Genomic DNA, 72,089 nt, shown 5'->3' with positions numbered 1-72,089 from the left:
CGTTCCTCTGTCCTTAATCTTCTCAGCATGCAGGAAAGCAGTAGCAGCATGGCAGAGAGGAAACAGATCCAACAGAAGGCCATCAGTCAAGACACGGTCTGTCTCTCACTTCAAGGTTCAGCAGGAACAGCGAGCCTTGGAGTAGCCTGTGGGAGCCGTGGCCTGAGCGACTGCCGAGCTTTGCTGATGAAAGGCTTGCCACGGGTATCCTAACGACTCATCTGACGGTGTGCAGTCTTTCCAAAGTCACCCTCCAGGCAGGCCTCTGCAGCCTGTGCACTTGAATGGTTCCAGGTGGGGCGGGAGGGCAAGGTGAGCGCCTGTCCTGGAGATGTGGAAGATGCCGTCTCTGACCTCAGGGTGATGGGAACAGAGCCGACACACATTTCTTCCTGGAAAACTCTCCATGTTGTGTGGTTAAATGTTGTCTTTCAGGAGGTTGAAGAAGAAGTCATCAGAGGTTCGCACTTCGAAGTGACCATTTTCAAACGGAATTTGAAGAGCTCCTGACGGGAAGCTGTCATTAAAACTTAAAAAGTAGAATCCGCTTCCTAGTGTTGAGTGTTGATGCTGGCATTTCACTGGCTTTCTTGGGAAGAAAAATTGCAGTGACCAACAGGAAGCCCCCTGGTGTACCAATGACTAGGCTTTCCAGATAGAAGCAATTAAATGGCAGAATATTTGAGGAAGAGTCAGGCAAACAACATCAACTGTTTTCTTTTAAGATATTTGTTATTATCATTATTATTATTAGTAGTAGCAGTAGTAGTTAGTAGTAGTGGTGTGTGTGTGTGAGATGTGTGTGTGCACATGTGCTGTGGTGTGCAAGCAGAGGTCAGAAAACAACTTTCTTTGTTGCAGTCAGCAAACCTGAATGGAGTTGGAGACCTAAAGAGAGCTTTGACGTCAGACACGGAGATGCAGAGTTTGGAGTTTGCCCAGCTGGCTTCAGATCTATTTCCTCACTAAGATCCCTTCGCTATGTTTTAAATGGTAATGCATATTCTGTGCCATTGTATGTTGGAAGTATGTAATCTGCTTTTTTGATTTTGATTTTTACAGGGAATTCCAGCTAGGAGATAGCCTTGAGTCTCAGAAGAGACTTTGAACTTTGGACTTTGAAACAGTGTTGAGACTGTTTTTAGACTATCGGGACTTTGGAAGTTTGACTGAATGAATGCACTTTTGCATTGATATGGCTACATGCCTGTGGAGGCCAAGGAGTGGAATGTTGTAGTTTGAATAAGAATGGCACTCATAGGCTCATAGATTTGAATGCTTGGTCAGCAGGGAGTGGCACTATTAGGAGATGTGGCCTTGTTGGAGGAAGTGTGCCACTAGAGGTGGATTTTGAGGTTTCAAAAGCCCACACTAGGCCCAGGTTTGCTCGCTCTCTCTCTCTCTCTCTCTCTCTCTCTCTCTCTCTCTCTCTCTCTCTCTCTCTCTCCCTATGGATCAGTAGTTCTCAGCACTTGCCTGCATGCTGACATGCTTCCCACATGATGATAATGAACTAAGCCCCTGAATAGGTAAGCCAGCCCCTATTGAAATGTTTTTCTTTATAAGAGCTGCTGGGGTCGTGGTGTCTCTTCACAGCAATAGAATAGTGACTTGGATACTCCTTTTACCATGTAGGGTCAGGCCATCAGGCACATAGGTCAAACACTTTATGTCCTGGGTTCTCTTACAAGTCCTCAAACATATTCAGTAAGCCTCAGTATTTTCAGAAGGAAAATGGGATGGTAATTGTAAGCTTTCTCAAAGGATTAAATGGGTAACACTCATGAAATGGCTATGCATTTCCTGAGCAAGCTATCAATAAAAGTTAGCTGCTTTTAATTGTCAATATTCTGCTGGGTGCCACTATGGTTTGAACATTGTCTGCCCTATGACAGGTCACATTAAAATTGCATCTCCAGTGTGACATACTCAGAGGAGGGATCAGGTGGGTCCTCCAGGAGGTGATTATGGCTCTGTGTTCATGAATAAATTAACCCATTCATGCGATTAATGAATTAATGGTTCTGGTATCAAAGCCAGTTTGGCTATGTTTCTTGAGTACTCCCTGCCTTTTGGCACATGGTACCCCATACTGCCTGAGGCCTCTACCGGCAAGATGGCCACCACTTAGGGCTTGAGAGGTGGTTCTGCCCAGAAAATGCTTACCACACAAGCATGAGGTCCTGAGTTTGATCCCCAGAACACATATTAAAGGCTGGGTGTGATGGTATGTGCTAGGGACAGAGAGACTACTGGATCCCAGGGGCTCAACCAGCAAGTCTCAGGTCAGTGAAAGATTCTCAGAAACCAAGGCAGACAGATCCTAAGGAGCAACACCCAAGGTTGACTTCTAGTCTCTGCTTGTAATTGACATGAGCACTTGCACACACACACACACACACACACACACACACACACACACACAGACAAAGATGTGCATGCACGCGCATGCACACACAGACACACACAGAGACAGACAGAAACACACACACATGCACACGCACACACAGACAAAGATGTGCATGCACACGCACGCACACACAGACACACACAGAGACAGACAGAAACACACACACATGCACACACACACACAGACAAAGATGTGCATGCACACGCACGCACACACAGACACACACACACACAGACAGACAGAAACACACACACATGCACACACACAGACAAAGATGTGCATGCACGCGCATGCACACTCAGACACACACAGAGAGACAGACAGAAACACACACACACACACACACACACACACACACACCACCATCACCATCAGAACTACAAGCAATGAATGACCCCTTTCCATTTATAACTTACCCACTCTGAAGTGTTGTGCTTTTAGCCACAGAAAATGAACTCAAACAACTGTCATGCCCAATTCCGTATTCACCAGCCTAGACACCTGAGCAGCCGTGACTGAGGAGGCACGAGCCTGAACTGCACCATCTGCCTGTGTTTTGAATATTTCAAAAACCAATGAACCCTGAACACTAAGCGTGCCACCAATCCTTGCACGTGAATCATGCGGCATCGTTCATTGTGTTTCACGCTGAGATGGCGCACGCCTATGCTTTCAGGGGCTGAGAGCCCCGGAGGCCTCAATCACCATGTGCTGGGGAGCCCATCACCCTCTCTTGTGCTTTTCTGCCCGTGTTAGTCCTCACTTCGCTTCTCAGGAATCCGAAATTGCGAATTCTATGTGTTTTTAATCTAGCCTGGACCCGGACCCTGCTCTGTGACAAAGCACAGATTCTGAAAGCTAGCCTTTCTTCAGACGATTGTGAGCAGAAGGATGAGCATTCCCTCTGGCACTCAGGGCATCAGGATAATGGAGTCCAGGCCGGGGGTGGTGGGTGGGGGTGGTTGCAGGGTCTGAGGGATGGGGTCAGGAGACCTAGGTGTCAGGGAATGCTCTCACCTGTCTTTCAGCTCTTTAGACCTCACTTTTCACCTCTAGGAACGGGGCAGCCAGGACTGGCAGGCAGCTGGGAGGATAAATGAGATTATGTCTAGAAGGGTGTTGAGTTCCTCAGAAGGGGAGTTTTCTAAATTCAGGGCATGGCTGTGTCACTCAGGAAGAGGGGAGCCATCTCTCAGGCCCTCTCCACATGTGCTGTAATTGCAGAGACACTTTCATAGAGCACTCACTGCTCAGACGGTGCAGGTCACAGGTGTGGGCTTGTGTCTGAAAGCCTGTGTGAGCTTTAATAACCGCCTGGGGCAGGGAGCACAGCAGCGTCGTCGTCCAGAAGTCCCTCTGTGCCAGGACTCTCTGCTGCACCCCTCCCCCACCCCTCCCCCCAGGTAGGAATCCTGAGGGGCTGTTACTCCATGTATGTTACCTGTGGAACTGTGTGGAAATGAACACCGGGAACCGTTTACAACACATAGGCTCAGAATCCCTCAGAACTGTATTACACTTTTGCTCATTTAAAGATGTTTCTTGTGACTTGAAGTTGCCCTGGATGAAGGGGGTGGCCCCTAATGTACAGGGGAAGTGTGTGGGGTGGCCGCCAAGGGGGGGAGTCCTTTTAGTCATGCTTTTCACTCATTCTTCTGGATAAGGCTCTACAGGGTAAGGGCACTCAGGGGTAGCCTAGTGGGCTAGCCTTAGTAGCCTAGAGTCAGTCACAAAGGGGCATGACGCAAGTGGGTATCTTAGACTATTCTGCTCCAAATCCAAGAAAGAGACCAATACACGGGGACCAGGTGAGTCGGCAGGGCTTACTTGGAAGCCTGGCCTAAGGGTAAATAAAAGACAGCATGTGTGAGCTTTCCCAGAGAAAAGAATCAATGATGATTGAAATTCAAAAGGCACCACTCATGGTTTGAATCTGCGCTCCCCACCCGGCAGTGCTATTCTAGGAAGCTGTCAAAGCTTGGAAGTGGGCTCCTGCAGGAGGAAGTGGGTCCCTGGGGTGTGCCTTTGAAAGTACTGGGACCTGGGGTCCTCTTACCCCCCCCTCCCACTTCCTGTCTGCCCTGGCGTGATCTGCTCTGTCACACTCTCCCTGCCCTGCTCCACTGACACCACTAAAAACAGGAGCCAAAAGGAATCTCTCATCCTTTAAATTGCTCTGTAACACGCTGGTCACAGCTATGCAAAACTCATCAGTCCATAAGCCATCCAGGAAGAAATACATATTGGTGTCCATAGCCTCTTCGGCCTTTTTCTTCTGAAAACTGGAGTCACTTTTGCCCGTTTAAAGATGTTTACCCTCACCTAGAAGCCCAGTCTGCTCTGGGACTCCCACACACAAGCCCTCATGTCTTTAAGCTTAAGCAGAATTGAGTTTGGATCCAGACTTTTCTTCTTGAACACAGATCTCCGATCTCTAAGCCTCAGTGTCTTCATTGATCAAAGGAACGAGTAACATCAGCCCTATGATAGTGGCAGGCACACATCAGATTTCCGGAAATGGGGAGAAACACCAGTGACTGGAGGTAAGCAGCAGGACTTTTTGATATCTTCTCTTACCTATAAGATCTTGATGTTTCTTGGGAGTTCAAGAACTTGTCCTGGCAGCCTGGTTGTACTCCTGAATGGCCACAGTTGGGTCTCTTTTCCTTGATCCTGACTGATGTCTGTGAGACGCATCACCAGGCTGCCTGGAGTGTCTTCATAGTCCCTGTTTGTGCATTGATGAGCTTCCTGTTATGGACCCACTCGATAAACACAGACTCTGGCCAAAATTCCAGTGAGAGGAGACAGACAGTGAAAAAATTAACCGTGTCAAATGCATGGTGTGAGGTGGTAAGAAGTTCCCCTTGGGGCATGTGGAGGGAACACGGGGGGGGGGGGGGGGGGGGGAGATGTCATTGTGGGGCTGAAATTTTTGAGAAAATGGCCCGGAAGTCCTCACAGAGAAGCCTCATCTGGGTTAATGTTGTAACCTAGAGGTGATGCTCTGACACTACTATTGCTGTCTGCTGTCTGGTCCCACACATCTGGCCACACCATTTGCTTTGCCTGAGAGCCTGACATTGGACCTTAGAAGGACCTGAGTCAGCACAGGCTGGTGCAGAGAGATGGGAACACCACGATGCTGACAGGTCTTCAGCAAGAAGAGAGAAGCTGGGGAAGACTCTCAGGTTCAAAGGGTGCCCGGGAGGACCTGTACACTCAAAGTGGAGCGATGACAGGGACCTCTCAGCAGCCAGTCTTTATGTTCTCATTACACAGCGTGTGGTCTAATCAACATGATCAGCATCACAGCTTGTTAGAAATACCAAAATTTAGCTCCCAGCCCAGACCTACTGAAACACTCTGCATTTCAACAAGACATTGCATTTTAATGTGATTTGTTTGCACATTAAAGTACAGCTGTGCCAAATAGAGTATAGTACACATGTCTGATTCATTTGTACATAGTTTATATGTTGCGCTTGAGGAAAGTTGAGCTGTTGTTAGTATAAGGATGGTATGTAGGGCAGAAGAAACTGCTAGAGAAGAATACCATAGTGCTGCAATCGTCAGAGAAGAATGTTCTTTTTACAGTTACTCTGTGTTTCTCAATACTGGGATTCTTTCCTGTGGAGAGGGAGATAGAACTGGGTAAGAAGAGAACACACTCCGCTCCATTGAGATCATGACTTTGATTTAAATTCCATTGCTGTTAACCTAGTCACATGACCAGATATAGCTGCAAGGGAAGCTAGGAGACGGCATCTTTAGCAAGGCAATTGGAGTCCCAACATTTTTTAAAAAAAAGATTTAAGATTTATTTTATTTTAGTGTATGTGTGTGTGTGTGTGGGGGGGTGTCATGTGTATGTGCATATGGATGCAGGTGCCCACAGAAGTGTCAGATGCCCTGGAGTTGGAATGTTAGCCTGGAGATACCCTGGAGCTGGTGGTTGTTAGCCTGATGTGAGTGTGAAGAATTGAACTTGAGTCCTCTGCAAGAGCAATATGCACACCTAACTACCAAGCCATCTCTCTAGTCCCTGGATCCCCAACTTCTATTAGTGTTGTACCACAGAAGAAAAGAATGGATTGTGTGGTTACAAAAGGCCCTTTCTGCAGTCCAAGGGAAAGAGTCACGGGGACAAGTCAGGGACAAAGGTATAGGCTGGGATGAAGACTGGAGTTCAATCTCAGGTAACTTGGATTGAGGTCTTGTGTATCAAGATGCCTTGAACTTTAACCAGGAGGTATCTCCAAGGCCAGTTCCAAGTGAAAATTCTCACCTGAACGGTCCTGCGCAGGACTCATTGAGACAGCTTTGCTAGGTATCTCTTTGGCAAGGTTCAGGTCCAAGACCATGACTAATGTTCAAAGTCTTTTTGAAAAAAGAACTGTGTATGTGTGTGCATACATGTTTGCGTGCATCTATGTGTGTGTATGTATGTGTCTGTGTGTTCATGATGTTTGTGTGTGTGCACATGTGTGCATGCGTGTGTGTGTGTGTGTGTGTGTGTGTGTGTGTGTGTGTGTGTGTATGCCAGTCTTCACCTACTTCGAGACAAGATCTCTTGGTTCCTGCTGTGTCCTCCAGACTAGCTGCCTCCTAATATTCTGGCAGTGCTCTTCTCTCCAGCTCTCATGTTGTAGGAACAGTGGGATTACAGATGTGTGCTACCATGTCTGGATTGACATGGCTTCCAGGGACCCAACTCAGACCCTCGTGCTTGTCCAGTAACGTTCCAGGTAACGACTGAGCTACCTCCTCAGCCATGTTGAATCCGTCCGCCATTGCCCTGCTCTCATTTTCTCAGGTTCCAGAAAGGCAAAATCAATTGTCTTCTTCCCCTTGAACTATCCAGCTATCCCGAGACTGAAAGAGATGTGGCAGGTGAAAAATTATAACCCTTAGTATGTTTCAGGTTTCTCTTTCCCCTTCAGAATTTCACTTTGACTTTATTTTATTTTATTTTTTTATTTTATTTTTTTATTTTTGAGACAGGGTTTGTCTGTGTAGTTTTGGAGCCTGTCCTGGATCTCACTCTGTAGCCTAGGCTGGCCTCAGACTCACAGAGATCCACCTGCCTCTGCCTCCCGAGTGCTGGGATTAAAGGCGTGCGCCACCACCGCCCAGCCTCACTTTGACTTTTAATCGAGGTGTTCAAGGATACAAATTGTCACTGTCTGTTTCTCCTCCTTCCTCCTTCTAACCCCAGTTTCTTCTCATCTACTTTTGGAGAGCTGCAGCCTCAGAAGATGAGGAAGGAGTACAGATTGGGTAGAAAAGGGTTAGCTTTACTGCCTTGACAGCGCCATCTGAGGAAAAGACAGCGTTCACGTTCTCTGCTGAGCAGAAGGCTCACGTTTCTAAAAATGGGACACTGGGAAAGGTGGCTGGTGTGGGGACTGTTTGTACATGTTTCTGACATTGCGGCCCTGGGTTTAGCACAGGGTCATAGAGTTTGACATGAATAGTGCAGCCTGTGGTTGGACATGAGGCAGGCCCTGTCCCACAGGAGGCCTGTCTCTGCTTCAGGGTGGTCTCCTGGCTGTGTTTTTCAAGCCAGTTCCATTGGCCTTGGAGCTAGTGGGGGTTTCCTTAGATTCTTGTGATATAAATTCCAGTTCTAACTTGTGTGTGTGTGTGTGTGTGTGTGTGTGTGTGTGTGTGTGTGTGTGTTACATGCATGTGTGCATATGGAAGCCAGTGGTTGATGTCAGAATAACCTTCTCAATCTCCACTTCATTTTTAAAAATTGATTTATTTTTATTTCATGTACATTCATGTTTTGCCTGTATGTATATCTGTGTGAAGGTGTCGGGACCCTTGGAACTGGAGTTACAGGCATTTGTGAGGTACCATGTGGGTGCTAGGAATTGAACCCAGGTCCGCTGGAAGAGCAGCCAGTGCTTTTAACTGCTGAGCCATCTCTCCAGCCCCCATCTCCACCTCATTTTTTTTTGAGACAAGGTCTCTCACTGAGCCTGAAGCTTGCTGTCTCAACTAAAATGGCTGTCCAGTGAGCTCCCGAATCTGCCTGTCTCTATCCCCCACACCCAGCAGTGGGGTTACATGTGTATAATGCCATTCCCAGCTTTGATGTTGATGCTGGGGATCTGAACATGGGTCTTCATGCTCGCAAAGCAAGGACTTAATTACTCACTGAGCCTATTTCTAGAATCTGGGGCAGGGGGCAGAGTCTCAAGTGAGTAATGGTTTTGATCAAGTTTGTCTGTGAGGGATTGTCTTGATTAGTAATTGATGTAGGAGGGCCTGATGGGTGCTGTACAATTCCCCAGAGCAAGTGGCCCTATGCTGTTTGAGGAATCGAGCTAAGCATGAGCCTGAGACATCTAGCAAATGCTATTCCTCTATAGTTTCCGCTTTGAGTTCCTGCTTGGGTTCTTGTCCTGACTTTCCTCTTTGATGGACTATGACCCGGAAGTATAAGCCAAATAAACCCTTTCCTCCCCTAAGCTGCCTTTGGCCAGAGCAGTTTGTCATAGTAACAGAATGAAACTATAATGATGAGTTTCACACTTTTAAGTGGGAAGAAGACCAGCATGCATCGGTCCAGATGTTTGCAGCTGTCTAGTGGGCAGCGATGTTAAAGGTGAGAAGTCCGCTGTGGGGCAGGGAGTGGAGCTTGACGGGAGAGCACATGCCTGAGGAGCATGAGTCCCTGGCTTCAGCAGCAGCACCACACAAAAGGAGAATAAATATACAATGCAAACGAAGAGTTTTATGAATGTTATTTATTATAAGCTTTTCTGGGTGTGGGACTAGACTTGGTTTTAAAGTGATGGTTTTTGTGTTGATAAAATATACATAATATTTCATCTTACAATAATGTATAATACAGTTCTAGGAGCAGAAGAAAGAAAGGATTTTGACATTTATCCTCATAAAGATATGACAGCTGGACATGATGGCATATGCCTGTCATTCTAGAATTTGGGGAGCTGATCTAGAAGGATTGTGAGTTCTAGGCCAGCCTGGGCTACAAAGTGAGACCCTGTCTCAACAAAACAACAAAGAAAGAATTGCAAATGTTTGAGGTCACAGATATATTTAATCTGATTCAAACATTGTATACTATATACAAGTCTCAAAAAGTACATGATAGTTGATGGGTACAATTTGTGTGTTTGTATGCATCAGCTAAGAAAGGAAGGGAGAAAGGAACAACATCATTTTACTGTTAAAAAAAATAAAACATGTATATTTGCGTTTCTGTGCATGTGAGTGCAGTGCCTAAGGAGGCCAGAAGAGAGCGTTAGATCTCTGGAGTTGGAGTTACAGGCATGCGAGCTGCCCGACGTGAGTGGTAGGGATCAAACTCAGTTCGTCTGCAACAACAAGAAGGCCTCTTGACTGCCGAACCATCTCTCCCGCCCTCGCTTAATCGTCTTAAGCATAGTGGTCTGACAATGTTCACAATGGTCTGCAACTATCATCGCCATCTATGGCCAAAACATTGGCATTATAATTCTCTGTTTGTTATCCCACCCTAGCTCCTAGTAACTTGCATTCTCTTTGTGTCAGTATGAATTTTCCTATTCATAGGTATCATGTACAAGTGGCATCACCCAGTATTTGTCCTTGTGCATCCGGTTTATTTCATTTGAGCACAGTGACCTACCTATGCTATAGCATGTATCCCACAGAGTATATCAAAACTTCACTTTTCATGGTAGAATAGTATTCCACTGTGAATGTGAGCATGTCATACATTGTTATCCATTCCCTGCTGGTGGGCAGTTGAATTATCCCCCCCTTTTGCCTGCAATTAATAGAGCTGTTATATGGTACACAGGCGTCTGTTCATATTCCTGCTTCCAGGCTTTTAGCCTGAATATTTAGGAGTGGGATTGCTGCTGTGCCACATGGTGATTTTCTGTTTAACATGGTGAGGAATTGCCAGGCTGCTTCCCACCAGAGTGCTAGTTTCACAAGCGTGCTAATTTCACGGGCTCACCAGCACTTGCTATCTCCTGGATTTCTTTTTCTTTTTCTAAAAGTTATTATTGCCGTCCCAATGGGTGTGAAGTGGTAGCCATTGTAGTTGGACTACAGTTTTGATTAAACTGTTATCAAAGTCTTTGTAACACTCCTTCTAGAAGGCTGGGGACATTCTCTTGGCTCCAGCGTCTGGGCAAATCATATATCCAGGAGATGGAGTTTCCATCACAGGGTTTTGAAATGTCAGTGATGGGCGAATAGTGCATGGATAAGGGATGCTAGAGGCCTGGTGTCTTCCAGGTTAGCCATCCCTAGAGACTATGGACCACATACAGTGGCAGCCCATGAATCCTGCTGCCATATGAGGAGATGAAGCATCCCCCAAAAGTCTGCTGAAAGCCACCAGCTTCATACTCCATGCCACTGCTCAATGTCACAAATACATGCAGCTACATTAGGAAAAAAGTACAAACAGCCTTCTCTGGGGTCTCCAAGAATGTATCAGAGAACTGTCCATATTATCAGGCTAAAATAAAAAGCATAGATCTCTACCAGTGAAATCGCTGGCATGCAGTTTAGTTTCTTTGAAAAAGACCAAACTATTATAACAGATTCTGGATATCAGCCTAGGAATCATGTGTCAAGCACACCCTCCCTGGTTGGCAGAGAATGGAGTCAGTGGCCACCTTCATGGTTCTTTTGGAAACACTAAGACAGAATGGGGAAACATTTGGTCTGGGACTCACATAAGGCTTGTAGAAAAAAAAAAAAGCACTGAAGAAATAGGACAGGGAATGTAGCTCAGTTGGTAGATTTCTTGCTTAGCATGCACAAGGTTCTAAGTTCAATCCCCAGTGCTGAATAAAAATCATGTGTATTGGTGCATGCCTGTAATCCCAGCCTTCAGGAGGTGGAGGCAGAAGGATCAGAAATTCAAGTTCATTCTCATCTTATGGAAAACAAAATGGGCTAAGAAAAAACAGGACAACTGGAGAATCAAAGACAAAAACAACTTAGAGAAAATAATAATAAAGTAACTTGGCTTTAGTTTTCCACTGTCATTTTTTTTCATTTTCTTTCCAATGTGAAAGTAACTGAAGCAGTTAAAAAAAAAAAAAGAATAGCGTAATACCAACTCTCATGTTGCTATCAGCTAACCTTGACACTCAGAAGCAATCAGGTTTTAGCAAAACCCTCACCTACCACCCCTATCCTATGGCAACAACTCTCTGTCCACTTCCTCTCCTGCACACCCCCTATCCTATGGCAACAACTCTCTGTCCACTTCCTCTCCTGCACACCCCCTATCCTATGGCAACAACTCTCTGTCCACTTCCTCTCCTGCACACCCCCTATTCAGAAAGTATGCTGGATGTCTTGGTAACTTTTCTATTGCTGTGATAAGACACAACAACCAAGGTAACTTATAAAAGAAAGAGTTTATTGAGGTCTTATAGTTCCAGAGGGTTAGAGTCCATGGCCATCATGGCGGGGAGCATGGCAGCGGGCAGATAGGCATGGTGTGGGAGAAGTAGCTGAGAGCTCACATCCTGATTCACAAGCACAAGGCGGAGAGCTAGCTGTCAATGGTGTGGGCTTTTGAACTCTCTATCCAGTGACATACCTCCTCCAACAAGGCCACATCTCCTAACCCTTCCTAAATATTTCTACCAACTGGGGACCAAGTATTCAAACATGTGAGGATAGTAGCCATCCTCATTCAAATCATCATGCTAGAAATATACTCATTTCTATAAAAAAAACCTCTACTCCTCCCTAGTCCCAGCTGGGACCCTCTGTTGCCTAGATAATTTTTGTTTACAATTAATCTTTATCTTCCACTCTTATTTCCTACCATTTACACTAGCAAGTAAAACATGGGCTCAGAGACACCTCATAAAACAGCGGCAGGTTAGGAGTCGCTAAAAAGTAGACAGCCCTGTTAGCACCACTTGGGATGAAACTGTATCAGCCACTTAAGTGTTGTTTCTCCAGCTGTGCCCTGCTCAGCTGCAGCCCGTCTCGTCCTCTGAACTAGCCCACTATGGCTGTTCTAACAAAATCCAGCCAACTGTGTAGTTTAAATGGCGCAAACAGATTGCTCACAGTTCTGTAGACTGAAGTCTGAGAGACGGTATCATTGGTTTCAATCTCCAGAAGCCCTTATCTTTGACTTGCAGATGGCACCTCCTAAGGTCATTCTTCATGTGAGGACACCGGGCACAGGGCATCACCCTAAGGAACTTGTTCTGCCTTCAGTGACCTCCTTAAAGATGCCAGGTCCAAACGTACTCAGTCTCTGAGTCCTGAGGGTTAGAAATTCATCACAAGAATTTGGAGGGACACAGTTCGGGCCATAGCACCCTCCAAATAAGAGCCATTGTCTTGCCTTTTGGAGTAACTACATCATGTTTCCACTAATCAAATCACCAGGGTTTGTCTTCCACATTTTAAAAAGCTTGAAATGTCGGTAAGTCTCTTCTAGGCCATTGACTTCTCTCTGTCAGGATCCTTTTCCCTTTTCTTTTCTTTTCTTTTCTTTTCTTTTCTTTTCTTTTCTTTTCTTTTCTTTTCTTTTCTTTTCTTTTCTTCTTCTCTCCTCTCCTCTCCTCTCCTCTCCTCTCCTCTCCTCTCCTCTCCTCTCCTCTTCTCATCTCTTCTCTTCTCTCTCTCTCTCCTTTTCTTTTTCTTTTCTCAACAGATCTGCTGGGCTGACTGACAGCTGTCACAGAGTCCCCGGGGACTGGCTTTGACTGTGTACCTGGTGCTGTCCCCTATCATTCCTTATCCACCACCCCCACCCTGTATCTCCTCTGAAAACTTGGTAACTGGATCCAGATCAGACTTAGGTTTGATCCCTTTAGCAGGACTATGTCATCAACGGGGACAAAGCGTCTCACTCTTGTTCTGTTTTGGTGATGGTAATTGTTGATGCCAAATATCCAAATCTATAAATTTCTTTCCAGCTGCTAGATCATATAGGCTAGCTCCATCTTCTTGCTCTATTTAATTCATTAGCTGAGGTAGTTTTATAAACAAGACCCTTATAAAACTACTTTCTGGGTACCAAAATGAATTCATAAAGGAACAAACAATCCGATAAGTGTTTAATTTTCCCAGTTTTCAAGGCAATGGACTATTGATCCCCTGCCAGTTAAAAAACTAAGCATTTTTATGAGTATATGCACTCAAACATATCTGAGGGCTTCCAATCCAGTGTAAGCCTTATCCTTATGAAAGCTCATTTTTCCCTTTCTGGGCTGGTGGGAGCTTTTTACATCAACCTTGAATATTGTTTACACGACCTCAGTTGTCTTGCATAACTTCTTCATTATCAGGAGGAGGTGAGATCATCAGAGCTCATCTTGTACATTTCTGTGATAAATCTTAATGGGATCCAAGATGAGAGACTGTGTGGTAGGGATGCTCACTGATCATATGCGATTGTTGTTTCCATGGTGTTTTAGTTGAAAAAACACTCCATCTGCTCCTATTAATATGCTCATATTAGCTTGGTGCTCGGGGCCTCACTTAAGCTGTCTGCACCTCTCTCTTCTTTTCCATATGCATGGTTGTCCCTTGGTTCTCAAGGACAAAAAAGATGCCAGAAATAAGAAGACGACTGGATCCCCAGTTACTCCTGGCTGACCCCACATCGTCCACGTGACTACTTCAAAACAGTGGGGACACCAACCTCATTAAATATGGTTGCCAAAAGCAATTGTTGATTACTTTTGCCTCTGTGATTTTCCTTTCTCCTCGTTTCCATGATTATCAGATTGACCCATCAGATCAGCGCTAGTGGAGTATATTATGGATAATAAGTTTGTCCACTAAGAGTGGAGAGTTTAATGAGCTTTGACACCATGCAGTGTCTCATACCACAAATGTATTTAAATATCACAGCCTATTTAATACCACCGATGTGTGTGTATGTAGTGTGCATGTTACATATTTAAATAGTGCAGCACTTCAACCAATATAAATATGTATAGCTCCAAACTAGTCTCATGTCTCTATAGTCCATAGTCTCCTTTCTCTGACTCTTGGTCCCTAATGGCCACAACCTTTTCTTAATGTCACAATTATTTTAATCTCGTTGATGTTCTGTTGTCTGCTTCTGCTCTTTCCTGTTTTGGCTCTTTGGGGGCCCGCCACCCATCTCCCAAATAAATCACACATGGAGGCTTATTCTTAATTATGAATGCCCGGCCTTAGCTTGGCTTGTTTCTTGCCAGCTTTTCTTAACTTAAAATATCCCCATCTGTCTTTTGCCTCTGGGCGTTTTCCATTCTCTATTTCTGTATATCTTTCTTTCTTACTCGGTTGCTGGTTGTACAGCTGGGTGGCTGGCCCCTGGTGTCCTCCTCCTTCTCTCACTCCTAGCTCTCTCCTCTCCCAGATTTCTTCTTCTATATATTCTCTCTGCCTGCCATTCCCACCTATCCTCTCTCCCGCCTTCCTCTTGGCCATTCAGCTCTTTATCAGACTATCAGGTGTTTTGGACACCATTGTAGTTGACGCCTTTTGTGTCTGGCTTCATTCATATAGTTCATGAATTTTGACGTTTTTACCCATATTGTATGTATCGGTATTTTATTCACTTTTATTGAGCATTTATTTATTTATTTATTTATTTATTTATTTATTTATTTATTGGTTTTTCGAGACAAGGTTTCTCTGTGTAGCTTTGTGCCTTTCCTGGAACTCACTTGGTAGCCCAGGCTGGCCTCGAACTCACAGAGATCCGCCTGGCTCTGCCTCCCGAGTGCTGGGATTAAAGGCGTGCGCCACCACCGCCTGGCGAGTATTTAATTTTGTTGTAGGACTATATCACTATTTTTCTAGATTTTAAAAATGTTTTTATTAGATATACTTATTGTGCATAATAATATTTCATTATGGTACTTCCAGTCTATAATATATTTTGATCACAATCACCTCCCACAATCACCACACTCACTGATCCCCCCCTTCCTAGCTTTTTAAATGCCCTTCTGTTTTAATTCCCTGATTTTTTCCTGACCCCTTTTTCCTTCGGTGAAGCAATGAACTTAAGCAGAATTGCTTGCAGGAGCTTGGGTAAGAGTTCTTTAGGTGAGCAAAGGCAGCTGACCAGTGGCTACACCACTGAAGAAAACATCTCTCCCTCCCCAGCAACCATTGGTTCTCACAGTTTACTTTTTATTCACTCAATGATTGACATCTAGATTATTTTTAGTTTGGCTATTAAGAATAAAACTGCCACGGTCATTTGCATACATGTCTCTTCAGCATTTCAAAAATTTCTCTTGGGCAAAATTTCTTGGAGAGAAACTGCTGAGTCATTTGGTGAGTCATGCCCTCTAAGAAAACAACAATATACTCCAGAAATGAGCTATACCACTCTATATTCAGAGTAACCATGGAAGTTCTTATCATGGAAGTTACAGAGAAACAGTGGAGTTTTGCCACATTAAGGCAACACTAACATTCAATGTACACACAGAGCAGCGGTCCCAGCAAGGCAAAGAACACTGCTTTTGTCTGGGCTCACCAGGACTCCTTTCTGTGGGGCCACTTTGGACTCAGAGTTCCACTATCACTATATGGACACAGCACTGACATCAGTACTGGTCTGTATTAGTCAGCTAATGCTGCTGTAAGAAGTGAAAAAATGTTGATCTACAGAGCAGTGATCTATTTTCACAGTCTGAGAGCTGCAAGTCTGAGATGAAGGTGTCAGCAAGGTTTGTGTTCCTGAGGCGCCTCTCCTTCATGGCCTGGGTGAACTACTCTCTCTGTGTATCTTCATATGGTCTTCCCTCTGTGTGTGCCTGAGTCCTAATCCCTTCCACAACACCGACATTCTGGATTACAGTCTGAAATGTTAGCGATTAACATTTCAACACAGGAATTTGGGAGAATACAATTCACCTCTTAACAGTGTTCACTGTGTACTGTGGTCATGTTTTTGTCCCTTGTAGAGGGAATGGTATTTTTTAGCAAGAAGTAGCTTTTTACTTATTATTGTGGTTTAGATTTTAAATGTCTCCCAAAGTTCATATGTTTAAAGTTCGGTCACAATGATGCTATTAGAAGCTGGGGAGACATTAGGGAACAGGGCCTAGTTGGTGGAAGTAGTTCACAGGGGTTTGCCCTTGAAGAAGATATTGGGACCTTGGCCCATTTCTCTGTGTCTCTGTCTCTGTCTCTGTCTCTGTGTGTGTGTGTGCGCGCGCGCGTGTGTGCGTGTGTGCGCACAGAGACAGAGACAGAGACAGAGAGAGAAATTTTTTTCAAGACAGGGTCTCACTCTGGCTGCCCTGGAACTCACTATGTAGACCAGGCTAGACTCAAACTCACAGAGATCCCACTACCGAAGTTGAAATCAAACACCACTATGCTGGCTCTTTCTGTTTTTGTTTCCCAGGAACTGTGAGTTCAGTAGTTTCCTCTACCACACTTTCCTGCCAGGATGTTTACCTCACCACAGCCCAGAGAAATAGGATCAAATAGTCCTGAACTAAAATCGTGAGCCAAAATAAAAAATTCAGGATCAATGAGATGACTCACTGGGTAAAGGACTTGTTGTGTAAGCCTGACAACTAATACAGACCCAGGAGGTCTGTAAGGGTGGAAGGAGAGAACTGACTTCACAATGTTGTCCTCTGCCTCCTCCATGTGTGCTATGGTACATCCGTGCTCTCACACACACATCCAACACAAATGCAGTAACAATAAAAAATTTAAATGGATCAGTAAAGCTCTCGGCTCTCATCAGAGAAGTTTCTTGGGCAGTGGTGGGTAGTCCATGCAGGAACTCGCAACTGATCAAAGTGCAGAGAAGAAGTGTCCCCAATATGGGACATCCAGACCACCCTCCACCCCAAGGCTCGGGGGCCACTGGAGAAGAGTGAGCAGAAAGATGGTCAAAGCCAGAGGTCAGGCAGGACTGGAGAGCAGCAGTGTCTTCTGGACATGACAAGAAGCTGCATTCTTGAGCTCACGGCAGCCATGTTTGCCTGCATGCCCTCTGCAGAAGATCAAGCCAGTCAGCACTCCAGCACAGTGTGGGAAGGGCTTCACAAGTCCCCACCCCTAACCAAGGAGCTAGAGACAGCCCATGGCTTCTGGGAGAGGGAGAGTCCGTTTTCTTTAAGGGTATGGCCCATGGCTCGTAGTTCATGCTCTGGTAGATGGTCTACACTCAGGAAATATGGACGCAATTGGACTCAATGGGTTATTTAACAAAATGTAACATGAAGTTGAGGTGGGTGGGGAGGTGGAGGTGGATCTCAGAGGAATTAGAGGAGGGAGCAGGGGTGAATACGATCAAGCACATTGAAATTCTTAAAGAACTAGTAAGCATAGTTTTAAAAGATTAAAAACTAAACATTTCTCCCTTGACCTGTCTTAGAGATTTTTGTCACAGTGACCGAAAATCTAACACACTCCTGAGGCACGTATGCCCAGGTCACCTGCGCTTCCTCCAGAAGTCTTTAACTAAAACAGACTTAAAACCGTCAGCTCAATTTCCCCACCCATTACCCCATCTTTGCGACAGAGAGAAGGACGTCACCGCCATCTCTGTCATGGCTGCTCTGCTGTTACTACCAGTTGGCTTTGTGGTTTTATTGTGATCTCCCAGGACGCTCTCTAGCCCCTTCCTCCATACCCAGCCCTGCCTGCTCAGGGGGGCCTCCCGTTATGCCTTCCTTTCCATTTTCTCACAGCTGCACTTTTAACTCAAAATCTCACTCAGGTCCTGATTCAACTGGACTTGAATAATCTCAATGCTATTTTGAAAAAAAAAATCATTTTTTTTCCTCCTCCCTTCTTTCTCTCTGTGGCAAGGAAGCCACACAGGCTGAACAGGGCTGTTTTTCAGTAAACATTATGTTGGTGCTTCTGTTTACTTTTGAATTTTACTTCGCAGCAGCGATAGAGAAGTTTCTCTGCCACCCCCTGAGCCGAGCAGTACTAACTTGGATTTGCATATAAGAAAACCTGGAGCGATTGTGAAAGGGAACAGGCAAATGAGAGCTGGATTGTTTATAGCAACTGCAGACACGTTCACAGTTGCTTTCCCACAAAAGGCCCAAATGCCACTTTGGCTGCTGCTGTTCACAGGTAGTAATCTAGGCGCAGCTCCTTATCTTACAATCAGGCTGGAGGTTATATGCGCGGGGCACCCTCCATAAGAAAGGCTACACAAATGTATTGCTTTTTGCCAATATTACAAAACACGGCTCATGAATAAATTCCTTGCCTACCTCCCACACCCCCTAAGCACGACTCAGCCCCTCCAGGACCTCCTGAGCAGCCTATGCAAGCCAGAGAGATCCCCGAAGCTTATGCTTCATTATCATCATAGTAAATATGCTTCTAATTGTAATAAATGCCTGAGGAATTCCTTGTTTGTTGTTTGCCTCCACTACCAGGGCTGGAGCCAGCTTACTGTATTCGTCACATGTACCCCATGGTCCTGCGCGATGCTATAGTCAACAGTCAATAAATATTTGTTAAGTGAAATTAATTGCAGGCAGCCAGGAGAGATGAATGACAACGGCAATGGGGGGTCCCCTAACTACCTGAACGGAATTATCTGGTTGAGCAGTCTGAGGTGGTTAACAAATCACCTTGAATGCATGTGTAAGGGCCACTTAGGTCATCTTGCCCCAGGAATTGGCTCCACCCCAAGTTCCTTCCCACAGTGCCTTCTACAGCAGTGGAGGCCATCCCTTTACCTCGAGTGTTGCAGATGTCTTCCCAGGGTTTCTGGAAGTCCCTAGTCCAAGGCCTGCAGCTGTAAGACCATGGCCCAAGCCTGGAGCTGGGGGAGCTGGGTGACCTTTACAAAGAACTTCAAGGCTTATTTTTTTCTTCCAGACTTGCCAGCAGAAGACATGATAATCATTGACCTTTTCCTAAGGACACTCTTCAAGCTGTCACCAAAAGAAGGCCTACAGTACAATGGAGGAAAGTCGCCTTTCCCTCTGAGACTAAAGTGCCTGCTGACATCCCCACCATAGATGCTCGAGACAGGAGCCATCTGCCCGGCAGTGATTACCCAGCAGCGCTCTGCAGATAAACTCCCAGCGAGAACACAGCATCCCTTTTGAAGAGGAGGGTCACCAGCAGACCCATCTAGAGAGCAGAGTGATGTCTCTGCACTGCACAGCATTTGGTTCTTCGTGGGGGCTCCACACCCACTGCTGAAAATGCTAAGATGGAGTTTCTATTTTTTTTTTCGTCTCTCTGCCTTGGGCAGCTTTGCTTTGATGCTTCCAAGATTTGGGTGTGTGTGCTAGGGTTAGGACCTTAATCATGACATGATATTAGGCATGCTTTTAAGAAGCCAGCGTTGGGAGAGAAGGAAATGCAATACCGGGATTTAGAGATTAAAGCAATTTAGGAGAGAGAACACAAACACAAATAATAGTAGTAGAAATGAAACTTGACGTGGATTGTGATGAAATACCACAGTGCAAAATTATAACACAAACAGGAGACTGGTCCATGGCTGGGCTGAGAGGGTCTGGGTGCTTGGGCCGTCTGAATTCCTGAGTTTGAACCAAACCTCTGGTTCTTGCCGGTGAGGATTTTATGAGACAATTTCCTTAACTTGCCTAAGTTGTGTCTGTCTCTTTCCTGTTGTTATAACAGGATGTTGAGAATGGATGATATAATTTTTTTTAAGAGGTTTATTTTGGCTCATGGTGCTGAAAGCTGGATGCCCAGGTTCAGGGGACCTGGGTTGGCTGAGGAATACATGTTGATTCAACTCATGGTAGAAAGTAGAGGGGGACCTGACTGTGTGCAGTGGAGAGAAAATGGGGCTGAACCCCAGGAAGGCTAACTCATTTCTACAAGTAAAAGACCTAAGCTATTTATGAGGGCTCTGTTTACATTTCCCAAGTACCTCCCACTAGGTCCCACCTCCCATGATTAAGGTGGAGCCCCTACGAAGAACCAAATGCTGTATGGTGCAGACAGAGACATCACTCTTTGTATCTTTGGACCTGCTGGCTGCTGCACCTGGTCCCCCTCTCTCCCCTTTCTCTTCCCTTCCCTTTCTCCCCCATGTTCCAGCTCAGTCTGGTCATGTCCACTCTGGGCTCTCCCAGATGTCCCTGCCTCTGACTATGTCCCCCTTTTATCTACAATAAACTTTCTCCTCCACCATACCTAGGAACAGTCATGTTTCTTTTATTTTATTTTTTCATTTAATTACCTGTTCCATATTTGATCTGTCAGTCTAAATCTCAGGAGATGTGATACTGGGATGCAAAATAAAGGCTGCATTTTTTTTTGGTGGTGTTTTTTTTTTTTTTTTTTTCTTCGTGTAGCCTTGGCTGTCCTCAAAGTCCCTCTGTAGACCAGGCTGGCTTCAAACCCACAGAGATCCGCCTGCCTCTGCCTCCTGAGTGCTGGCATCAAAGGTGTGCGCCACCACTGCCCAGCTAAAGGCTGCATTTTTTAAATTTATTTTTTTATTGATTCTTTGGGAATTTCACATAATGCACCTCAATTCTGATAATTTCCCAGTCCTTCCATATCTGCTCCTCATCCCCATAGCATCCTCCTCTGCAAAAGAAAATTTAAAAAAATTAATTAAAAACAAAACAAAAGAAACAAACAAACCCATTTCACACCTCCATCTTTCCCGCCTCTCCAACGCTTCTTCACTCATCTTAGTGGCACTGGGAGCTGCTGTGTGTCATGCAGTAGACCTTTTTGTCCACTCAGCTTTACTTGCAAACGTTTGTTGCAATGAGTCATTGGTCTGGTTCAAGACCTCTGGCACACCATCATCATTGGACCCTCACCGAAACTCCTCTCAAATATCCTGCTGTTACCCTAGTTATGGAGATCCAGTGGTTATGGCTTCACAGGGCCAGTCCCTTCACCCTCTCTGGCAGGTCATAGATGGAGTAGATGTTGGGGTGGGCCAACTCAAAGCCCTGGATGTGTGTCTAGGTGATAGCTGATTTGGTCGGTCCAGGCAGCTGGGACACATTCCCCGCTCACCCGCCACTCCCTCCCCCCCAAGCTCTTCTCCACCCAAGCCATTGGTTCCAGCTCTCCATACCTGTGGTAAAGGGTGGGGTCAGCTTTCCCAAGACCAACAAAGGACAATTGCTGCTTAGCATGGCCCTTAAATACCAACATGGTCACCTTGGGCATGTGTGGCCTTTGGTGGCAGCATGGGCCACAGACATCAACACAGACTCTGGCTATGGTAGGACCATGGACCCAGATATGGTCCTCAGCGGCAGCCCAGGCCTAGATGTCAACATGGCCCCATGTGGCAGCACAGGCCACTCAAAGATCGGTATGACTCCAGCTGCAGTGTGGCCCTTGGACGCCAACATGGCCCCAGGCATCTGAATGGGCTTTGGTGGTAAAGGAGCCACAGACATCAACACAGACCCTGGCTGTGGTAGTGCCACAGACCCAGACATGGCCCTCAGCGGCAGCTTTGGCCCGGACATTGCTACGCATTTTGAGAAGGTAAGGTGCCCTTCTTTCAGAAGGCAAGAGTAAGCCCATGTGCTCAGTTCCTCCTCTGTGCCGGCTGCTGCCCAGATTCCATGGACGCTCAGAAAGTGCCGTGCAGCCAAAGTTCCTACAGTGAATGTCAGCACAGGGAGCTGAGTCCTGAAGTTTTTTGCCCACAACAAAGGGGGCTTGACATGTCAGATGTGTCTAGGTTTCTGAGGACTCAGCCTCCTCCCGCTTTATAAACCCTACACGGACAGACTCACCACAGACCCCTGATCCCTAGCCAGATAGCAAGGGCCTGTGTAAGGCTCATGCACCTTCTTGTACCTTTTCACAAGGGACTTCCTGTTGTCCAAAGGGCTCCTGTCCTCCCCTGAATGGTGATCAGACTGAGGGCTGTGGCCTTCCAATACTATCTCAAACTTGAGCTCACTCATTGTTCCAAAAAGTGAGTGTTTCTCACACCCACATGGCAGACCTGGGGCTTCTGATGGAACCTAAGCAGTCCTTGCTAAGGATTCTTCAGGGGAATTACTCTGTGATAGCTCCACCCTCTCAGCCTCCCTTCTCTGTCTTTTGGAGCATTCTGTACATTTCCACAGTATCATCAAGACATTATGTCTTCCTCTGGGTCTTGCCAATTTTGCTGCCTTTAGCTTCAGCCACTTACTAATGAAGGTTTCTCGGCCCAAGCTTCTGATGGCTTTTCCAGAAGAGAACTGGATTGAAAATAAGATTTCATTGATATCTCTGCATAAATGTTACAGTTGTTAGCTTGGCCCTCTTGTGGAACTCCTAACAGCAGGAACAAGGGCTGTCTCCAACTCCTTTACAGGCTTTGGGGACCCTACCCCTCATACTGGGTCACCTTGCCCAGCCTTAACACATGGGGAGGTGCTTAGTCTTACTGCAACTTGATATGCCATGTTTTGTTGATACTCAGGGAAGACCTGCCCTTTCCTAAACAGAAACGGAGGAGAGGATTGGGAACAGAGGGGCGATGGGGGAAGGGGTTAGGAGGAGGTGGGGGAACTGCAGCCCGGATGTAAAATAAATTTATTTATTTAAAAAATAAAACACAACAAAAACAAACAAACCAAAAGATGTGATTGATCCGGTTCCACCCCGATCTGCACCAGTGAGGCTGGGACCTAATCATCCTTAAGTCCTCCACGCGCCATGCCAGAGCACATGCTAACTGCTACAAAGAGTTGACAGTCATACCTCACACAAGAAAGCTGGTCCTTTTACCAACATGATTTTGGCCCATATGTTTTAGGTATTGGGGACTGAACCGAGGCCATGTGCATGCGACAGTTAAGTGTTCTACCACTGAGCTACATCCCAGTCCTTGGTTCTACTTCTTAGACAAAATAACCACGACATGGCTTTACTTCAGGCATATTTGTTTTCTTCCTTTGCCTATTTATCTCCCTGTAAATGACTAGCTCCTCCCTGAACTCAGTATGGCTCAAGCTACCAGTACCTTGAATAACTTTTCTCTGTCACCTGACCTGAGACTGTTCCCACTTCCTTATTATAGTGACTCATTTCAAGTTCATTCTCAGTGTGGTCCCAGCATCTGAAATCTCCTGTGCATCCCTTTGTTTACCTGTTTCAGATTGCCACCTGTAATAACTAATCTTAACTGTCGACCTGATGGCATTTAGAGTCACCATGGGGGGATCTCTGCGTTTGCTCTTGAGGGAGTCTCTAGGTTAGCATAACTGAGATGGGAAGATCATCCTACATGTGTATGGTTTCCTTCCACAGGCTCAGGGCAGGGACTGAAGAAACAAGAGGAAGCCACCTGGGCACAAGCATTCGTCACTCTTTGCTTCCTGACTGCAAATGTTATGTGGTCAGCTGCCTCGAACTCCTGCCGTGGGTATGTGTCTCTTTTCTCATGCCATGGCTTCCCTGCATGTTGTACTATATATACCCCTGGCCTCTTTCTTCCTGAAGTTGCTCTTGTTGGGTATTATGTGCCTGTAAGGAGGTAACTAACATACTAGACTATATGTTTTATGAACACAAAGATACAGACTCCTTACTTCATTATTGCCTCCCAGAGTCAGAGCAGCTGGCACGGAATAGACAGCACATAGTCAATGGGCAAATGAATGAATGGATGAACTACTTAGCACTTTATAGCCATTTGAATGAGCTCTCTCAGTCAGAATGCCCTCTGCTCTCCTCTTCATACTCCATGTTCTTCCTATTCCAAAAGCAATAGGGTTTCACTGAGCAAAACATAGGCAGACTGTAGAAGCTAATACAGTGGTTCTCAAGTAGTAGGTCACCACCACTTTGAGGGTTGAATGACCCTTTCACTTGGGTCACCTAAGACTATCTGTATATAAGATTCATAACAGTAGCAAAATTACAGTTATGAAGTAGCAATGAAAATAATTTTGTGGTTGGGGGTCACCACAACATGAGGAACTGTATTAAAGGGTTGCAGCATTAGGAAGGTTGAGAATCACTGGTCTAATGGGTCTTGAATGATCAGTTAAAATAAGGAAGCCATGACTAGCTTAGAAATATTTCCAGATGTGAGTCTTGTGGGTTAGTATTTGCAGAAGACAGACAGCAAGGTATTGGGGCAGCAAAAGACACAGTGTTTGATGCAGTGTGGGGGATTGTTGGTGTGTGTATGTTTATATATCATCAGGGTAAGTGTCTTAAGGAGGGAAGCTGCTTTTCAGATTATGATCATGACCGTGGTCTGGCATAGTGTTAATGTGTTCCCTTCTACATCCTCCATCACTTAGCTCTTCATCTGGTTCAGACAGGTTTTCCCTTTTGGGTACCAATTTCATTATTCAGGACTTGCTAAGTCAAGTTATAACATGTGACTTTGCACTCACATCAGCTGGTTTCCTTTCTGAACCTGTGTATGGTCTAGAAGCAATGAAGGATTTTTCACATGCAAATTCTGCATAGCCCATTCTCTTGAAGTGAGGTAGGTGAATGTAGGAAGGGCAGGCAGGCACACAAGTCTTTGTCAGAGCATAAGTTTGTTGCAAGCAATGTCTTACTAATAGGAACCATCTATTCCAAAAGTGGCAGGGAAAGAAGGATGTGGCAGGACTGGACTCTCAGATGTCACCCTCCACAGCCACCACCATGGGTTTTTGTCACAAGCTGGGAAATCTACTGCCATGCGCACCACCCCTGAGCCAGGATTCTGCAGAAGGCAGAAGCCGGGGCTGCAGGACTATTTAATTCAGCCACAAGACAGTCTTCCTTTTTATTTTTAATGAAAATTATTTCCAGCCATTATGCATACTTTTTAAATATCAGAAGGGCAAAAAGTTGCACACTAGCAGACTTCTGAAAGTCCATCCTTTCTCATTATGAGATGCTTATCTGACAACAGTTGTTAACCTTGGTTGCATGTCGTATTTCCTAAAAGGGGCCCAAGGAAAGGAACAGATACACTTTGATTAGACATATGGTGAGTAGGGGTGACATAGGTTCTAATTGAAGATCAGGAATGACTTCACAGTGGAATCAAAATAAAGATGTTTTCTGCCGAGAAGTGTATTTCTCTTAAAGCCTCAAAGGAAAACAATTATTGCTCCTTTCTTTTTAATTTTAGTGATGTGGATAACTACAAGGCCCTCAAAGAGAAATGGCTAAGAACTGTGTCTAAAATGACCACAGGAAAGGTAAAAGCAGTAAGATTTTAGGGTAGAAGAAAATACAGGTCCAGTCTATACAGTCATTGTTGGTCTCTCTTCAGCCTCAACCAACCCTTTCCCCTGCTCAACTGAAAATGAGATTCAATTCACCAGAGATTCAATTGATGAAAAAATAATATGGGCATATCGATTTACTCAAGATTAAGCTCATTGGAAAGAAAGCACTATAATTTGGAAATTGTAACATGGGAAAAAAATACTGAGTCAGAGTTAGGGTGCAATTTGGGAAGAAAATGTAGTAATCTCATGAACAGATGGCCAGCATGGAATACTGAGGAAGAAACAGGGTGATTCTTAAGTGATCTATGACTCATGTCCCCAACATGGAGTAGGTAAAGCATGCAGAGACTCCTGATCACACAAGCAGCATCCTTTGTATAAGCTAGGAAGGACAAGGAAGAGGGCTTGAAAGGGTTTAGCTGGTGAAATTTGGAGTTCTTTGGACATATGTTTGGCCCTAGCTTGCAAGAGACAGCGAGGCCAGGAAGGACCTAGTTTGTGATGGATGCAGATATACTAGCTTATGGAGCGAGGTTCTTCCCAAGAGAACACCACGGTTCTGCGGACCTGGCTGGAAGGTGTTTAGATACTTCAGAAGCATACAGAGGGACAATGGAGTGTGAAGACGATATTTTTGCTTAGTGGGTAGAACTGGATTAGGAGGAACAAAACAAAGGATAAAAGACCAAGCCAGCCCCTGACTATTCACAGACACGTGCAGAAGTAAAATCATTGGGAAAATGAAAAACCTTGACTATCCAGCCCCATTTGCCCCTGACTGCAATCCTAATGAACCAGAATTGTAACCTCCTTTCCTTGTAAGGAACAGTGAGACTCAGATAGAAAGTCGTGAATGATTTTATGTGCAGATAGACATGGTGGCACGTGCATTTGATCCCAGCACGTGAGAAGTTGTAGAAGGAGGTCTCAAGGTCCAGGCAAGCCTGGGCTACATAGCAAAAGAGTGACTCAAAAAACAAAACAAATTATACACCAACCCAATTGGGCCAGAGGGTACCCGTATACTGGTTAAGCATTTATCTTTGGTATTTTGAGATAGCATTAATCCAGTCTCTTTGGTAAAACAGATTGTCTTCTAGAGTACATCCGGACCAGTACAATCTACTTCAAGGCCTGAGGAAACAACGTAGCTGGCCTTCTTCTGTGCTAGAAATATCTCCTTGGTGAAATGCCTTTGAACATTAGCTTTTTCCTGCCTTTGACCTTGAAAGGAACATTGGGTCTTTCTGGGCCTTGAAGCTGATTGCATTTTAAATAAAATTTATCCTATTGAGGATCCTGGTTCTTAAGCCTTCAGATTTGAAGTGGAGCTAAACCCACTGATTCTTCTGGAGAAGGGGGGGTGCGGAGAGGGAGAAACACATGACCTCTATATACACGTACCCACAGAGAGGAGATGGGAGCACGGGGAACCCTCTCTTCTGCGATCAACAGGCATGTTAAGAAGCCATTTTAAGAAGAGCCCCAAATCAGCAGCTAGGTGACTCAAATGCCAAAGTTCCTCCCTGGACACCCTCTGAGAAGTAAAGCAAGCTAGCCCACAGAATAGCTCTAGATTTTGGCAGGGGGCATTTTGAGTTAAAACCACACAGTCTTCAGTGAGGCGGAAATCTGGTTTGAGCTGCAGTCTGCAGTAGACCACACAGACACATGCTTAGTTTATTAAAGAATTCCCACGATCCAGCCTTGTAAAGGCACCCAGAGAGAGGCACTGCCAGCACTTTTGATCAGACCTGAAAAGGATCATCCAGCGGCATGATCAACACCCCAACTCCCTGAAGGTCTGTCCAGAGGTTCAGCACCAGGGTCCAAAAGAAAGACCACATACAGACTCCCAAGCCTCTACCCACCTCTTTTCTTTCTCTTTCAGTCTTTCCATATTTAATATATAATGCCAACTTAGTGAACCAGTTTTGTCTTTCTCTGTTCTCTCCCTTGCCTTTTCTTCTTCTTCTTCTTCTTCTTCTTCTTCTTCTTCTTCTTCTTCTTCTTCTTCTTCTTCTTCTCCTTTTTTTTTTATGTTTTTGAGATTGTATTTTAAATACAACATGTTGCTCTCTTTTTTCCTCCAAGCCCTCCCATATATCCCTCCCTGCTCTCCTTCAAATTCATGGTCTCTTTTTTTCATCCATTGTTATCACATGCATATATGTATTTGTGTATACATATATATTCCTAAATATAACCTTTTGAGTCCATCTAATGTTACTTGTATGCATGTTTTCAGGGTGACTGGTACGGACAACCAATTGGTATGCTCTTTCCTGGGGAACACTGCCTCTCCAGCTCTCAGCTTTCCTCACTTTTCTATAGTTCCTTCTCTAGCATTGAGACTTAGTGGGCTTTTCGTAGTGCAGTCTGGCCTGTTCACTGGGATCTTCCTTCTTCAGCCCGTGTTTAGGCAGTCATGCTGTGAGACTTCCTGGGTGTGGCTTCTGACATCATTGGGAGACATCATCTCAGAGCAGACTCCCTGATCTTCTGGCTCTTACAATCTTTCTGCTCTCTCTTCTACAGTGCTGCACCTTAGGTGCGGGAGTGTTTTGTGGATGTGTCCATTGGGACTGGGGTCCACAACTCTGTTTGTTGATTAGTTGTAGTTTTCTGTGGTCATCACTGTCTTCTGCAAAGAGAAGTTTCTAGGATGAGGGGCGAAGATTACATTTATCTGTGGGTTTAAGGACAAATGTTTATAGATTATTGTTAGGGATCAAACCCTTTTGTTATTGATGAACTTTCCCAGAGGACATGGGCATTTGGGGCTCTGGAATTGGGGCTCTCCCTTAACTAGCTTCCTATGTGTAGAGATTGTTTTATGTTGTCTGTAGTTCTTTGTCTCTTTCTCTTTTTGTTCTACTTCCTAGCTAGAGTGTCGTATCCCCCCATTTGTACCTATCATTCTCCCTTCTTTACTTTTTCTGTTTTCCTCTCACCCTAATAATAATCAGTAGTTTTACTCTGCTTATTTCTCTATCATTAATACTCTTAGCAACTAAATTATATAGCATACATAATACTATTGGGGTTCCTTTACTCCCCTAAAGTATTGGAGTTGAAAGGATGATTATTTTCAGTTGACTATTAGTATTTTCTTAGTGGACACAGTCATCAGCTGTAGTTGCTGCTACAGATAGTACTGTACTTGTGAGTAGTACTAGAAAACAAACTCAGTGCTCTGATCACGTGGGCAGAGATATAATTACTGACCTAGACACTCAGTAGAGAGAAACGGTACAATTGCCTTAATATGGCCTATAATCTACTATCCCACTGCTAATACTTCCATTGAAAGAAAGTGATGACTAAAAACTCAACCAATGACCTAACTCCAGATGCACAAGTCCCAGTGCAGGAACAGAAGAAATATGAAAAATGAAGGCAACATGTCTGAAGTATACTAATTCCACAGTAATGGCCCCTAATGAGAATGAATGACTTAAATCCAAGGCCAAAGAAGTTCAACAGAATTATTATGAGAATGTTATACACAATCAGAGAGAATATAAGCAAACACGTGAATGAATTCAGAGAGGACAGAAACAGCTGAATGAAATAAGGAAGTTAATGTGAGATAGAAAAACAGAATTCAAAAAAGAAATCGGAATACTGAAAGAGTCAATTTGAAATACTAGAGGTACAAACTTTAATAAGTCAAATAAAAATCACAGTCGAACACCACACCAATAGAATGGATCAAGTAGAAAACAGAATACCAGGCTTGAAGACAAGGCAGAGGTATTAGAGCATTTGGACAACAACAAAGATCAAATAATAGAAAAGTATGATCACAACATGAGAGATCTGTTAGACACACTAAAAAGCCAAATCTATGAATCATGAGCATAGAAGATTTCAAGCTGAAGGTATAGAAGACATATCCAATAAAACCATAGCGAACCTGGGGAAAGAGATGGATGGTCATTCAGTTTCAAGAGGCATTTAGAACATCAAGTGGTCAAGATCAGAACAGAACCTCCATATATCATGCTAGAACCATAACACCAACTATCCAGCACAGGGAAAGTACCTTAAAAGCTAAAAGAAAGAAGGAGCCAGTCACAGATACAAACAAACCCAGTAGATTAACAGCAGATTTCTCCACAGAATCTCTAAAAGCCAGGGGGTCATAGAGCAATGTAGTTCAACATCTGAAAAACAGTAACTACCAACCCAGATTAATGTGTCCTGAAAACTACCTTTCTTAGTTGAAAGAGAAAGAAAAGGCTTTCATAATAAGTATAAATGAAAGAAATTTATGACAACTAAACCAATAGTACAAAGACACTTAATGAATCGTACATATAGAACAGAAATAAGCCACAAGGAAAAAGTAGACTATTCTAGAACACTAAATAAGCTAATGAGGGCCATGAAAGCATCTAACATTCAAAACCAACAAAATGGCAGAAGTAAACACATAACTTTTGATAATAAGTATGAGCATTAATTGTCTTAACTCTACTGAAAGACATAGACTAGAAGATTACATTTAAAAAATGGACTTATTTATTTGTGGACTCTAAGAAATACACCTCAATGGCAAAGATAAACTCAGACGTAGAGGAAAGGAAGGCTAAAGACATTCCAAGCTAATGGACCTAGAGGACCAACAAATGAAGTAGTTTTAATACCTGACAAGACTAACTCCAAACCAAGCTTAGTCAAAAGTAAAGAAAGTCACTACATACTGATTAAGGGGTCAAGAGTGCATTACAGTTCTAAGTATATAAGCACCCAACATTGCTACACTCAATTCATAAAATAGACACTATTGGATGTAAAGGTACAAACTGGTCTCAGTGCACCAATAGTGGTTGACCTCAGCACCACATTCTCACCAATAGCAGGTCGTTCAGACAAAAAAACAAAAGAGAAGGATCAACAACAAAAACCTGAGATGAATGACATTATAGATCAAATGGACTTAACAGACATCTGCAGAATGTTCCATCAAAATACTGCAGAACACACATTCTTTCCAGTGTAGAGAAAGTTCATGGGACTTTCTCTAAAATAGACTACCTTTTAGGATGCAAAGCAAATCTTTTTTAAAAAATTTTATTTATTTATGTATTTTTTAAAGGTATGAGTGCTCTGTCTGCATGCATGCCAGAGAGAGCTTCAGATCACATTATAGATGGTTGTGAGCCTCCATGTGGTTGCAGGGAATTGAACTCAGGACCTTTGGAAGAGCAGCCAGTGCTTTTAACTACTGAGCCATCTCTCTAGACTGCAAAGAAAATCTTAAATTGGAATTCATGCATTCTATTTTATCATGATGGAATAAACTAAAAATCAATGGCAAGAGAAATTACAGAGCACACACAAACTCATGGAAACTAAACAACACACTATGAAAGGATGAGTGGGTTACTAATGGAATCAAAAAGAATACAATGGAAGTAGTTCTAAGAAGGAAGTATATGGCTGTAAATGTCTAAGTTAAAATATCAGGAAGCCAAACATGGTGGCTCATTCCTGTGATTTCAGTACCCGGCAGATGGAAGAAGGAGGGTCACAAGTTCACGATCATCCTTGGCTTATTAGTGCGCTTGAGTGCTTGAGGTTAGCTTGGGCTAGGTAAGACTCTGCTTTTAAAATAATCAAAGAAATCCTAAATAATTCTAGCATAACGATGCTCCTCAACATCTTAAGAGAATAAGACAAGGCAAGCTCAAAACCAATACACAGAGGTAATAGGCAATAAATTAATGAAATGGGAAAAACAACAGCAAACAGTACAAATAACTAGTGATGTGCTATCCAGTCCAAAGCTGTTAGTCTAAACACATGTACATAGAGCAACACTAAGTGGACTAAGTGTTCATAAAACACATTTACACCATGTGTGTGTAAACAGCAATAGAAATAACAAAGGGAGATGAGATCATGAATTTGAGAGGGGGCATAGGAGAAACTGGATGGCAGTAGAAATCATGTAATGCAATGTCATAAATGAAATTTTCAAGAAAATAAAAAATCTTAATAAAAAAGACTTAGTAAAATGGAGACTTGGTTCTTGGAAAAGATAAAAACTATTGACGAATCCTTAACCAAATTAATAAAAAGACAAAAATTAATGAAATTAGAGATGAAAAGGGAGATATTATACCAGGTACCAGTGAAATTCAGAGAATTATTAAGATATACTTGGAAAGCCTATAGTATAAAAAATTGGAAAACCTACAAGAAATGGAAAAATTTTAGATACATATGATCCACCAAAATTACCCTCAAAAGACATGCACAACTTAAATAGATCTGTAATAGATTGAAGTAGTAGTAAAAAGCCTTCCAACCAAGAGTTGGAGTTCTACCAGATCTTTAAAGCACTGACAACAATGTTCCTAAATAGGAAAGGGACAAACACTGCCGGACTCATTCTATGAAGGCAGACTTACACTGATATCAAATCTTGATAAGGACACAATAGAAGTAGGAAACTGCAGGCAATCTCCTTAATGAAATGGATACGAACAGTTCATTGAAATATCTGTAAACTGAACTCAACTACACACCAAAATGATCATTCCCAATAACCAAATAAGACTTTCCTCAGGGATCCAAACACGGTTTGACGTATGCAAACCAATAAATGTAGCACATCCCATTAATCATGTCAAGAACAGAAATCACATGATCATCCCAATATGCAGAAAAGGGCTTTCGTTCAACTCCCTTTCATTATAAAAGCCCTGAAAGAACTAACAATAGAAAAGTACACATGAACACAATAAAAGCTAAACCTATAGCCAACATACTAAGTGGAAAGAGCATTTTGACTAAAACCAGGAATGTGACTAGACGTCCACATTCTCTACTCTTATTCCATGCACTCCTTGAAGTCTTAGCTAGAGCAAATAAGAGACACAAAATGACAGATGAGAAAGAAGTCGAATCATCTTCATTTGTAGATGATATGATGATCACATTAATATATATTTATGAGACTCAAAGGACTCCACTAGAAAATGTACGGAAGTTATAAATACTTAAATATCAGAATACAAACCACCATGCAAAATTTGGTAGCTTTTTTTTTTGTATGCCAATAATAAACACACCGACAAAGCAATCAGGAAAATGATTCCATTCACAATGGCTTATTAAAATAAATAGATAGATAGGTAGATAGATAGATAGATAATAGGAAGATAGGTAGGTAAATAGGTAGGTAGGTAGATGGATGGATGGATGGATAAATGGATGGATGGATGGATGGATGGATGGATTGACAGACAGACAGATAAAAAGCTCTAGGAATAAACCTGTCTAAGAAAGTGAAAAATCTCTGTAGTGAAAATTGTAAAATACTGAAGGAGAAACAAGAAAAGAGAAAGATGCCTCTGTTAGCATTAGGCATCTGTACTGGCCTGCCCTTCAAGTACTGACAGGATACACCTCAGCTGCAGCCACTAAGAGCACCCCTGTGTGCATTCGCCACATTTCCTTATAAAAGGTGGGCCTTGTACACCTCCTGTCTCTCTCTTTCTCTTCCTTCACTCTCGTCCCCAGGGACTGGTCTCTGCCCCCTACTCTCCCCTCCCCTCAATAAACCTCCGATGTGGGCCCTGTTGTATGGTATGACTCCTTCCTGCCATTTTAAAAATACAACAGCCCCCATGCTCATGATTATCAGAATTAAAATTGTGAAAATTACTATATATTGAAAGTAATCTATATATTCAATACAGTCCTCACCAAAATTCCAATGACATAATCATATGGTAGCACAAAAGATCCTGGATAGCCTGAGGAATTGTAGGGGGGAAAAAAGTACTGTTGAAGTTGTCATCATACCTGATTTGTGATTTAAAAATACTGCAGAGCTAAAAACAGCATCATAGAAGCACAAAACCAGGCACTTAGATCAACAGAATAGAATAAAGAACCCAGAAGTCAATCCATACAACCACAGTCACCTGACAACTCCTTCAACAAATGGTACTGGGGAAACTGGTTGTCCACATGTAGACAAATGAAAGTAGATCTCTATGTCTCAATCTGTGTAAGAATCAATCCAAAGTGGATCAGACATTAATGTAAGACCTGAAACTGTCAGAGGAAACACATCAATTTATAGGTATAGGTAAGAATTTTCTTAAAAGGATTTCAAAGGCGCAGGGAATAATACTAGTTGAAAAACGGGATTGCATGGAATTAAAATGTTTCTGGGAAACAATGCTGAGTGAATAGACAGCCTATGGAGTGGGAAGTAACACTTCCTAGCCATTTATCTGACAGAGGATTAATATCCATAGTATATAAAGAACTCAAAAAACCAAGCATAACAATACCAAACAATCTAATGTATAACAAGCTGACAAAATTAACAGATTTCAAAGGATAAACAATAAACATGCAAAATGCTCAATATCCTTAGCCTCAGGGGAATGCTAGTTAAAACCACAAGAAGATTTCATCTGACCTCAGTTAGAGCAGATATTATTGAGAAAATAAAAAACTAGGGCTGGAGGGCTGGAGGGCTGATTCATCAGTTAAGACTGCTCTCGCGGAGAGCCTGAGTACTAAGGTCAGGCAACTGGCTCACAACCACCTGTAACTCCAGCCCCGAGAGAATCCATTGCCTCTGGTCTCTTTGGGCACCAGCATTTCTACACACATGTCAACATATAGACCGCCCCCCCACACACGTACATAGTTAAAAATAAAAAACTCTTTAAAAAGTAAAAAGTTCATTAGTTGAAGAAAATTACCAAACCCTGCTGAGGATATGGGCACAAAGGAACCCTCACACACTGCTCGTGCAAATACCAATTGTTCTAGCCACTGTGGAAATCAGCATGGAGGCTCCCTGGAAAAGTAAAAGTAGAACTGTTATGTTACTTAGCTACACCACTTGTGAGTATTTATCTGGAGGACTCTAAGTCAACATGTCTCAGACACATTTGCACATCCCTGTTTATTGTAATGCTATTTATAATAACCAAGTTATGGAATCAGCTTAGGTGTCCATCAATAGATGACGAATAAAACACACATATTTTATTCCATCTCTTAACTCTTCCCAGATCCCTCCTCTACCAATGGAGTTTTATCTAGCCACAAAGAGTATAGGCAACATTTGTTGAAAAATTAAAGGAATTGGAGCTCATCATGCTAAGCATAATTCAGTCACAAAAAGAAAAATATTTTATGTTTTCTCTTCATGCATCATATAATTCTTTGTAGAGACATAAAACATTCTATATGTATGACATGAAAGCAGAAAGGAGCCTGGGAGAAGGGAGGAGATTGAGAGAGAGAAAAGGGGGGGGAGCTTTGAGTATGGTCAAAGTACATGATATGTTTAGAAGAATTTGTCTTTGTACAGCTCAACTCCATACAATGAATGCACACAATAAAAGAAAGAACAGTCAAATATATTCCATATATATATATATATATATATATCTTACTTAATGGAGTCTAAAATGATACCAACTGAGAGGTTTAATATTATTATTATTATTATTATTATTATTATTATTATTATTATTATTATTATTTTGGTTTTCTGAGACAGGGTTTCTCTGTGTAGCTTTGTGCCTTTCCTGGAATTCACTTGATAGCCCAGGCCGGCCTCGAACTCACAGAGATCCGCCTGCCTCTGCCTCCTGAGTGCTGGGATTAAAGGCGTGCGCCACCGCCCAGCTTTTTACTTTTTTTTTTTTTGGTTAATATTATTTTATATATCACATAATAAGAAGCAGATACTGAGAATTTTAGTCCAGGATGCCATCTATTGCAAGACAGCGTAATTTCAGAGTTGTTAAAATGAGGGAAATGATGGGTATTAAAGTCAGATAAATCTGGGAAGTGAGAGGGATGTAGCTCAGTGGTAGAATACGTGCTTAGGAAGCATGCATAAAGTCCTGGGTTTAACCCCCAGTGGTAAAAACAAATCAAGCAAATATTACATTTTGAAGAGAACACTCAGTAGTGTTCTCCTTCAAGGCTAACAGTCAGAACAAATATTTATATATACAAACACACAAAGTTAACTTGCATTCACCTCCCATTGCCATCACAGAAGAAAATGGACTTACAAGGATGAAAGATTTGTTTGGGTTCACAGTTTCAGAGTCTTAATCCATGGACACCTGGGTCCATGGTCCTTGGGAAGGCTCAAAAGGCAAGATGTAAGAAGGCTGCTCTCTCCGTGGTGGCCAGGAAGCAGACAGAGAGAACAAGGGGCTGGAGACCAAATGTGCCCTGCAAGAGCGTGGCCAGCGATGTACTTCCCCTAGGAAGATCATACATCTCAATAGGCGTCCATTCAGCTATGGATCCATTGGTAGTTTCAGCCATTGATGAAGCTGGAGCTCTCGAGTGCCTCTCCTCTCTCTGATACCCACCTCTGAACACTGTGGCCTTGAGGACCCAGTTTCTAAAACATGAGTCTTCAGGGGACATTTCACATGCAAACCACGTCAACCACCAGCCTCTACATGCCGACCTCACAGTCATCCTGACACACTCTTCCATGTTAGAAAACTACAGAGCATATTTTTGCAATAAAATATTTTTTGTTTATGTTTTCAAATATGTGGAACAAAACAAAGATGTTTCAAACACAAATCTGTTCAATGTGTGTATCTATTAGTTCTCATAAGAATTTTTCTTTCTTTCTTTTTTTTTTTTTTTTTTTAAGACAGGGTTTCTCTGTGTAGGCCTGGCTGTCCTGGAACTCATTTTGAAGACCAGGCTGGCCTCTAACTCAAAGATCCACCTGCCTCTGCCTCCACCATCAAGCCCCGCCCTTTCATATGAATTTTAAAGGGATATTAAAGTCAATGCTAATGTTCTTTACCACCCACCTTCCTTTTTCCTTTATGGTCATTTCATAGTTTAAAAGTTATTCATCCATTTAAAAACAAAAACTATTTTTGCAATGTCAGAGAATATGTTTCTACAGGCCACTCTAATTCACCTGTAAAATTTTCACCTTCCATCAGATCTGAAGTGTCAACATTATATGGCAGGTATATATTTGTACAAATTAACTCCACAATTTGAAGAAAGCAAATACACTCTCTTTATTTGTATATATCAAGTCTTTTGGGCACCCGCTACTCTAAAGTCATGACCTGCCACCTGGGCATTCTCACATACTCCTCATTCATCCCTTGGCCTTCCTCTCTGAAATCCAAGAAACACTTTCCTACTGAAATTCTGCCATCTTATTTACATACATCCTAGTAAGAAAAATGTTAGAAGTTGACTTAAGTTAGACGGAGAGAAAGGAAATGATCATTATGGTGTCAGCCGAAGGCATGGTTACTCCAAGTTCCCAATATGGCAGCCTTTCAATGCCTTACAAGCTTTATTTCCTGAAGGGGACATCTTTGCGTTAGGGGTGCACAGCACCTCGGTGATATACTATGACTGGCTGGCCTTCTGAGGTGGCTTGTCACTCTCTCCCAGCACCCCAGGTGTTCTAGGCTAACGATCCGATCATTTTGCTCCATATGTGGTAGTTGCAGGGTGATGTGCCTACAAAAGACGGACTTCTGCGTTCCTAGGTGACTCATCCAGCGAGTCACACATTGAGCAAAACCTTTGCCTTTGGGACACTTCAAAGAAGAAACAGAACCATACACACAAAGAAGTGAAGCGATGGTAAAATTGATGGTTAGAAGTATGGGGTTGGGGTGCAGAGTAGGAAGGCTGGAGAAGTATTTACTACCGGAGCACGTGTGGTCAGAGAAGCTTGCCAACGGAGAGACCCATAGAAAATGAGGATGTGCCGGAGAACATTCCAGAGAATGTAACCAGCGCAAAGTCACTCATGAGTTAGCCAGAAGGAGAAATAGTAGAGGTGTCATAGAATTCAGGCACAGCACACACTTAAGCTTTTAAAAACCACTTAGGGGCATTCCAACCTTTTGGCCAAGGAAGGTGAATTTATATGGAATTTTCAACTGAGAAGTTGACTCCATTTCCTTGGTCCCGAGTTGTAAAGCCCACTAACCCCAGAGTAACTTCGATGTGGTGAGCAAATTTGCACCACTGGAGAGCAAGTAACAGGGAAGCCTGATCCACTGTGTGGCTCTCTACGGTGCCGGCGGAGATGAACGAATTGCTAGAAATTTCCCTCGTGCCATCACCTCTTTGATGTGATGGTGGTAATTGTTGTATTTTACTAACATGCATTGGTAACAGGGGCTGGTAAAAAAAAAAAATGGAGCCTTGAACTAAATCTGGTGTGCCATCTGTTTTTGTATTGCCCGCTAGCTAAGAATGGTTTTTACGTTTTTTAAATGATTGGGCGGTTGGGGGTTGGGTAGGGGCAGAAGAATGATATCGTGTGATGTCGCCATTTTATGAAATTCAGATTTCACTGTTTTTTAAAGTTAGTGTTGGAACAGGGCCACTCGTGTTTGTTTACTGTGGTCTGTGGCTGCTCTGGTGCTGAGCTGTTTTGACAGAAATTGTATGGCTCACAAAGCCTAAAATATTTACTGCCGGCTGCCTCCTGGCTCGGAGCACCCCGCTTGCTTTCGCACAATGCAGACACAGAGGCCGGCATGCTGCCATGCTTGCCTCTTAGAAGCAGCTTTTATGTATGATTTAAAAGAAAAAAAATCCAGTTTAATGCACAATTCAGTGAGTTTTGACAAATGTGACAGTCATGTAATCACCATCAAAGTAAACACAGAATATTTTCATTACTATAAAATTTGCCTCGTGAGTCAGCAGCTAATCTCTTTCCCGGGCCCTAGCCACCACTGATTTGCTTTATAGGACTAGAAAATGAGTGATACATACACAATGCAAAGGCAATGTGGAGGTACAGCAATAAAACTGTATAGTGCGTTGCTTCTTGAAGTTCTTAGGATGCAATAATAGGCCATGTCTCACTTGTTTCTTTTCCTTGCTGAATGCTATTCTATTGTACGGACATACCACAATTAATGTCCCTGCACATGTGGGATGAGCATTTTGACCATTTCCAGTTTGGGCTGCTTACTAGTAAAGCTGAAATGAATATTTGGGTTTAAGTCTTCGTGGAGACATACATGCTTATATTTCTGTTTGGCAGATACCTAGGAATGAAGTCACTAAGTCACATGGTAGGAATCTCTTCCCAAACTCTTTTTGAAGATGCTGTATCATGTGGTGGACTTCCTAGTGGCAATGTATGGGGCATGCAGTTCCTACTAACCTTTATCAATGTTTACATCATCAATCTTCTTAACTTCAGTTATTCTAGTGAGTATATAATGGCATATCTTTTGACTTTGGGGTGTATTGAAATGTAATTTATAAATTTTTCTTTTGAGAGATGCTCTCTGTATGTAGCCCTGGCTAGCTTGGAACTCACTATGTAGACTAGACTAGTCTCAAATTCACAGAGATCCTCCTGCCTCTGCCCCTGAGTGCTAGGACCAAAGGCATGCACCACCATGCCTAGTAATGTATACTATTTTTATCCCTGCTACATAGAATCATAACTGAAGACTGCAGCATTTTTTTTTATTCTTTAGCCTTGCTAAAACTTACGTATTAATTGTAATGGGGTGGGGTTTGTTTCTTTTATTGTAGTTCTCTTAGAATTTTCTACATAGAAGACCATCTTGCCTACAAATACAGGCAACTGTCTGATTGTCTTTCTTCTCTCTACGCCTTTTGCTTTTTGCATTTTGGCCCTGGTTAGGATCCACCCAGGACAATGCTGAACAGGAACAGTGGGAACACACATCTAGCCTTGGATGGGGATGCTATAATGCACAGGAGAACAAAACTATTGTTAAGGGATAAATGACGTAAGCAGTGCTTGCTTGGTCTGTGTCTTCTCTTGGCTCTACTTTTGCATATACTGACGTTGCTTTCCGGAAAAATGTTATCATTTTGGTCCCTGGAAGCTCCAGGCATACATCTGTAGTGGGTAGCCATTCCAGCTTTGTTCTGGAAGTTCCAACCCCCATTGAGACTTCGGCAACTGTCACGCCTACAAGGCGGGGCCAAGGGAGGCGCCTGGGGACCCGAGATCCGGATCGGGGAACGCTCGGTTGGTTCCAGGACGCTGGATGGTGGAGGTAGACAGAGGAGAGCTCCAGAGAACACCGCTGGACTGCGATACACCTTCCCCAGACCCCGCGACCTACCTATCCCTTAATTTGTAAGTTACGCCATTAAATAAATCTCCCTTTAACTACGTGGAGTGGCCTAAATAATTTCACCAACATACATCTAACAATTTTCAGTCTAGTTCAAACACAGACACTTTTCCTTCCCTTCAACTTTTAACTTTCGAGGAAGTGCAGTAACATCAGAAGATTTTTCCGTTTGCTACTAGGAACCAGTGATGGAGAGGCCATCATTCAGCGAGGGGCCCAATGGTAAGGAACAAGAGTCAGGTGAATGAGTTTTGAGTTCCAGCAAGAACCTAGAATACCAGACAAGGGAATGGAAGGAAGCCAGGCTTCTGACATCACTAAAAGGGGAGGTCACAGACTTCTAATACTCAGGGTGCGTGGGGAATTAAAACAGCCACTGGCTCCATTGGTACCAGGATCCCATGGCCAGCCTCATCTCTACAAGATGGGATGGGCAGAAGTCTGGGAGACTGAAGTGGTCCCTGGGGGCTTCAGTGACACCAAATGTCTGAGGAAGGGAAGGTCGGTCGCTCTGCAGGTTCTCAGACCCACACCGAAGTCTCCTGAAGACTTCTCGCCAGTGAGGGAGCATTTTCAGGGATGAATTGTTAATACCTTTCAGACGGCTTCAAAAGCTGGTGGCGTTGTGCTGCATTGTGGTTGTGTTTCAAGCTTGCTTCCTTTAGAGAGAAAAGAGGCATCACTGTAGTTCCCAACAGGCTCCAGGTGAGCATAATACTTAAGTGATTACTCAGCGGGAGGTACAACTTTTCTCTCATTCAGTGTTTTCCCACAAAAGGCATTCTTTGAGGGAAATGCTCTGATCAAAAACCCATAAGGTAATATTGCTTCCATTCAACATTTCTCCATGTAAAAAGTTAATAAACCTTCAGAAAACAGTATAAAGGAATGTTTCTGCACACAGGCACACAAAAAGTAATAAAATGCCTGGGTGTAAGGGGAGGAAGTGAATTTTTTTTTTAATCAATGAGAGTTAGACAACTTTACAACTTTAGGATCCATCTAGATGAAGAAATATTGCCAAAATGTGAGATCAACACCAACTCATAATGAATATTTCTGGCCTAAAAGTCACCAAAGGACAAACAAATTTATGTAATGAAGGTTTTTGATCTTGATGCTAGCAAAATAAGCTTTCCCAACTATTCATTTTCTTTCTCGTTTCCAAGGAGATGGGGCTTTTGACTAAGGAAGCAGTGTGGGATCGATTTACAAGGTGCACATGAGGACGCAGCAAGGTGGGCACTGCCCAGGGTTATTATGGTACAAAAGAAACCTCAAAAGCAATTTTCCACTTACCGTTCTCTGCAATAGAAAAACCAGAGGCTTGTGGGGACGTTTGAAGAGTTAAAACGGGGTAAGTGGATTAGTGTAATTCCCTGATGACTTGTGAAGTTTTATACAGGAAAGGTTTTGCAAAGCATCCATTGGAAACAGGGACAGCTCACAGTCTGAGGGCAACATTAGGTTTTTCCGGGTGTTGGACGTTCACTTTCAAATGTCTTCAGTTCTCAAGAAGTCTATCCTTAATTTTTCAGCCTCTCTCTGTCTTTTCCACAGGAGGGGAAAGAGATGTATCATCAACAGAAAGGACTGTACAAGAGGGGCTAAGCCTATTGGGGGTTCCAGTCCTGTTGGTTCTTGTTGGGAAAGGAGGCCAGGACCTCAAGCTGCACAAATCATTCTCCACAGATGCGCCACCCACTTTTTCTGCCTGTTCTTCGTTGTTTTTGTTTTCTTTCTCTTTGCTCGGTTGGGGGCACATGCATGCCATGGCATGTGTGTGGAGGTCAGGAGACAACCCTATGGAGCCAGTTCTCATCTGTCACCTTTCTGTGGGTTCCAGGGATCAAACTCAGGTCATCAGGCTTGCGCAGCAAATGCCGTACGTGCTAAACCATTTTGCTGGCTCGTGACTTGACTTTTTTTTTTTTCTAGTTGTATGTATGCTTGTATGTCTGGGGGTGGGGTGGAGACATGTATGTGCACATGAGTGCAGTTGCTGGTGGAGACCAGACAAGGGAGTTAGATTCCCTTGGATCTAGCGTTACAAGAGGTTTTGAGTCACCATGGTGGGAACTAGGAACTGCCTCTGTGCTCTGTGCTCTGAACTACCAAGACAACACTCCAGTCCCCATGTCGTCTTAATATCTGTTTTTATCTTAGCATCTCTCCCACCTCTGCCAGGGGGGTTTTGATTTTCTCCTTCTTTAAAACAATGAAATCTCTTGTCCAAAAAATATAACTCTATTTCTTTGGCGTAAATGGAACGTGGAGCAGAAATGTACGTACGTTCACCATCCTTGGTAGTGAAAACTGTTGGCTAAATTCACAAAGCAGAACCAGGACATTTGTTATTTACTTTTCACTGTGACGTGTGTAAACAAGCCTGGAAGAGAGAGGGTGGGATCCTGCTGGCTTAGCTGTCCTTTTGGTGTCTGCAAAACCGAAGATTCTCTCAGTCTGTCTTGCACACCTACTCCTCAGCATAGCCAAGTTGGAGTGCGCTGGTGCTACTGTATGTGGCCTTGGGGACACACGCAATAGTTTAATCCTGTTGAGGCCATTCTCTCTCTACCTCTGCAGCTCTTACTGGGCTTTTCCCCTCAAATTAGGTTTCTCCAAAAGACTGGGGCACTGGCTTCCCGATATACTAGAGCCCCACATTGTCTTAAGCACTAGAGAGGAAGCATTCTTCTTCCCCCCTCCCCGCCCGCGCCCCACTCCAACACAGAAATCGTAGGTGATGCTTGATGACTTCAAACATCATGTTCTTATGTCCTGTAGCCAATGGAGCTGAAGACACTGGCTGGTGGCTCAAAGTGGGACCACAAGGTGTTTGGAAGATGAATCAGAGTCCCGAATCTGAGCCAGGTGGTGGTGGTACACACCTTTAATTCCAGTACTGGGGAGGCAGAGGCAGGTGAATCTCTGGATTCGAGGCCAATCTGGTTTACAGAGCAAGTTCCAGGACAGCCAGGACTGTAACACAGAGAAGCCCTGTCTCAAAACAAACAAACAAACAAACAAACAAACAACAAACAAAAAAATCCCCCCAAAAAGGGTGTTGAATCTGGACAAACCATATACTACATTTGGGCTCTCCTAAGACACCCCCCGGCATACATATGTTAACATCTCTTAAGTCATGATCAAGGTCATGCCGTGGTTTAATTGGCAGCCATTCTCCTGTTTAGCTGTACATGAAGCAGCTCACCTTTTACTCAATGGCATCTTGGAGTCGCTGAAATGTGGACCGTCGGAAGACAGGGGAGGGCCAAAAGGAGATAACAAAATAATAACAGCAGATCAAACTAACAGCAGGGGGAAATAGCAGGAATCAAACCCTCACCACCAAGGGAGGGGGAGGAGGTTGTCATTTTGCTTTCAGAGCCGGAGAAGCCGAGCTTCTGTCGCCAGCTTAGACAAGTTGCCCGAGGAAAATTGTTCAGCTCCCAGGACCCTTTGTTTCCCGGCTTAAGAAGTGACAGTTCGGTAGCTTGCCTGCTCCTCTGGAATGCTCTAAAAGGTAAGGGCTTGACAGGCCACTGAGACTGCTGGTCTCTTTGCCCACACACCTCCTATTCAGAACAATTACTGGGGCGATGGAGATCATTTTTGAACACCCGTGGGTGCCCAAGGCGCCCCTCATCAGAAGCTAAATATTCCACGGAGCCAAGCTCTTTAGTGTTCATGAATTACGTCGGCAGCACTTTTTTCTTTCTTCGCCCAAGTTTAATTGCTCAGTAGCAGCAAAGGGCACAGTGGCAGCCACGACCCAAATGACTTTGCAGGGCTCCCCGCTGTGCCCTCCAATTCTGCGTTCAGATTTATCTCCACTCAGAATTAACAAGAAGGAGGAGGAGTAAGGGGGAGGAAATGCTAAATAGCTTCATCATATCACAACAAATTAAGTTCAGTTTCCACCGTGGTGGAATACCCAGGTGCATATTAACGGGAGTGTTTATGGCCGTGGCTTCTCTCGGGCTGCTTTTGGTTTTGTTTATGGTGTTCCCAAATCCCGTATCCTTGCAGCCTTTTGGGAGGAGAGAGGGGAAAAAAAAAAAAAGATCTAAGTTTGGCTGAAACATGTTGACAAGGCGTAGTCTCCTATTTGTTAACTTTAAAAAAGTAGTAAATCATGTCATGTACGGTGGGGTGGGATGGTGCTCGTAATCCCAGCTCTTAGGAGGTGAAGGAGGGTCAGTTAATTGTTCAAGGCCAGCCTTGGCCACATAGCGAGCTTCAGCCTGGAGTCACATGAGACCCGTTCTTATTTAAAAAAAAAAAAAGAAAGGAAGGAAGGAAGGAAGACAGACAAAGAAAAAAGGATCAAAATCAAAGTGTTGCATCGTGTAAGGAGTGAGCCCCGAGAGTCTTTCTGTAGATTATATCACACTTGTAATTCCACTTACTCATTCAGCAAGTGTCTCTTTTGTTTGTTTTATTTTATTCTGTGTGTACGGATGTTTTGCCTGCATGCATGTCTGTGCACCATGTGTGTGTCGCCAGGCATTTTTTGAATGTGGCTTTCGGATACTTGCTCAGCCCTGTCAGCTGGAGGGTTACCACAGCAAATAATTTGATGAAGCTGGTTTTTGATACGACAAAACCAACTCCCTGGCTTTATGAAAGCTTACATTAGGGTGGGTCCCCATGGCTTCCTCCCTCCAGCACTCCTTCCCGTGGGGCCGACATCAGCCTTCCTCTGGGGATCCTTTCTTGGGCTCTGCGCTGGCACCAGGATGGCTGAGTCAGAGCAGGAGCCAGGGCTGGAGAGATAGCTCAGCCATGAAAGACTAAGCCTCACAACCAACACTTCAGCACAGAAACGAGATGCTGTGGCCCCTTGTCACAGATTTGCTCATTGGTACAAGCAGAGAGAGGCCCCCTGTTTCGACTTGTGTCCCAGGGCTTGAAGTTCCCGAGATCTAGAACTCTTGCTGCCTGCTCTGCCTCCAAGCACACCCTTTCCAGAAGATACGTGGGATGGACCACGCACATCTTCGCATCCTTTAATATGTTGCGAATTGCCCTGCTCTCTGGGTACTCCTGCCACACTGCCTGTTCAGAATTCACTTCACTTCTGTCCTCTTGGAAATAAACACGCCGTTTGGGCTGCAGCAGCTGCCAGACCTCCCGTCTTGTATTCTTCTTGCAAAAAGCGGAGCCCCTTTCTGCCAAAGAAGCTCCAATTCGTTATCAGCTTCTCCTGCTGCTTAGTATGATGGTGATCCATGTAGGTTCTGCCTCAAGTCGGGCCTCACACAGACGTCTAATCACTGCAAGATTCTTCCTAGCAGTGGAGAGAAGAGCAGTTACCATCTGTCCCCCTGGTGGTAGCAGTGTCAGGGGTCCCCCATGCCCTGCGATCCAAGTGACGTCATCTGAGACCCAGCAGGAATGGCTGAAGGTCTTGCTGGCTAGTTCTAGTAAGTACTTTTGGCCAGAGTTCTAGCTGAATCATTGCCCAGTACATTAAACTCTCAGAGACACAGCAAACCGGTGACTGTCCTTTCAGTAAATTTCTTTCTAATCAGTCAGAACGCATTTCTGTTGTTTGCCGATAAGAACCCTAACTTATACATACTTGTCCACAAAAGATTTCCAAATCTGCATTCCGGTTCTGACATCTTATGTCTTCGGAATTGTAAGAATGATAAGCAGCGCTGGTTACCAGCACTGGTTACCGTGAGGAAAGGTCACATTCACGACAGAACCCAGTATTAGTATCAAAGCTTTATTAGGAGGAAGAGGGGTGTGTGTGTGTGTGTGTGTGTGTGTGTGTGTGTGTGTGTGTGTGTAACAAGAGAACCAGGCCTGGGAAGGAGCATGTGCAGAGAGAGAAAGATGGTGGGAGGAAGAGGAAACAGAATTCAGAGAGAGGATGGGGTCTGAGTCACGGCTCTTTAAGGCGCAGGTGGGCTTACAGAGCTATGCCACGCATGCGCAGATTGTGTGACCGCGCCAGGGATAGGTAATCACCAGTGCACACTGATGATGCAAGACCCCTTGTCTAGCTCCTGAACTGCACACGTGTGGTCATGCAGCTGGAGCGCAGCAGAATCCTAACAGGAATGTTATTTCTTGTTTCCAAACAAGGACCTGCATTCTACCCCTATATATACCCATGATAACAAATGAGTTGGATGTCGGCTCTTCTTTGATTTCACATAACCAGGAACAGTACCTCCACTGTTCTCCATCTCCAGCGGCAATCAGTGCCCCTGGAATCTGTTCTTGCAGTACCTTTTTCTTCCATGTCTGGTATTTATTTCTGTTGTCTATCAAGATAGGGTCTTGTGTAGCCCAGGCTAGTTTCAAACTCACTTTTTCACTATGTTGCTAAGAATGACCTTGACCTTCTGATCCTCTGGCCCCTTCCTAGCAAGCACTGGGATTACAGGCATGGGCCACCACTCAGATTTATGCAAGGGCTGGGGATTGAACTCACGGCTTTGTGCAGTCTTGGCACACACACTGACAACTGAACTACATCCCAAGTAGTCTATATCTATTCTGTCCCCCCTAAACTCAGCTAGGCAACAAATATTATATACACTTATGAAGTTCTAGATACTGTGGGCACTGCCCAGGCTTTAAGGGGCCAGGCTCTTGCTTTTTAACAGTTCCCCCAAATGACCACAGATTCAAATGTTCATCTTGTCCCTGAACTAAGCATGTGAACCCCTTGCCTCGGGCTGTTTTCTCCACCAGTCCTTCTGGGCTTTCTTCCTTTGATGTATTTTGAATCCTATCACGTCTCTCATTCTGACACCCACAGTGGTTCATTATAGTGTTGCAAATCCAATTAGGGACCTGGATAATGCAGCTTCCTTCCCCTGGCAAGTGGCTCCCGGGCTCTGCCGTCTCTTGGGCTTGTACTCTCACTTGCCCAGACAACACACACCCCCAACTCCAACCTCAGGTCACCCCGAAATGGTGCCCCCTTCCCCTGAAATGCTTCTGCCACCCTTTAGTGAGAAGGCTAGCAGTGTGAGATCAGTTGTGTGAGATCTGCTATGAGGCCTTGGCACTCTGCGAAGTCCAAGAGCTCCTGAGCACACAATGTTTCTTCTCTGCCCTGAGCTTGCTGTGTTCACGGGGGTCGTTTTTTTAGTTTACATTATTGTGGGGGAGTTTTCTCATCTAATTCTCAAAGCTACACATTTCTCAAAGGCCTGGACTATGTGCCTGTTATTTCCAATTCTCTTTTCCTGTGGTTAGAATAAGGATAATGGTATAAATATTTGGGTTTTGTCATTTTGTTTACAAACTGCTGTCACAAAGATTCTAAACACCTCGCAGCAACGTTTTTGAAGTGGGATTAGAAGATCCAGGAAGCTAGGAGTTTAGGCTCTGGATTAGGGAAAGCCAATTAAAATCTTGACTCTGAAATGTATGTGTCCCAGGTTATTAGTCTGCATATGGGAAATAACAATGGTTTTCAGTTTGTACAAATTAAATCATGTCCAGCTATGAAACGTGCTCATCAGGACCCAGTATATGAAACAAACCTGCTTATTACTGTTGCTGTTAGGGGGTGAGACTAGTTCATTGAGAGACAGAGAGAGAGAACTTGCTTAATGTGCAGAAGGCCCTGAGTCTGATTCCCAGCACCAAATAAATAGGTAGATACAAAGATAGATAGATAGATAGATAGATAGATAGATAGATAGATAGATAGATAGATAAATGGTAGATAGATAGATAGGACCATTGTTATTGTTGTTCTATATCTCTTTGGTAATATGCATCTTGGTTTTTTTACAGTTGATGAAAAGAAGGCTTGGAGGGGTAGTTTGCTTAAGCATTCAAGACTCTCAGTCAGTAAACAGGACGTGAAACAGACTCAGAGATGCCATAAGCAGATGGCATAGGGATCGAGTTACTATTCTCTCAGCTCTTGAGGATGGGAACAATCCCATTCAGTTCCTGAGGAACCTAGACGGCTGCTCCTGAAGTTGCGGAAGGACTCCAGACACAGCAGAAGGACAGGCGTTTGGGAAGGTGACTGCCTGAAGTACCATAGGAGGAAGGTGGGAATTCTTCTCTGATCACACTCATGCCTTTAGAGTCAGTACATCCTCCAGGGCAGTGATTCTCAAACCTGTGGGTCGCCACCCCTAAGGGATCAAAGGATTCTTTCACAGGGGTTGCCTAAGACCATCTGCATATCAGATATTTACATTATAACTCATAGTAGTAGCAAAATTGCAGTTATGAAGTAGCAACAAAAATAATTTTGTGGTTAGGGGTCACCAGAGGTCACGGCATTAGGAATGTTGAGAAACACTGCTCCAGAGGGTCAGGGGTGCTGTGTGAATTCCTAAGGAATGCTGGGCACTGTGGAGATGCAGAAGGAACCACTGAGTATAGAAAACGCTCCTTTCTCAGGCACTAAAACCTTTCCTTATTCCGTCCTTTCTTACTAGTGAGGAGAAGAAGGGCCAAGTGTTCAGAACATGATGCTCTTTTGTAATGCTCCAAAGAAACATCCTGTCAATCAATGTCACTGTTCCATTGTCACAAACTAGTGTAAGGAAAGAACCAACCTTACAAAGGAAGAGTCATATCGAGGGTGGGGATATTGTTCATGGGAAATTCTCATAGACAGGCTAAACACAGTGGTACTGTGAAGAGATCACCAGCTTGGTTCACGATAAGCCATGTGTGCCTGGAGCACCTCCCCAGCCTCATGGGTCCAGGGCCCTTGTCTGAACCCTGGAATAACAGCCCACATCATTGGCTTAGTATGGGCCAAAGGAGATGTTGTGTTTTAGCTGCTTGGCTTTGTAATTGACATGTCAGGGCATTCAAGATGAATTGCTCATGGCTGTTCTGACTCAGCCTACCTGGTGATTTCCATAGAGTTTGGCAAGCCTAGTTAGAGGATGGGTACAGATGGACATGAGGGGCTTCAGCCCATGTGACCTTGGTACCCTCTTCATCTAAGCCCCTTCTCAGAAATTCACTACTCAACCCTGAAGAGCACCCCTGTGTCTCCACTGCTCTTTCAAGTTGTCATAATTTCCATGCTGTGTAGTAGGCCAATCTTAAGAGTTTAGCTCATCACATATGTGTACACCTGTGCCATAATGCTCCAAATTGAGTCAGAAACATTCCACCCCCAGAGGTGGGTGAGCTTTCTTCTGTTTCCTAGCTCCTCAGATTAGATTGGTTTGTTCTTTGTTTTTGCAGTGTTAGGGTATCCAGTGCCTCGTCAATGTCAGGCACTACATTGAGCCATACCCTCCACCCTAAAAGATGAAAAGTATTTAGAGCTTTGACATCACCTGCCTGTATCACAAGGTATCTCATCTTCTCCTGAGGTCAGCAGTTAGGGTAGGGAGGAAGAACATCACAGTGGTAAGGACGGTGGGTGTAAAAAGGGGGTGGGTATTGGGTAGGTGTGCCTGCAACATGAGAAGGGGTCCTATAAAACATAGCTCATTAAAGATTGCAGGATCACCTCCATCTCTGAGGAGTCCTGAGTATTCGGGTATTTCTCTATTTCCTTCACAGAAACTCTCAGAATGGACAGTTTTAGCTGGAGTTTTTTCTCTCTGGGTCCCGCCAAGCCCCAGCAGTCTGATAGCCCACTTATAAAATAAACACACAGATGCTTATATTATTTTAACTGTTTGGGCCTAATGGCTCAGGCTTCTTGTTAACTGTTCTTATATCTTAAATTAATCCATTGCTATAAATCTATACCTTGCCACGTGGCTCGTGGCTTACCGGCATCTTCACATGCTGCTTATCATGGTGGCGGCTGACAGTGTCTCCCTCTGCCTTCCTGTTCTCTCAATTCTTCTCTCTGTTAGTCCCGCCTATACTTCCTGCCTGGCCACTGGCCAATCAGTGTTTTATTTATTGACCAATCAGAGCAACATACAGACCATCCCACAGCAGACAGTGCTCTAAACAAATGTTGAAGCCCCCGCCCCGAGCCCCATGGTAAAGACTTACTCCTCCACCTGGGGAGATGGGGGGGTTGAGAGATGGGGCCCAGTAGAAGATGTGGGGACATTTGCCAGCACTGGAAACTATACTCCCTTCCATCTTTTTTCTTTCTTACCCTATTCCTGGGGTAAATGCTTTCAGTAAGAGCTCCTGCTAGAATATTCAACCTCACAACAGCCCCAAAGTGAGGAGATCAACTAATCAGGACCAAAATCTCAGAAATGGTGAGACAAAATAAGTTTCCCTCTTTTTAAGTTGATTGTCCTGGGTATTTTGTTATAGTAGGAAGCCCCTGAATGATTGACCTCTCATGTTCTAGAACTTCCATATAATATTCAAGCTTCCAAATTAAATTCCCCCTTCATGTATAAAAAATTGGGGAGAAATCACATTAGCTGTTGGTGAGGATCCTTCCCTTGACACTTTGAGATTACCTGTATAAATGGAAGAGGCAAACAGAGCAGTCAAAGCCCTCCTGGAGACTTGCTGAGAGAGGCTGGGAGAGCGAGAGGTAAGGTCACTGCAAGCATTCAGGTATCCATTGTGATAGCAGTCCCCAGGGAAACAGAGCACCACCCCATCATTTCCTCCTCAAATCTAGCTCTGAAATGGTGGCAGATAGGGGTGGCATGGAACAAAGGATACACTTAACAGTGGCTTCTAATCCAATAGCTAAATATAACCAGATTCAGTTTACATAAGGTAATTAGCCTTAATATATGTAAATATATAAGGCCTCTGGGTTCCCTGCTGCTGTTTGGGGTCTTAAAATCCTTCCCACTGACTTCAGTTCTTAAAGCTCCCAGGAGCAGAGCAAAGCACTCTTAAAAGTAAGTTTAGGGGTGTGTATCTTTAATAAAAGAAATAATAAGTGTGGCCCAATATATGCATATCACTTTACAAATGGCATACATGGGCTCTTCTGCCAGTATACTCTGTATAATAAAAGTGACAACAAAAGGACATTTTTAAATGAGGTAAAGACAAAAAAAACACTCTTAACCTGGTTGTAATTATATTCTCTCACAACGCAAACAATATTTTCCCATTCTTGCAAGAGGAGCAATTCGGTGCAACCCTGTTGAATCTATCATGATATAGGTAACTTGACAAGCTGGTTCTAACTGGTTTCAAGCAAACCAAATTCGGTTTTACAAGACAGAACTAAGTTTAGCTTGTCAAGGCACTGGGGGATGAAAAGAAAAGATACCATCACTGGAATTTGTAAATCATGATCTTTTGGTTCTCAGCCTTATTTGCAAATTATGCAAATTTTGTTGACATTTGGCTAGGCCATTTTTGCCTCTTTTGCTGTCTATCCGCTGGTCTTCCTGAAGTAATCGTCAACTGTTCTCATAATGCTGGTATTTTTAACAAATGCATTCAAAACGTACTTCAATTGCTTGGAAAAATCTTTAAACAGGTCAGGAAATTATGTCTCCAGCTCTGTGACATGTGTCATGCGTGTATTGTTTGTACGAACAGATGAAAAATTCAACGATTTCCAAAATGTTCTTTATGTACAAGTTTCTTTAGAAAGACTTTCTTACGTGTCAAAATGTCGCCTTTACCTTGAGGGGACAGATGAAGTGCGTTTATTTGTTCAAAAACACCTACTTGGTAACATTTGTCATCATGGTAAAGGTCTGAAAATACAAAACACTTCTTTCTTGCAAAAGAAAAATGTAGAACTCATCTGTAGGTTTCACAGAGCTACTCAGAACTTTTCCCATAAGGCAAATGGTGAAACTCTGGGTAGTTCAAGAAAGTTGATAACTTGGAGTTCAGGTACAAAGTTCCCATCACCCTCTTCTTTGAGGCAACACAGTCCTTAACCACACAGAGCCTCCTGAAGAGCTGAAGGGGCTGGAAGAATAAGAACCCACTGCTCGCCTCTTGCCCCAGGACACCAGCCTCTAGCTGCAGGGTCCTTCCAGGTGGCTGTGACAGGACGGGGAGGGTTAGTAAAGATCGAAAGGGACATCTTCTGGACAAAAAAATAAATATATGAATTCTTAAAACGTCCCAGTGGTTCACACTTCAGTTTTGAATCTCCTGCGGATGCGTCTAGTCCCCTGAAGTTTCTCCCAGAAGCAGCACAGGCTGCTTTGACACGTAGGTCTTTGGGGAACAGTTCCTGACTAATCCACAGCAGAGATTTGTATGCTGAAAACTGTAAAAGATTGATGAAATAAATTAAAGAAGAACTAAATAAATGGAGAAACATTTCCGGTCCAGAGGTTGGAAGGCTCAAAACTGTTAAGATAAAGACACTCTCTGCAGTGGCTTCTAGATTCAATAGCCCTCCCATCAAAATTCCAAAGGGTTGTTTCTGCCGAAGGTGGCAATAAAAGACACATGGAAATAATACAATAATCTAAAATTATCTTAAGAAAGAACAGTAGTGGAAGACTCACACTATGTCATTTGAAACCCGACAACAAAGGGACCTTGTGAGCAGGCTTGGAGGGTCTAGCAGGGGAGCCCAGCTACTCATATACCCTTGACCAAAGACTGGACGGAGCGAGCATGCAGCTTCTGGAGGGACGCACATGGAGCTGTGAGAGATGAAGGGGTCACCTACCTAGTCAGCCGGGTCAGCTGAATCATGCTGGTGATCAATGGGGTGACTGATGTTGCAGCCAGATGGCCCATCATGTCTGGGAGGAGTGGAGAGGGGGGTAAACTGTGGTCGGGATGTATTAAAAACAAACAACAACAAAAGACAACACAAGGGAGGGGAAAACTGATAACAGTACTCTGGCAATCAAGTGTGTGGTATTGGTCTAAGGAGAAGCATAAAGAACAGTAGAGCAGAGACATAGTCTACACATACGCTTGATCGTTTTCTAGGGTAAGAAAAAGAAGCTTGAGTTGGTATTTATTTGACTTTGAATCTGCATACTCTCTCACTGGCTATGAGACTTCAGATAACATTTCTAGTCCCACTCAGCTTATGTCTTTCTCCAACCCAAGAAAAGTCACAATCCTGACCCAGGAGGGCTGTTGTGAATATTCTCCAAGATACTGTGTGAAACCCTTGATGGGATGCATGGTGCCTGGTGTGAGGGAAGTTGCTAGAGTGATGCTTCAATGTCAGTCTCAGCTCAAGAGGCCTACTTTAATAAAAGTTTGCTACTAAGAATCTATCAAAGATAAACCATAATTTCTTCCCACTCTATTCCTACCTTCTTTTTAGGCCTGACTTTGAGAATGATAAATCCATTTCATCTCACAGAAGTTATTTAAGCAGTGCTTTGAAACAGACTGTGATGTTGAATCTGTCATTGATTATTAATGTCTGCCATGAGCAGAGGAAGAGAAATGGTAACAAAGTTCCCAGACACTAGTAATCCTTACCTACATGCTAAACTCTCCTTCAGGGTTAGGAGAGTGTTCACATCTTTCTTGTAGGATCTCTCCAAATCTAGTTTCTAGTTTCCACAAGGTCTGTGGAACAAAGTGAACCCACAGAGAAGTGGCTTTTTAAAAAATATTTGATTGGTTTGGTTTTTGATTTTTTGTTAATTTTGGGGTTTTTTTTGTTTTTTGCTTTTTGTTTTTTCTTTCTTTCTGTGTGTGTGTGTGTGTGTGTGTGTGTGTGTGTGTGTGTGTGTGGTGTTTTAGTTAGGGTTTCTATGGCTGTGAAGAGACACCATGACCATGGCAACTCTAATTAAGTAAAATATTTATTTGGGGTGACTCACTTATGGTTTCAGAGATTTAGTCCATTATCATAATGGAGGGGAGCATGGAAGTATGCAGGCAGACATGGTGCTGGGGTAGTAGCTGAGAATTCTACATCTTGCAGGCAACAGGAAGGAAACTGAGAGAAACTTAAGCAAAAGACCTAAAGCCTGCCCCCACAGTGACACACTTCCTCCAAAAAGGCATACTCCAACAAAGCCACACCTCCTAATAGTGCCACTCCCTTTGGGGGTCATTTTCTTTCAAACCACCACAGGGGGGCAGGGGATTACTATTACTTCCACTGTATTGAAATAATGTAGAATTTTCTAGAAAAAGTTTGATCAGCAAGAACTGCTTAGAGGGCATCAACACTGGAATAGTAGGTAGGTCTGTCCAAGTAATTTAGGCTGAAGAAAGCATGCTGGAGAGGTCAAAGGCTATAGAGAGCAGTGGTTCTCATTGTATGAGTCATAACTCCTTTGGGTCACATATAAGATATTCTGCATATCAGATATTCACATTATGATTCATAACAGCAGCAAAATTACAGTCATGAAGTAGCAACAAAATAATTTTATAGTTGGGGGGTCACCACAACATGAGGAACTATATAAGGGGTCATAGTACTAGGAGGGGTGATAACCACCCCTTTAGAGGAAGAGGGCTCTAGGAGAGTAGGATCACAGGGTGAGCAGATGGAGAAAGAGTCAGAGGTGCCAGTCATGAGAAGAATTGTCGGACACGTGGGAAAGCTGGCAACCTGTAAATCACATAACCAGAGGCTGCCTAATTTTTGAAAAAAAAATTACTAAATGGGGTACTTTATCCTCTTAAGCCAAAATTTAATAAATGACTAGGTGGGCTGGGAGATGACTCAGTGGGTTAAGCGCTTGCCATGGAAACATGAGGACCTGAGTTTGGATCCCGAGAACCCACTGAAACCTGGATGCGGTAGTGCTCGGCTGCAATCCCAGCACTCCCATGGCATGATGGGAGTCAGAGGGAGAATCCCCGGAGACTTATGAGAAAGCCTGGTGTATGCAGCAGTCAACAACAGAGCTCCTGTCACAAACAAGGCGAAAAACACCTGACATTGTGCAACCCCCACAGCCTCCTGTGGTACACACACACACCCATTCCCACACACATCGTGGTTGTCTGAGTGAGAACGGTCCCGCTAGGTCCGTATTTTGCACTCTTTTTTTTTTTTTTTTTAAAAAGATTTATTTATTTATTATGTATATAGTGTTCTGCCTGCATGTACGCATGCAGGCCAGAAGAGGGCGCCAGATCTCATTACAGATGGTTGTGAGCCACCATGTGGTTGCTGGGAATTGAACTCGGGACCTCTGGAAGAGCATCCAGTGCTCTTAACCCCTGAGCCATCTCTCCAGCCTGTATTTTGCACTCTTAGTTCTCAGTTGGCAGACTGTTGGGAAGGATTAGGAGGTGTAGCTTTGTTGGAGGACGTCTGTCACTGAGGGTGAGCTTTGAGGTTTTAAAAAGTCCACACTGTTCCCAGTCTCTGTAGCATGAATCTTAAAAGTTCTTATTAAGAAAATCAAACCTGAGCCAGGTATTGGGGTGAACTGGAAGATCAGAGAACAAGCCACAGCTACCTCACCTGGCCAACTTCTCAGCTGGTCTTGTTTCCTCAGACTGGATGCTTCTGTGTTCTCATCCCAAATGGCTCTCAGCTGAACTGCTGCTCGAAAGCCTGAAGCTTAACCAGCTAAAAGCTTAACCAGCCAAAATGCTTCTAGTTTCTGGTCCTCACGCCTTATATACCTTTCTGCTTTCTACCACCACTCCCTGGGATTAAAGGCTCACTTTCTGGGATTAAAGGTGTGAGTCACCATGCTTGGCTGTATCCTTGAACACATGGATTTCTGCCTCTGGAATGCTAGGATTAAAGGCGTGTGCTATCACTGCCTTAAGTATCTAGTGGCTTTTCTGTTCTCTGACCCCAGATAAGTTTATTAAGGTACACAATATTTTGGGGAACACAGTACCACCACAAGTCTCCCCTACCCCTTCCCACCTGCTGTCTGTAGATTAGAATGTAAGCTCTCAGCCCGGTGACTGCCTGCTGCCATGCTTCCCGCTGTGATAGAAATGGACTAAACCTTGGAAAGTTTAAGCACACCCTCAATTAAATGTTTTCTTTTATAAGAACTGCCTTGGTCATGGTGTCTCTTCACAGCAATAGAACAGTGACTAAGATACACATGAACACACCACACACACACACACACACACACACACACACACACACACACACACACTACACCATACACCACACATAGATGAGAGAGAGAGACAGAGAGACAGAGAGACAGAGAGAGAGATTAAGGAAGAAATTATTGCCAAAGTACAAATACACAAACATTTCCACAACTATGAAGTTTGATCAACCGGTCAAGGCGGGGTGTTATAGCTCACACCTGTGGTCCCAGCTGCACAGGAGGCTGAGGCAGGGTAATTGCTTGCCTCCAGGAATTCTAGGCCAGCCTGATGATCACAGAGAGACTATATTTCTTCTTAAAACAGCATACAGATTGCAGCTTGTTTAGCATTCCGTTTAGCTACTAATGAAGGCAGCTGGTCTGGGAGAAATCTTACCTTGCATGGCTTGGCAAAAAACACAAGTATGAAGCAGCTTAGGGATTTGCGAGAATATGGATAGAGCAAGATCTTGAAGCTCACCCAAACTTGTCTAACTTTCTAACTTAACAGATTTGGGGAAAATTTCCCTTTATTTATTTTTTTTTTTTTAACATAAACCACAGCTTCCTAGAGTGCCGCCCCATTCTATCCCCAAGGTGCCACATCAGAGGCCTTGTCTTTTTCAAATTGGAATGGATCACCATTTACTGCATTAGAGAAAGTGAAACCGAGCTGGTTCCTTTTGAACTCACTAAAGACAAAGCTTCAACTGAGAATGAATGCAGGCTGTGTGTTCACACACAAAACAACTAGGTATTTATGCATGTACATTGTAATTAATGGATAATTACAATTTAATGTCCACCATTAACTCTTGAGTAATGTTCATCATTTCAGTGTAAACAGGCAACAGAAAACGCCCACGCAAGTTGTTAAACACACCTTTGATTTCCGGACTCTAACTTCTGTGCCTGCCTCAATAAACAAAATCGGACAGTGTTCTCTAGAGGAGGGAGATTTTCTAACCTTTTGTTTTATAATGCACATTAGTCAGCCCTTGAGTGATGTCAGACAGAAAGTTACGTATTAGTCAAGTATGGAGTATTGTCTTCTATGTGTACATAGTGTAGCTACAAATACTAAGCGTCTTCAGCATTTGAAAAAGTCTGGAAAATAGCCCTCCTCATCCGTAATCAAGTCTGAGTCCAGTGAGAAGTCAGACAAAAGAATAGCAGTCCGAGAACCAGATCCCTTTTTTCTATCAGTCAACCTGATAATGGAGAATGTGATTTACATACAAGGCGGTTGAATTTCTTGACACTGAACTCCACCTCGGCATAGACAACCACCAGGGTAGCTTTCCTACAGCGGCAGCATGGAGGACCACTCCTGCAGAAGAAAGTGTCCTTATCACTTGGGCTGTGATTTAACTTGACAAACAAGAGAAACTCCTTTCTCACAGTTCTGAAAGCTAGGAAGACCAAAATTAAGAGAGATCTGTATCTGGTAGAGATCCACTCTTGGGCCCATTAGTGGTACCTTCTCACTGTGTTCTCACATGCTGAAGGGGCCATAATCCCACCGAGGAAGCTATGCCTTTGGGACCTAATCCCTGTAAGTCTTCACCTGTTAATTCCATGACTTTGCAGGTGAGGACTTTAGCATAAGAACTTGAGTGGAATTGGATACAAACATTCAAATCTATAATGAACATAGTAAAAAAAAAAAAAAAAAAAAAAAAGAAAAGAAAAGAAAAAGAAAAAGAAAATGTCTTTTAGACGTAAAAACAGCTTAGTCAGGAACCCCACTATAACCAAGGCTGCCCCTGATAACCAGAACCTAGTGACATCACTCACTCAAGATAACCAGACACAGTCCTAGAACCCCACGGTGCCCACCAGACAGTGTGTAAGCAGAGACCAAGAGCAATGCTCTGCTCCACACACTGGGGAGACGCCACCTGATGTGCCTTGTGGCTGGAGTTCCTCAGAATCTTGACCCTTGAATCAGAGACTTCTGTTAGAGACTGGACCTGACCTTCAGCTAAGATACACCGCACAAGTGAGCAGCCTCGAGGACCGTAGTTAGGAATTTAGAGTGTGAACCTTGTGTGGTGACCCTCAGCACAATAAAATATAACTTTTGTCATACCAACTACGCATATCTACCTTCTTGCTTGGGACAGTATCACAGCAGAGAGGAGAGCTTCAAACTCCAGCAATGCCTTTGAGGGTCACCAATGACACTAAGGCACTTCTCCCTTCTCTTCCCATGGTAGTCCTGACTGGTGTCAAATTTTTAGAGGGTGCAGATTTGGGACAGGGATGGTAGACATTGACTCAAACGTCAAAGCATGGAAGACACGTGATGTCATTCATCTGAATATAGACTCCACCAGGAAAGGATTTTTGTATTTTTTCTGCTGGCTCACTGCAGTATTCTCGCTGTTTCAGGGTGGCGCCCATCCAATAGATGTCAATGAAATGAACAAATGACGCCAGCAGACAGGGAGAGCAGACAGGAATGGCGCACGTGTGGGGCTCAGACCTCGTGGAAACGAACCTTGTCCTCCCACATAGATCTGAAAGAGAGTTTTAAAATGATAAGGACAGACATTCTAGAGCAGAATGTTTTATTTGGCCATTCTGCCACTGTGAGGTCACAGAAGCGCTTGTGACCAAGCGAAAGAGATGGTATTGTCACTACCACTTGCTGACCATGTGGTAGATCCTAGGACGCTTTTTTTTGTTTTGTTTTTTGAGACAGGGTTTCGCTGTGTAGTTTTGGTGCCTGTCCTGGATCTTGCTCTGTAGACCAGGCTGGACTCGAACTCACAGAGATCCCCCTGGTTCTGCCTCCCGAGTGCTGGGATTAAAGGTGTGTGCCACCACTGCCCGGTTCCTAGAACTCTTATAGAGGTCTAAGCTCCTGATATTTTCATTTTCACCCCAGAGTTCACACTATTGACTGATATGCCAGGGTTTACTGTTGTTTACTTATATCTCCCTTCCATATTTCCCTTCATATTCTCTCTCTCTCTCTCTCTCTCTCTCTCTCTCTCTCTCTCTCCCTGTCTCTCTCTGTCTCTGTGTCTCTGTCTCTGTCTCTGTCTCTCTCTCCCTCTCTCTCCCTCTCTCTCTCTCTCTGTCTGTCTCTGTCTCTGTCTCTGTCTCTGTCTGTCTGTCTGTCTCTCTCTCTCTCTCTCTCTCTCTCTCTCTCTCTCTCTCTCTCTCCTTCCCTCCCCCTCACCCCCTCAGCCACATTTTCTTCTCGGACTGATTTAGTTTCCACATCTATAAAATGAAGATAGTAACACTTGATTCATGTGTTGAGGCTAAGTGGGATAACGAGTGTCAGCACTTGGCACAGTGTTTGGAGCCCAGTTGGTGGTTACCAGAGTGTGTGGTAATCATCCCAGGTTTTGTTACTGACATCTCACGTGCTAGGTGAAGTCTCTGTGCCAGGCTCTGCACTCAGTCAGAGGACGTCAGCAAGGATCATGGGTTCTCATGTCCGTCTTCCGCCACATAGACTAGACTCGGCAGATTCTGTGGGTAGCTTCTTCCTAAATTCAGGGATCTGGATTTTTATCTCAGAGGTAACTGAAGATTGATGTACCTCACTTTCCGTTCCTTCTCTGTCTCTGTCTCTCTGTCTCTGTCTCTCACACGTGTGTGTGTGTGTGTGTGTGTGTGTGTGTGTGTGTGTGTGTGAGAGAGAGAGGAGAGAGAGAGAGAGAGAGAGAGAGAGAGAGAGAGAGAGAGAGAGAGAGAGAGAATAGGCCAAAGTTAATGCTAGATGTTTTCTTCATCGTTCTCCACCTTCTTTCTGAGACAAGGTCTCTCAGTGAATCTGGAGTTCACTATTTTGACTAGACTAACAAGATCTTAGAATCCACCTGTCCCCATGACCCCAGAGCTGGGGTTACAAATGTGTGTCACCACATCTGGCTTTCTACATGGGTGCTAGGGGTCTGAACTCAGGTCCTCGTGCTTCATGGCAGGCACTTTACTGAATCACTTATCGTTTTCTATGGAGCACTAACACCTGCCCTGCTCTGTGCCCAGGGAGGTCACCAAGGTACACACGGTCACTTCTCAATGAGGAAGATGCTATGGATCTAACACTGTGTGTAGATGCTGGATGCAGCGGCATACTCTGAGCTCCTTGTGAGGTGTGCAAGAGTCCAACCAGTATTCCTCTTCCTTGAGAAAATGTGAACATGTATATTATATGCATATATATATATATGTATATGTATATATACACACACATGCACACACATATGCCCAAAGAATAAAGCAACCTGGAAGCCAACACCTCACCCTGATCTACTGAGAAAGCTGATACTGGGAGACAGGCTGGCATGAGAAGCCTTCCTAATCCTGAATTCCAGAATGAGGCAAGCTAACCCACCCAACAGCTACAGTCTGGCCTGTGGGTATGAGGTTATGCAATCTGAGAGCTGTTCTTACATAGGCACAGATCTCTACTGTAGGTCTCCACTTCTGTTGTGATTAAGAAACTCGCCCTGCCAAATTAAGGTGAAGGGGCAGGCCGTTGGGAGTTCTGTGCAATCAGTAAGGCCTGCTCTCATTGTCTAGGCTAAGGAATAGTGTCTCCATTTCAGACATATATATTTTAAACTCCTTGAACCTTGATTTCCATTAACCTAGAAATAGCAGAAGAAAAGCTCAGGGAACACAGTGAAGGGAACTGATACTCCTTTTCCCTGGCACACTAGCCCAATTGTTCTCAACCTTCCTAATGCTGCGACCCTTTAATACAGTTCCTCATGTTGTGGTAACCTCCAGCCATAAAAATATTTCCATTGCTACTTCATAGCTGTAATTTTGCTACTGTTATGAATCATAATGTAAATATCTGCTATGCAGGAGATCTGAAAGGGTTCATGACCCACAGGTTGAGAATCACTGCGCTTGAGCACTCAGGTACTTCTTCCCAAATTTCTAAGAGAAACAGAATTGCCAGGGGATGTACTGGATGCCTGTGACCTGAGAACCCACAGCTCAGCCGTGGTCCTTCCGTGGGTTTCTGTTTCTTAGCAGATGTGTAAGGGAGCACCTCCCTCCCTTTCTCCCTTTCTTTCCCTCCCCTGCCCTCCCCTGCCCTCCCCTCTTCTTCCCCTCCCTCCTTTCTCTTCTTCCCTGTCTCTTCCCTTCTTTGCCTTCCTCCTTTCATTCCTCACCCGCCCCCCCCCGCCCCCCCCCCCCTTCCCATGTTCTTCTTGTCAGGGCCCTGTGAGCAGGACTAGATGGCTCAGTGCCAGAGAGGCACCAAGGTGAATTAACACCGATTCCCTTAAGGGGAAATGTAAAACTGCTAATAACGTGTTTGCCGAGATAGGAGAGGTGGAGAGTGTAAGCGGAATGCCTCCTGCGAGCTCCAGCTTGCTTCCCTGGGAGCAGAGTGTCCACAGAGCTCTTGTGCACCTGCCAGCAGCCGTGGGCGGAGCTCATCAGCTCTCACTCTGTTTCAAAGCCTCTGGAGAAGCCCTAAGACCGAGGCTCCGCTCTCTCCTGGGGTAGGAATGTAGCTACTGTTTTCTCTTGCTGTGAGGAGCTCCCGGCCTAGAGGAGGTATCAAAGGCAGGTGGGCAACGGGGCTAGAGATGGAGGATGAGGGTTCCCGAGCAGTCCATTGGAAGATCTTAGTCATTTTATGTACTCAGTTCATGTCAGAGCTCCTGGGTCTATCAAAGATGATAATATTGACCCAGTCATCTATTATTGTCTGTCTTCCTCACAAGGACAGGAGGTCCCGTACGTATATGTCACATGAAACATCTATGAGCCTTTGAAACATCTGTACCAAAAGGAGTGCTTCCAACAGAATAATTAGAAAAGCAAATGAAAAAAAAAAAAAAAAAAAACCAACCCCCCTGCCAGTGTTCGCCTAATAGAAATGCACACAGAGTCACAAAGTGACCAAATGACTTACCTTCCTCACAGGTAGGAGATCCAGCTTGGATTTGAACCGGCAGTGTTCTCCACCCTCACTACCTGGAGATCGCTGTTTGCATGAAGGCATTTCTGGTCAGTTGCGGAAAGCTCCATACCCCGTGTCCAGCCAGCGCCTCCCCCTCCCCGGGGCCCAGCCTGAAATCACTCATCAGATGTACACGCATCTGTTTCACGGTTCATCCCTCTGTGTGCACGCGCTGCGTGAGGACAGGATTCTCGTCTGCTCCGTTCACTGTCACGACGCTCAGTGCAGTAACTATATATGTATCAGTTATGGTGTTGGCTGTCGAGGAAGGAATGGGGAGGACTGCGGTCCCCAGCCTGTAAGGACAGTTTCCACAGGCTGAAGGTACCCCAGTAAGTAGCAAGGAGTTGGGGAGACAACACTAAATTTGTCCTCTCAGCAGCTTTGTTCTGGCCCCTATCTATGTGGCTTTAAGAACGTTCTCTGGAGACTCAGTTCTTCTGTGCAGCAGTACTGGGTGCTGTAGGGTATTGTTTCCACGGAATCAACCCGTGTGTGTGTGTGTGTGTGTGTGTGTGTGTGTGTGTGTGTGTGGCGCAGAGTCAGGACACAAGAAATATAATGTTCCTTTGCTGTCAGTACCTGAATCTGAGAAGCCAAGGAAAAGAGGAAGCCTCTTGGAAAAGGTGCTGAGAAGGTAGAAGTGAGGACCAAGGACAGCAGCCTAGGCCCCTGGTGAGAAAGGCTCTCCAGGACTTGCCTGGCCTGAACTGCAGAGTGAGCTGCACTGGGAATGCCATTCACAGTAAAGGTGGCGAGCTCCTCCCTGCAGACAGGGTGTCGGTCAAGAGGTACCTCCTCAGCAAGAGTAGGTGGAGCTCTGGAGTTCAAACCCAGGCCAGGTCAGAACAGGATGCCTCCTGGCCTTCCTGCTCAGTGGATGGAGCTGTCACATGACCAGGTGAACCGCTAGTTGAGGCCACAGGATGGGAAGAGTGCTGGTAGTGGGTGCTGTTTTCTACACAGCTGATCTCCACAACACTGATTGGCAGCCTCGCTTGGATCCCTCTGTAGGAAGGGCAGAATCACAGGAGAGGAGAGCTGTATGTGGACTCAGGTCAGGAGCTTGCTGCCCAGCTCCAGGTTCTTCTGCCAGCACCCCATAATAGTTCTCTGTCCACAGGCAGTCTGTAGTTGAGTGGTTAAAGACACATCCTAGTTGCCAGGCCTGGCTTGTCCCACCTCTGCATCTTACTGGTTAAAATAAGTCACTTAATGTCTGTAAGTTCAGTTTTCCCATGAACGAAATGAGCATTCTAACAATAGCTCCTGATATTAATTGCTAGTGCTCAATTAATAATATTCTCACTGCTGGAGCGGCAAAGTATTCTGCTTCAAATAGCCTACATTCTACCGGGAGGGATAAAAAAATAGTAAGATATAAGTAGATGGGGTGTATTAGGTGTGGTAAATACTGAGGGAGGAAATAAAGGCAGGAAAGGCATGTGAAATGTCAGTCGGGTGGAGAGTATGCTTCCCCAATTGGCCAGGAGAGGGGACATTTTTTGTCAGTGCTAATGATTAAACCCAAGGCCCTGGGCAAGGGTTATACCACTGAGCTTGTAGTGATTTGAAAGAAAATGGCCTCCAAAGGGAGCGGCACTATTGGGAGATGTGGCTTTGTTGGAGTAAATGTGGTTGGAGGAAGTGTGTCATTGTGGGGGTGGGCTTTGAGGTCTCTTATGCACAAGCTACACCCAATGTGGTAGACAGTTCGCTTCCTGTTGCCTACAGATCAAGATGCAGAACTCTTCAGCTCCTTCTCCAGCACCATGTCTGCCTGCCTGCTGCCATGTCCTGCCCTGATGATAATGGACTAAACCTCTTAAACTGTAAGCCAGCCCCAATTACATGTTTTTCCTTTATAAGAGTAGCCATGGTCATGGTGTCTCCTTGTAGCAATAGAAACCCTGACTAAGGCAAAAGCTACATCCACATGTAGCTGACCCAGGGCTCTAGCAATCCTCCAGCCTCTGACTTCCAAGTGCGGGGATTAGAGACCTGAACCAATGGTGCTGGAAGCTTCTAATGACTCTCCTTGAGGAGATGAGGATGGGTTCTGGCCAAGTTCAACCTCCATCTATGCAGCACAAGCAAGTCACTACGTCACCTTGTTATTTCGTGTCCCTTTTCATCAACTGTGTACTAGGGCCGGGTTTGTTTCTTCAAGTGCTATTCCAGTAAGAATTTTCTAATTGTTACAAGGCAGGTGCTGCCCTTGGCACGGATGTTGCAAAGGTGAATGTCTCATATGAGGTCCTGGATTAGTTACTTTTCTCATTGCTGTGACATGCTTAGCAAGACGCAACTTAAAGGAGAAAGGGCTTGCTTTGGCTTACAGTTCAAAGGGATACAACCCATCATTGTGGGGAAAGCATGTAGGCAGGAGCATGAGGTGGCTTGTCACATTGCATCTATAGATTCTATAGTATAGACTCTTGTAGCAGAGACTAAGCAGGAAGTGGGCCTCAATAATAAAACCTCAAGGCCCACCCTTAGGGACCCACTTCCTTGGTTGATGTTCCATCTCCCGAATGTTTAACATTCTCCCCAAACAGTACCCCCTGCTTGGGACCAGGTATTCAAACACATGAGCCTATTGGGGGCATTTCACTTTCAAAATACTACAGAGTATGCTGTTGGGACCTCATATTCAAGGGGGCAGGGGGAAGACAATAAGTAAATGAGTTAGCCAATGCAAGTTATTATCTTTGATAGACTCAGGAGCTCTGGGATGAATTGAACACAAATGACAACAGGTGGGAAGTAATTCTTACTAATTTTTTGGTGGGCACTGGGGATAGAACCTGGTCCTTTGTGCATGATATGTGTCTTAGTTAGAGTTTCTATTGCTGTGAAGAGACACCATGACCACAACTACTCTTATAAAGGAAAAACATGTAATTTAGGCTGGCTTACAGTTTAAGAGGTTTAGTCCATTGTCATCATGGTATGACATGGTGGCATGCAGGCAGATATGGTGCTGGAGAAGGAGCTGAGAGTTCTACATCTTGATCTGTAGGCAACAGGAAGTAAACTATCTACCACATTGGGCATAGCTTGAGCATGAGAGACCTCAACGCCCACCCCCACAATGACGTACCTCTTCCAACAAGGTCATACCTACTCTAACAAAGCCACATCTGCTAATAGTGCCACTCCCTATGGGGGACATTTTCTTTCAGACTGTCACAATAAGCCAGCCCCCTTCCACTGAGCAACACTGCCCTGGAAGGTAAAGTTTTTAAATAGGGTATTCATATCTTGCTCTGTGATATTGCCTCTGTGGATCAGGTAGTGGTAAGCTTGAACAGGAAGCCACTAGCACTGGGGAGGTGCAGGAAAGTACAAGGCATGACAGGGACCAGAATTTTTCTAGAGTCTTGGGGGAATGCCTCCTAGAAATCATTGCCCAGTCTTAATGATTCCATCCTGTGATGTCAGAGAATGTGTGGAGTTGTTGTTCCAGACTAGCACACTTAGGCTGCCAAGTCAGTCACTTCTCATCATCAGCATCTATTTTAGACCCTTTCCCAGGTTTGGTGGGTCTTGTACTCCTTGCCATCAGAACTCGCTACTTCCCATGAGTCTTCCTTGGGCTATTACTACATTCTTTCCCTGTTGGGTCTCAACCCTTCGACTTCTCTGGTCCTCATCCTAACCTTTGTCTGTGACCTTGGCTTGTATTCTCTTTCCAGTCTCAGGGGCTCCCACTGCAGGCCAGGCTGTGTTTCATTAGCAAGCTCTGAACACCATTGACACAGACTGTCAGTATAGGAAGTTCAGCCCCTTGCACCCTGCAGCCCCTCCCTGGGGGTGACCTTGGTCTATGGGAGACTCTATGCATCATCTTTTGGTCATTGTAACTGTTAGTCTCTAACCTGACATCAACAGGTTTTTCAAGGCACAGCAGTCAGCCATGCTGAGACCTGATGAGAAGGTTAGGAAAACCTGCTTTGGTGGTGGAATCCGTGGCCACGTTGGCCTTGGAGAAATTTACATCTCGGAATAAATGGAAAGTCTCTCAGTTGCTTCTGGACCCCATGAACGCCGCTGCCCTGAGCCTGTGTCTAAGTGGCCCTTTCTGTTGCTAACTCCGGCCATCACAGGAACTTGCTGGTCTTGATCTGAAGTCCTCCTGATGATGATCTTTGCCTTCTAAAGCACTGAACTGATTAATCTTCATTTTCAACTTGGGGTAAGTTGCTAGCAGACCAGCCCTCTCTAAGATAACAACTGCAAACTCTGGGTAAAATTAAGAAGCAAAACCAACTACCAATAATGAAACACACACACACACACATGCACACATGGATATGCATGCACACAAATGGAATGTCTTCACTGTCAACTTACTGGGATTTAACATCACCATGGAAACACATCTCTGGGGGCATCTGAAGCTGTTTCTGAAAGGATTTAACAGGGTAAGGAAGACCACCCTGAATATGGGCAGCACCATCCTATGGGTTGGGGGTCTGGACTGAGTAAAAATGGGAAAGTGAGTAGAGGACTAGCATTTATGTCTTTTTCCTTCCTGCAGATGTCACGTGATCAGCTGCCTCCTCCCTTGCTGCTGGGATGCCTTTCTGCCATGACTGCATCTTTAAACAGTGAGCCAAAATCAGCCCTTCCCTATAACACTTCTGTCAAACACTTTGTCGCAGCAACAAGACAAGGGACTGTAATGCTCGTTTTCTTCCTTCCTTTTCATTAGGATTTGTTCATCTCAGCCATGCTTTCTAGTTAACTCTGTCACAATGTGGCAGACACTGTTTGGATTCAGGAGGGCGGAGACAATGAGATGCCTGGGCATCTGATAGGATGTGTGAGCTCCTAGCAGAGCCACTCTGTGTAGGACCACATCTGTGAATTCCAGCAAAAATGAAAAGCCAAAGCAATATGAAAATACCTAAGACCTGAAGAAAGCAGGTCTTTAGTCTCCTCCTCCTCTCCCTCCTCTTCCTCCACATCCCCTGTGTTAGAGATTGAACCCAGAGCCTTGTGCATGCTAGGCAATCACTCAGTACCCCTGAGCTACATCCTGCCCTGGAGAAGATATTTCAAACAAAAAGACTGAGATAGCCTTGACAAATCACATGAACGCTTAAAGCCTTCTTTACCTGTTACTTGGTTTATCAAAAAGATTGGTTAAAGTGAAAATTGCAAAAAAACAAAAACAAAAACAAAACAAAACAAAAAACTCTATATGCTTTAAACTTCATCTGAATTTAAAGCATGTAAATGGCATCCTTTGACCAACCTTGTGATGGAAGGCCCAAGACCTTTGTTTTTCTTGGGTCATGGCCTTGTGATTAGTGTTCTAGATTGATTTCCTACATGGGTGAGTCCACCCTGCACTGTACACTATTTCCAGCTTGACTTTTTAAGTGGAATGAGGTGCTGAAAATGTAAAGTGAGCCGAAACAATAACTCCTCTCTTCAGGTCTTTATAGTAGTCTTGTTCACACGAAGTCCAATGGCGTTTGAGCACAGTTCATCTTATCAAGTCTTCTGAAAGTATTTAGTCCACTTTTCATAGGAATGCTATGCTCCTCATGATTTGTCTTATCCTTATGTAATGTTTATCTGTACATTAAGTGCCTCATGGTCATGAATGTGCCAGAAGCAAAGCATACTTGGCAAACATATAGCTAGCTGATGGAAGCCCTTGAGTCCTGCAGAGAGCTAGTGGCCATCTGAAGAGTTCCTTGTGCTGTGAGTATGAGGCAATGAATTTGCAGAGAGAGCAGGACACCTTGGTCAATACAATGAGGAAGAAATATTCCCGCTTACATGACTGCTGCACAGCCCACAGTAACTCTTAGTGTCGTCTAACCCAGAACAACGATCCTAAAGTCATAAACTGACTTCTATGTAGGAAATGAAGAACTCTCCATAGGAAAGATGTACTGAAGTCATCAGATCTACCAGAATACCACAGACACTCCATCTGAATCAATCTTTATCTAATTCTGTGAAGAATGTATCATCTCTAGGTCACGTGTCCCCATCAACTTCCTCCTTCAGTGGCATCTCTGTCAATCATATCCCTGCTCTAGGGCCCAAATTTCTTGTTTATTGGAGACTAAAATGGGGTTGCTATTGTAAGTGCAAGATGGTTTCAGGGTACTCAGTAAACTTCAGACAGGCTGAGTTTAAGCATTTTCTGAAAAACCAGTTTAGAAAAGTCACTTAAATTAGATTAAATATTTCACTGAAGACCTAGGTTGGCAATCACTCGTCAATAGCCTTCTACAGTTACCTAAGTTAAGTAGTTCAGTTGAGGAATCCTAGGGGTAAAGGGTAGCCTAACTTAAAACTCAGAAGTACCCACTTGATAGCACAGGGAAGAAAGGAGGAGAAAAAGAGTATTTTTCAGACTAATCCAAATAAAGGATGTTAAATAAAACACACTTTATAGCAAAAGTGAATTCTAAATAGTAAGGTTGAGGTTTAAGAGTAATTTACTTATACGTAGGTTTGGGGCTGATAAGTTTGAATTTCTTTGGCTAATCAAGCGAGAAAGGAATGAGAACTCACAGTGAGTGTGGGTTCTTCCTAACAAGGACGGGCTTTTACTCTGCCAATCCAGGTCGGGTCTGCTTTTTGATGTCATGTTGTGCTCTTCAGATCTTCGCTGCGGTAGTGATTTGCATTGTAGATTTAAATAGTGATTAATGAGCTCTCTTACTGTCTAAGCTTCTGATTTCAGTCATCAGCGAAGATTTATCGAATACTTCGGTGTACCATTGCTGATCATGTGTCTCAAGATGATTATGGGACACACAATTCTTTTATAACTATTAGACCATTTAAAGAAAAATCCAGAGTTTTACAATGTTCTCTGAGTGCCCCAGAATTTTATAGTAAATGTACGGTTTGATCTCCCACACAGAAACACAGCTTCCGGTGGTAGCAGGATAGCCTCATGAGAATCTGTCATCCTACCTCCCACACCATGTGGAGGCCATACCGACATCTCTGTTTAGGAAAACAAGGAGGGAGAGAGCCATATGCACTTTCTTATAACTATGAAAGAATCATTTTGAAACAGAGGTGAGTATTTTTACAAGATCACATTACCCAATATTTGAACCATGATTTTCACATTAAAGATATGCTTAACGTCTTTAATTTGTTAGTCACCACGGGACTTTATCAACATTCAAGACACATGACATTCCTTCCTTCTTGAAAGAATCCCCTGCTGGGCATGGTGGTACATGTCTTTAACATAGCACTATGGAGGCAGAAGAAGCTCTGTGAGTTCGAGGCCTGTCTGGTCTACAAAGCCAAGAACAGCCAAGGACAGCCAAGGTTGTTATACAGAGGAACTTTGCCTGGGGCAGGGGAAGAAAGTCCATCCGTTATTTTCTTTCATTCAGACTCTATTGGTTTTGTTATTGCTTAACAACACTATTGGGGTATATTTTGTATACTACAAAAGTTATTTATTTCAAATGTCTAATTTAATGCCATTTAATGACTTTACCAAGTGCTGTAACCATCACCATAAATCTGTTCAGGATGTTTTCATCTTCCCATAAGAGCACTCCAGCCCCTCTGTAGTGAAGTCCCTTTCTTAACGCCAGTCCTATTTAACTGTTTAACTGTTGGAACCTCTCAGGGTTCTACTTGGACACTCTTCTCTTTTCAATCCACAGTCTTCCATTTGGAAGATTCCTTATGGCTATGGCGTCAGCTACCTAGACGTAGCTCTCCATTTGGCTCCAGATTACATACCCCAAATATCTCTTAGCTGTTTATGGTGGCATATCCTTATGATCTCAACACTTAGTGTGTAGTAGGGCAGGAGCATTATGAGTTCGAGGGCAGCCTGATTGGGTTATATTTTAAGACCTTGTATCAAGAAAAAACCAAAACAAGAACTCCCCCACCTCAGTTATAGATGTTGAACTAGATCTCAAAGCCAACCCCATGATCATAGCTCCCATCCTAATTCAGATTCTTAATCTCAGTGAGTAAACAATTATTAGTTCAGTCTCAGAGCCAAAAATCTTGCCATCAACTGTGACCAAAGATCTCCTCCTTTGCCATATATATATATATATATATATATATATATATATATATATATATATATATTTAATCTGTCATTAGATCTCTTCAGCTTTCTGTGTCCTAAACACCTCTTAGAGACATCTCTTTATGTCATTGAGATGGCCACTAACCTGAGAGATTCCGTCCCCTCTCTCCTGAAGCAGGCAATGACAGCCTCTAGTATGTGTCACCTTCTCTCTTCCTGTTTTCCAGTCAGTGGTCCACATTACAGCCAAAGTGAAATTAATAAAAATGAAGAGAGCAAATCTACTCCGACAGCTTGACACAAACATATTTAGTATCAACTGGCCTGTATGCTGGTGTAGTTCATCCCACACCTCTGGTGTAGTTCATCCCACACCTCTGGTGTAGTTCATCCCACACCTCTGGTGTAGTTCATCCCACACCTCTGGTGTAGTTCATCACACACCTCTGGTGTAATTCATCCTACACCTCTCCCCTCTTCTCTGTTGTCTGGTCATACAACTTTACACTTCTTGAGAGTATGTTTCTGTTCTCCCCATCACTAGCAAAGGGCACATTGTTCCCTCTGCTCATACTTCCTCCACCACTTGCTTCTATTCACCTGCTTAGACTGCTACCAACCTTTCCAATCTCAGAACAACTCACAAAGCCAAGAAAAGAAGCATTGGACTGTAATTTCACCACCCAGAAGGGCAAAGCAAGATGGTCTCAAGTTCAACGCCAACATGAGCTTGAAATCAGCCTGGGCTGCATAGTAAGATGCCGTCTCAGAAATTAACAGGCACAAAACACCAAAGTCTCTCTTCTTCTTCAGATGAGTTCGTGCTCACTTCCGTGGGGATCCCACCATCAGAGTAGACCACATCATCAGGGTTACCTTTCCTCTTAGCAGTCTGTATTTTCCCTTTATGAAATTTACTACAGTTTGTAATTATACATTTATTTATGAATATTTGATTATAGCTTTGTTTTCTATCAGACCTAAGCTCCATGAAGATAATAAGTATGTCTTTGTTCATACAGGAGTTACTCAATAAATATTGTGGAATTCATGAATAAATGAATAAAATGAACCAGGCCAATGAAACCAAGGTGAACTCGATGCCTAGGATCTGGAAATTGCCTACCTTGTGTACGGTTTTCCCCTTTAGGTCTCTAAAATAGCTTCATTTCACGTATAATGTGTTTTCATCCAGAGAGAAGCATTCAATTGAAATGGAAGAGCTATTTCTTAACTGACATACCATGGAATCAGGCTTTTATTACTTCTCTGAGAATATAGCTTGCAGTCTGCCATGCCTTTGTCTCAGAAACAACGCAACCTCTCTCCCTCCTGAGAAATGAAGTGAAAGACTACTTCATGTCGTCATGGCGAACTGGAAACCTTCTCCCTCTGGCTCTCCAGGGGAAGAGGTTCTTGCTGGTTTCTGTGATCCATACACTTTGACTTTAGTAGTTTTTAGGTTCCTGACCTGACCCCCCCCATAACCCCCCCACCCCCCCACCCCCCCCACCCCCCCACCCCCCGCAAAACAGAGCTGGCAGGAGAGACACACAAGCCAGGTGGCTCCATCATGCCACTGTGACCGTAATCCCATGCTGAAAGAGAAGGGCTGGTGGAAAAAGAAGCTATTTAAACTCTAAAGAGAGACATGTGTGCCTTTCCATGCTGAGGACAGAGACAATGGAGGCAACTGAGGCCCGGTCACCTTTCTGGAAGGCCCCATAAGCTGTCTCACAACTAGGTCAACATACCCTCTGGTCATTTGTCTCATGATTTCCTGTGTACTGGCTGGAAGGCTATCATAGACATGATGGGGGAAGAAATAATAGTTTGGCCAATCTATGAATAAACTCCCTTTCCTTTACCAAACTTTGTTTCTTCTTTTAGAATAGGGAGAAAATCAAGGCAGTGGGATAAGGACCCAAGTGACTAGTACCACCACAAGATCCGGTAGACATTCACCTCCGAGGTTGTCTTTCCTCCCCTTTCAGTGATATGGGTCACCCCTGTCCATGTCCACCTTTCTGCAGCTTCATGATTATTTTCCTATTTTTAGATCCTTTCATCGAGTCGAGATAGCTACTTGGAATGCAGGAACCTTGAGAGACCTGTCATTTCCATCCCCAAGGCTAAATTGCCATTTCTGTCATGAACTCTAATCTGCCACAAGAAGAACCAGGCGAAGGGGTTCAACTGCACGTGCGTGCGGCTTTCGAAAGATATGCATGGGCCGGTAAAGCCCATCAAAGAGAAACGGAGGGGGCTCAGATCTGGCCGGGAGTAAATATTCCCAACGACTGTTTACCAACAGTTTCACATGCCTGTGCAGATACTTCCTAAGCCGTTTTCAAGGCAGTGTTTATGCAAAGGATTAGGGAGAGGGCAAAAGTCTCCAGGGGGAGAGCTCACCAAAGCAATGGCTCTCAAGCATTAAATTGTCAACAACATTAAAACCTTTGCTCCACCCCGGAGCCCCGCTTCCCAGCCAACGG

At 44.1% G+C, this 72,089-nt stretch overlaps 1 long non-coding RNA gene across 1 annotated transcript; it reads right to left on the bottom strand.

The window, feature by feature from the left end:
* Window positions 1-40,047: 40,047 nt before the first annotated feature.
* LOC131921273 (uncharacterized) lies at window positions 40,048-58,144 on the bottom strand. The gene is made up of 4 exons (XR_009381919.1): window positions 57,704-58,144; window positions 56,834-56,924; window positions 52,264-52,339; window positions 40,048-40,372 (listed from the first exon to the last, which is right to left on the bottom strand). It is a non-coding gene; the product is annotated as an uncharacterized LOC131921273 (long non-coding RNA).
* Window positions 58,145-72,089: the final 13,945 nt, after the last annotated feature.

The sequence above is a fragment of the Peromyscus eremicus genome, chromosome 10 (assembly GCF_949786415.1).
Source record: "Peromyscus eremicus chromosome 10, PerEre_H2_v1, whole genome shotgun sequence".
Lineage (NCBI taxonomy): Eukaryota > Metazoa > Chordata > Mammalia > Rodentia > Cricetidae > Peromyscus > Peromyscus eremicus.
This window is presented reverse-complemented; position numbering and strand designations above follow the sequence as displayed.